General features: G+C 41.8%; 1 protein-coding gene across 2 annotated transcripts; it reads left to right on the plus strand.

Annotated features, from left to right (window-relative positions):
• Positions 1-1,862: 1,862 nt before the first annotated feature.
• LOC147641465 (phosphatidylglycerophosphate phosphatase 1, chloroplastic-like) lies at positions 1,863-31,047 on the plus strand. Of its 2 annotated transcripts, none has more exons than XM_086821757.1 (6): positions 1,863-2,606; positions 2,686-3,313; positions 3,549-3,626; positions 30,216-30,289; positions 30,387-30,494; positions 30,661-31,047. In XM_086821757.1, the coding sequence occupies exons 2-6, from the start codon at positions 2,749-2,751 to the stop codon at positions 30,775-30,777; spliced, it is 942 nt and encodes a 313-aa protein (XP_086677883.1). In that variant the 5' UTR covers positions 1,863-2,606; positions 2,686-2,748; the 3' UTR covers positions 30,778-31,047. The 2 variants fall into 2 exon arrangements, with proteins under 2 accessions (XP_086677883.1, XP_086677890.1); XM_086821764.1 differs by having other exon boundaries at positions 1,863-2,594.
• The last annotated feature ends 41,042 nt before the right edge of the window (positions 31,048-72,089 follow it).

Here is a 72,089-nt window from a genome sequence, read left to right on the forward strand (position 1 = left end):
AAGAAAGTGGATAGGCAACTCTAAAAGGAGGAAATGACTTGTTGATCATTATGTACCATACCATTGGTGTCATTAGCAAATTGTTGAAGGCAGAGTTGGTTTGAATTGTTCAGGAATTGAATACCCAAGAAAGAGCCTTACTTGATCACATCATCTACTAGCCATGAAAGAGCATCACTAGCAATGGCAAAAAGGAGAGGGGCAAGAGGGCATCCTTGCCTAATTGATCATTTGAGACAAACAGGCTCTGAGAGGTTATCACCCTTAATGGCAACTCTAGCACGAGCATTCTCGAATGAGAAATCTTATGAACTGATGGCCAAGAACCATTTCATGGAGAGACTGAAGAATGAAGTCCCATTCCAGTTGGTCATAGGCTTTATCAAAATCAATTTTGAAGAATATAAAGTCCTGATTAGTTTTTTGAGCATAATCAAAACCTTCCAACAATGCTATGATGGCATTCAAAATAAATCTACCCTTGATGAAGCTTTTGTTCCTTCTTGATCCATGAGTCCATGTGAGTAGTCTCATAACTAAGGATTTGGCATAAATCTTATTAACTGTGGATAACATGGTGAGGGGCCTCCAATTGTCTAATACATCATTCTCCTCTCTTTTGTGAATTAGCTTTATGACTCCCTCATTGATGGATAGTGGGAGGCCTCCAAACTGAACTGCTTCTCTCTAGACTTCTAATAAGGGATGGAGAATCCACTCCTTAAAGGTTTTGTAGAATTAAGCTTGTAGCCCATCTAAGTCCCGGCTCTTTCCATTCTTAAGAGTATCTATGGTGGTGTTAAGCTCTTCTATTTTGAGGTCCCCCTCTAACATGGCAGCTATGGATTTGGGGATGAATTTTTTCATGTATCTAGCTATGTAGGCCACCACTCTCTAATGTATAGCTAAAGGTTTTGTCCAACAGAGCTGATTTCCTCCTGTCACTTAAGTTTAGCTTTGGCTTGAAGTAGCTCTTCTTGGAGTGTGTCTTTGCCTTCATTGTTGATAAGTTGCTCCAATTTGTTGACATGATCATACATCCTGTTTCGTCTCTTAGCCCCCTAATTCTGGTGACCTCTTGCTTGGTCCTAGAGAGGAAATATTGAGATTCTTTAATAGATACAGCCCAAGCATTGGCTTGTGATTTCCCTAGATCGAAGTTGATCTGCCATATTTGTTTGATGCCAGATTTAAACAAGGGAAGTTGGGAGATTTAAGGGTCATAGTGAAACTAGCCTGCCCTAACCTCGTGGGAGGTCTTGTTTAGGGTTACAAGGATGGGTTTGTGGTCAAAGAGAAAAATGTTAGTTAACACTTTAACCCCACAGTTAAGATAGGCATTGAGGTCATGTAGCACCTATCTAGCTTGGCCTTCCTCACTTGATCACTAGACCTACCATTTGACTAGGTGAAGGACGAGGATTGATCTAAATAAATTAGATCATGAAACCCTTTACATTCAAGCCATCTTTTCTTCTTCGTACCATATATTGCACCACCTTTATGCTTAAATCTATCATAAATATTTTCCACCATGTTGAAGTCTCCCACTAAGATGATAGGGGAGTCTAAGGATATCAAGGAAGACCATAGATTTGGTCTAGAGCTCGAGGGGCGAGAAGCATATAGTGAGACAAATGTAATGACTTCTTAACCTGAATCTAGGGAAATGGCTATCCATCTATGCTTTGTATCTTTGGTTATGCTTTTGATGAGGGGGTAGAAATTTTGTTTTATGCCTAGGGTTATACCACCTCTGCCCTATGTGGGTGACCTGTAGAGAACAATTTATGGTCCCTATATATGATCTCAAGGTTCTTCACTCCATCACCAAATTAGGCAGGAGAGAGTTCAACAGCTTAGTTGTAGGGCTTCATCCATCTTTTTGTTTAGCAGCTTCACGACCTTCTTCCTTTGGAGACATATTCCCAGGTCACCCTTCTTGTAAATTCTTGGGTAGCTATGCCGAGCCTCCATGACCGCCGCTATCTCCATTTCCTCTAACAGGGGTGCTTGCTTCATTTTCAGTGGGCTTTGATCATGGCCTATTGTGTCTATGAGAAGATTGGGGACGAAGCCTCTGGTTCAGTTGTCGAAGGCCTCTTGCATGCCACTGAGGAAGTAGGGATCTGGTCGAGGGTTGAGCGACGAGTGGCTCGCTTGTGGTGATAAGTAGGGTCACAACACTTGGTGCATGAAGCAGAGGGAGCGGAGTAGAGAACTGGCCTTGGGTAGAGGTAGAAGCAAAGAAGAGGTCATCGAATTCCACATGGAGCTGCATGTTGAAGGGAGGCCGCATGTTCGCCACATGCCGACTTGGTTCGGTTGGCTTTTCATTGATGGGGGGAATAAGCGACTACAAGCGGTGTTGTACGACAGGCACACAGAGATGGCAATTGATGAGAGGGAGGTCGCTATCTAGCTCGATTGGCGAGCCATTCTCTATGCCTCGAGACTGCCTCTCAGCAGATCCGTCTAGCATGAGGGGAGGTCCCTAGGTCCCTTAGCAAAGTGATGTCTGTGAGCCAATGGAAGAAGACATGGAGTAAATGAGAAGAGAAGAATGTTTTGGAGAACCCTAACCTTAACCTATTGTACGAATTGTTGTACGACTCGCTCATCCCCCATGTGTGGTTTAATTTCAGAGTTCCCTAGTGTTAACCATAAGCATATTTAAATGTATAGATTCCGCGAATTCTGGAGCATTAAATAAATCGAAATACCGCCTTTCCCCACTCAGTCTCAAGCATGACTGTGTGGTCGAATCATCAACAAGAATTTCTCCTCACGACGCTGATTAGTCCCGGTCTCTCTCGCGCTGGCCTTTGTCACGGGCGCTGGGCTGCAGGCAAGGCTATAGGGATTCGAGGTTTCATGGGTCTTCGCTGCGACAAGCAAGCGGTGGAGAGCGGGGGTCCTCTTTCCACTGGAGGTCACCTGACGAGCAAATGCAGCAGGGGAGGGCGTGCCTCGACGGTGTCCAGGCTTCAACAGGCTAGCCGCAGCCAGCGCAGGGTGCCCAGAACCATGCTTGCTAAGCTTGGGCAGAGGTTCAACTCTGCCGGGATCGTTTTCACGCTCAACGTCGTGTCCAGGGAGCCCCAAGCGGCTCTGCCGCATGTGGCCGTACCGGACATCAGCTGGATCGACTGGCAAGCCCTAAAGAAGATCGGCTTCCAAGGGGTGGTGCTAGATAAAGACAACACCATCACTGCCCCTTACGTGCAAACCGTGTGGCCTTCTCTTGCTGGCTCTCTTGAAGACTGCAAGAAGGCTTTCAATGGACGCGTTGCCCTCCTCAGCAACTCTGCAGGTAAGCTCTTTTTGGCTGAGCCATTGTGGGGTTTGTAGGTAGCAGACAAAAGGTTGTCCCCCATTGTCCCTCTTTCAAGCAAAATTACATGAGAGTTTTATGTAGCACGTGTGTGTGTGTGTGTGGGGCGGGGGGGGGGGGGGTTGCTAGGGGTTAAGTTATGTCATCACCAGCTTTTTTCTTTGCAGATTTATTTAGTAACCTGACCATAAGACTGCCTGGTGGGACAGCGCAGGGCTGTATCAGTATGATCCAGATGGGTTGGAGGCTAAAGCTCTTGAAGACACACTTAGAATTCCTGTAATCCGCCATGGTAGGCGTTACTGTTTCTTCACTTATTTATTGTAATCTAATTTGTCGGTGATGAAATATATTAGTGTGATCTTAGAGCAATTTTATGCTATTGGATGATTTGCATCATTAAAGAGGAAGTGATGATTGAACTGTCTGCTTCAAAATAATGTGACTTTTGAGGTAAAAGCCTATATCACTTATAGAATGTTCTTGGGCGATTGGTAAGTTATGGAAGCCAAGATCAGACCTAAAACACCCATCGTGCTCGAGAGGGAGAGACAAATGAGCTATATGTAAAGGTGGGTGCTGACCTCCTAACCCACTGTGCTGTGGTGTTAAACACCATCACCTTGGTTTTACCAAGGTTAACAGACAATCCACTGTCCTGTGCAAACGTGTGCAATGCATCCAAATGACGCTGCATCCCCTCTGGAGAATCTGAGATCAACACAATATCATCCCAGTCCTCATCCTGTCAATAGCTTTCCTTACCATCTCAGCAGTAAAGAAAGCACGTCTCTGGGCATGGCTTCGATGGGTCTAGTAGGGGTGGCTGTCCCTGTGTACAGGGATGCTGCATACTCACCCCAAATCTCTATAGAGGTAATGGCTGGTGATGGTGAATGCTCATGGAATAGTCTCCATGCCTCGCCTCAGTCCTGACTCATAAATAATTGATACGAAATAATTGATACAAATCCCTCTCTAACTGAGCAAGATAAGCCCTCTTCTTCCGCCGCACTAGGCGCCGGAAGGTAATCCGTGACTGTCTACGAGTGGTAACACCCATGAGCACCTCTCTCTGTAATTTGATCCTCATCTCTCTGCACTCCTCATCATACCAGCTGTTATGGGGCATGTTCCTAGATCGTCTCCGTGTAGGCTAACTATGGGTGCCATAGCATGAAGCATCTCTATCAATATCTGAGTGAGCTCATCTAATGGCCGTCCCGGCTCCTCGGCACATAAGTGTCTGTATATCTCATCCGTGTACACGGTGTCAGTCTTCCTCGTAAAGGTATAACGAGTGTGTGTGGAGACGTGTCCCAATGGAGCTGTGCTGAACTGAAATGTGAGTGAAGGACAAGATAGCATGATCCACTGCTACTCCAACCGGCCTAGTGCCTACCATAAAATCCTGAAAAGAGGGAATGAGACTGGGCTGAGCCATAACATAGTCCACTCTACTAGCACCATGCCGATGTGGAAAGCAAGTGAAACCGCCCGCTGCCGGGAATCTCTGTAGGCCATTCAGGATGGCCAATCCATGTGTAGTCCCCATGTCTATCAAATACCGCCCATAGTCAGTGTGTTCCTCATCCTGTGAGAGTCTAGATAGGCCCATATCCCTAACATCAAGCTCCCTCAACATCTCCTGTGAGGTATCATAAAATACTGTCTGGTTATGGGCGGTCCTGGCATTGAAGTCTCCCAGGAGAATGATATCACCATCCCTGGAGAACTCCCAAACGTCATCATCCAAAGTAGAAAAGGGAGAATGTCCTCTAGGTGATGCATACACTGATGTACTAGGAGCAAAATAGCATATAGCAATGTAGAGATATCTGCCCGTCTCTGCCCTTAGTCTAACCCACATGTACCTAGCCTGCTCAGCTCTGCGGACTATATGTATTAGTGGCTGCAGCTCCTCTCTAAACAATACTGCCACTCCTCCTGAGCCCCATCCTCTATGCTCTGAACGAGTCTCTTGTCTACAAGCTGTCTCCCATCGGTATCCACTAACATGTGGCATGGACTGTCCAGGAGCCTGATGCGTCTCAGAGTAGAAGATGATGTCCCTCCTAGTGAAACTATCCTCAAAAGCCCCTACATCAAGGCGTAGAGATCCATTACAATTCCAAGTAGCAACTTTGAGTGTAGTCCCATAGGTCTCGTGCCGTCATGAAGAGCGCCTCTCCACTCTATAGAAGGCCACTTTCCCTTTCTCTTGGGCTGCCCTTATCTCGGGCATAACTTCTTTCATGTGGGCAAGTTGCGAGAGTGTGAGGTCATCTCCAAGAAATATTCCCGTCTTCTTGAGTGTAGGACGTCTCTTCAAGAAGTCCTTCTTCGCTTCCATGGAGGGGAAACGAATGATAAGTGCTCTCTCCTTAGAAGATTCGCCACTACCTTCTCTCTTCTTTCCCACTCTCCATGCCTTTGTGTGCGTGGCTTCAATGCCCATCATAGAGAAGAGCTCCTTGGTTTCCCCTTCCGCATCATCACGGTCTTTTAGACCGGACACTCGTACATGTAAGACCTGGGTCTTCCTCCTTTGCTCCTCTTCAAGGGTCATGTTGATGATGGTGGGAGTGGGGATGGGTGGCGATTCTTTACCTTTCCCTTTCTTGGCGACCTCGATCCATTTCTCCGCCTCGTCCATCTTCTTTTGTGTCTCTGTGATCACCTCCACCCATGAAGATGTCTTCTCTTTATGTTGCTCCTCCTCCTCTCGAATGATCTTCATTTGTTCCTTGATGGTATTCAGCTCTTCAATCAACGAGGGCTGAAATTTTCCATCCTCAAGCTTGCCTTGTGAAGTGGCTTCCAACTCCTTTTTGAGGGCTGAGATTTCAGCCGCTTGACTTTTAGCATGCAATTTGGCCTCCACTAGTTCCTCCTTTAGGGCTGAAATCTCAGCCTCTTGCCTGGATGTTCTCTCTTCTAGCTCTTGGATTTTGTCAAATCCCTTCTCGAGTTTGGAGAGGCGGTTTATGATTGCGGTAATGGAAGAGTCGACCATCTTCTTGTTTTCTTTGATAATTGTGCTGAGCTTGTCCTCCACCTTCACGAGCTCCTCTTTAACTCCGGTCTTGGCCATGACTTTTTGCAGTACTTCCCACAGCCAATGGAGAGAGAGAGGCGTGTAACTCTGCTATATACACAAGAGAAATGTCACATGCACTCTGCACTGAGTGCATGGTGACAAGATGGCTCATCATCAGAAGTGCAACAGTTGTACAGTTTTAGAACCCAATAGGATGATAATTGTCGTACGCGGTGACCCCATTGTACATCCTCAGTCCAGGATAAGTCAGGCACGAGCTACGTAGGTCATTGCTCAGCCTTAGCGGGTCAGTCAATCAGTCAAGTCCCTTAACCCACTTGGAGAGAATCATTCATGCATGTAGAGTTAGTAGACGCCTTACGGTTTGCATCAGAAAGCACTCTGCATCCTGCATAATATGCATTCATATGCCTGTGCATCATTTAGAACATCCCAGAAGCCTTAGGGAATTTACTAGGATTTATCTGGTATTTTTTCCATATTTAATAGTATTTATTTAGCATTATTTGCATTATTGGGCATTTATAAATATAAACTTTATTAAATGACCAACCTCCAGTTAGTATAAATAGGCTTGCATAGGGCTTAGTTTCTCATTCAGTCTTCATTGTGCTAAGAGCTCTCCTCCTCAGCCCTAGGAGTATCCTTGCCTTCAGCCCTAGACTAATCCAGCCCTTGGAGCTCATAAGCTTGCTTCTCCAGCCCCTTGAGAATCCCTTGCTTATGTCGGCCCTAGGCACCTGCTATCAGCCTCAAATCAGCCTTGATTCAGTCCACTACAGTCTCTAATTCAGCATACAAGTCTGCGTTTTCCTGCATAGTACCTGGCCGCCTGCAGATTCTGTCCAGCCGTACAGCAGTACTCCTGCGTTTCTGTCCAGCAGCATCAGTACCCCTGCAGATTCAGTCCAGCAGCAGCAGTACCTCTGCGTTTCTGTCCAGCAGCCTCAGAACCTCTGCGTTTCAGTTCAGCAGCTTCCCTACAGGTCTGCGTTTCTGTCCACAGCAGTTTCCAGCCCTGAATCAACAGTTTGCATCATTATCCAGCCTTCTGTGCATCATCCATGCATGCAGCAGTCATCTGGTGAAGGTAACACAGCATTCATAAGTGTTTTCAGCATTCTAACATAGTGTAGAACAGTCCACCTTCTTCTTCTCTCAGCCTCAGGTGTGCAGCCCTTCCTCATGCCCTTGGGAAGAGTGCATAGGCTCGAGATCAGGTCATCGAGGTGTTTCTACAGCAGTGTACAGATCAGCCACTCTCCGATCCTCCGAGATCTTGCGTTTGGCTTATCTACAGTCCACAGTCATTCTCTCTAAAGAAATAAAGCAAATACTATCTCGTTATCGGGATAGGGGGCCCTTCAGTGGGTAATTCGGGACCCAATCTGGTGTACAGTTCTCATCTCTCTCTCTCTTTAAAGTTTGAAGTATTGAAATGGATTGCTAAACTCACGAAACTCAGGATATAGAAGACGGTGTGAGCATTTGTGTGACAAGATCTCCCAATACAAAGACTTCCGCTGCATATCACATTGGTATCAGATTCAGATTGTCCACACACACTGTATCCTAGCGTGGGGGCATCCTTGGATGGTTAGATTGCGTTCCGGCACGACCACCGACTTCAGCATCATGTCTACAGGAGAGAGTACTCATCAGCCGGAAGACGTCTCCCCTGAAGGAGACCTCGTTCTTCCGCCTACAGCAAACACCATAGCTCTTCTTAGAGCTCAGAACCAGATGCTCATAGAGCGTCTCCAACTCTTGGAGGCAGCAACAGCACGTCCTTCTACACCTCCAGCAGCACCCGACTACATCTCCCTCTTCTTTCAGATGGAACAACAAAGGAGAGAGGACGAGGCCCGAAGGAAAAGAGAAAAAGAAGAAAGACGGGACTATGAGGAAGCCCAACGCAGGATCGACGAAGACCGGCGTCAGGCTGAACTCGCCGCTCGAGAACACCAACGTGAGCTTGATCGAGAATGTATGTTACTCGAACACCAACGGGAAAAGGAGGCCATACACTTGAGGTATCAGCAGCTCTCCTCAGTCTCCCCAGTCATAGGTGTCACCAGCCAGCAGCCCGCAGCAGCATCAACCACCATCATTCGCAGTCAACCAAACTTCAGTAAGTATGATGGTAAGTGTGATCATTCATCAGTTAATCAATTTGTTCATCAGTTTAATGCTCATTTTCCATTAGCTAGGATCACAGAACCACAAGACAAAGTCCACTTAGCGGCTCCCCATCTCACTGGTGAGGCAGTCACTTGGTGGCAGCATTGGTCTAGTATTCATACAGACCAGGCCACAGGTGTCACAGCCTTTGACTGGGACATCTTTGTCCATGACCTGAAGACCAGATTTCTCTCGCCCCAGTACATGACCGGTCTGAAAGACGAGTTCTATGGACTCAGACAGAATGGATCCCCAGTGCTTCAGTTTTCCGGTAAGGTTATTACTTTAGCACAGCAGTTAGGGTTATCTGAGCAGGCCAAGATGGAGCAATTCATTCGTGGATTGGACTCTAACATTCGGTTCACAGTTCGTAACTTTGAACCAAGTACATATGACCGGGCTCTGACTCTCGCTCAGAATGAAGAAATGAAGCTTAACGGGGGCAAGCCCAAGCAGGCATCTCAGTCCAGTACCAAACCCCAGCAGCAGCAATCAGCTGCAGAGACAGGGAAAGGTAACGCATCTTCTAAAGATGCTAAGAAGGACAGTAGTAATAGTTCCAGTTCAGGGGGTAAGAAGGATAAAGAACCTAAGAAAACCCCTGATGAAAAGGCTAAAGCAAGCATTACTGGAGGTTATCTTCCTCCAGAGGAGCAAAGGAAGTACCAGTCAGAAAATAGATGTTTTTTCTGTCATATTATAGGGGATGGTAAGAAGGATTGCCACAAATGGCAAGCGGCACAAGCCGCCAAAGCTCCTTCTGCCACAGTTGCCACAGCCTCCCCAGCTCCTCCAGCCCCGCCTACTACCTCAAATGCAGTTCAACTTTTACCTTCCATGCATCCTATGCCATCTGTGGTATTTGATGCTAAGCAGGAGGGTGAGAGCGATGCTCCTCAGAAGAGCCTCATCCGAGCTTATGGCTCTGTCCAGGGCCGACAGTTTGTAGTCCTTTTCGATATGGGTAGTTCTGAAGACGCCATCTCTCCCCAGTTGGCTAATAAATTGAACTGCACATTAGTCCCATATCATCTGGATGTGGACGGGTTTACACCTGGTCTTCGCACCCACATTTCCCAGAATGCACAGCAATTTGCCTTTGACGTTCAGAAGGCCTCATTTCAACGAGATTTCATCGTCTCACCTCTGTTAGGGTGTGACATGATCTTAGGAATTCAGTGGTTCCGTCAGTATGAGCCTATTCCCAATTGGGGGTAGGACACTTTTACTATTTGTAAAGGTTTTCCTGAGCCTGTCATGATTCGGGGGGATAGAAGCATTCTCGGCATCCCATTGATTTCACATCTCCAGGCCAGACGAGCTATCCGCAAGGGAGGAGAAGGGACACTCCTTTATGTTCGTGCTCAAACAGCCCCCCCCTCAGTAGTAGCATCCCTTACATCTTCAGTCCCTCAATTAGCAGACCTCCTATCCAGACACCAGGACATTATGCTTAGGGACGATCTCCCGCCCAGTCTCCCACCCTCTCGCCTTGAGGACCATCACATTGATTTGATCCTTGGATCAGATCCTCCTAGCAGGTTACCCTATCGTCTTTCCAAGACTTTAGAGGGCGAGTTAGAAAAACAGTTATCTGAGCTCCTCCGAGCCGGATTCATTCGGCCTTCTTCCTCCCCATTTGCTGCACCTATCCTATTTGTCCAAAAGAAGGACAAGTCTGCACGCCTTTGTGTAGACTACAGGGCATTAAACAAACTCACTATTAAGAATAAGTTTCCTATGCCCAGGATAGAGTACATTTTGGAGCGTTTAGACGGTGCTAAGTTTTTCACTAAGATCGACCTCAAGAGTGGTTACCATCAAGTCCGCATTTTTGAAGCTGACATTCCAAAAACAGCTTTTCGGACAGAGCGTGGTCACTACGAGTTGGTAGTCATGCCTTTTGGGCTTACAAATGCACCCGCAACGTACATTGGGAAGTGTGTTTTCATATTCCTTGATGACATACTAGTCTTCTCAGCCACTGCGGAGCAGCATGAGAATGATGTGGAGAAAGTCTTGCAACTTTTGCGAGATAATCAGCTCTACATTAAACGCCAAAAAGTCTATCTTTGGTGTTAAGGAAGTTCAGTATTTGGGCTACATCATTGGTTCCGATGGGATTCGACTGGACCCATCAAAGGTTCAGGAGATCTTAGATTGGGACATTCCTAAGACCGCCCAACAAATCCGCTCATTCGTAGGTCTTTGTCAGGCCTACAGTACCCATGTCCATCAGTTTTCCAACCTTGCAACACCTCCTATCGACTCGCTCAAGGGGGTGAAGACTCGCAAGCAGAAAGTCTCAAGTTACAGGCCACGCACTTGATGCATTCCGTGCACTCCAGAAAGCCGCCTCAGAAGCGCCTGTATTAAAGTTATTATCTTGGGATGAGCCTTTCGAGGTCATTACCGATGCAAGCAATGTAGCCATAGGTGCAATTCTCCAGCAGGACAATAGACCCGTGGCATACTACAGCAGAAAGTTGGATGTCGCCGAAAAGAATTATTCGGTATATGACAAAGAGCTTTTGGGTGTGATCACAGCGCTCAAACATTGGAAGCCTTTTCTTTATGGACAGGCTTTCACAGTGAAAACAAACCACCAAGCACTTAAGTGGCTTCAGACTATGCCAAGTGCCCAGTGGAGTGATCGACAGGCCAGGTGGAGTCAAATCTTCCAACAGTTTGGAGGTATGATTGAATACATCCCTGGTAAGCACAACCCAGTAGCAGATGCTCTCAGTCGAAAGTCCAGCATCCAGGTAGTCCAAGAAGCTACCATTCTCGAAATCACGGGGAAGGACTTGGATAGTATGAAAGACCAATATGTCGACTCTCCTGAGTTTGGTACTCAGTATAGTTTGGCTCTCACTTTTGAGCCTGGCCACTATTCAGTACAGAACGGTTGGTTGTTCTACAAGAACCGTTTCTGTGTTACTCGGGAAAAGCGTTCTGCTCTTCTCCACGATGCCCATGACTCCTTAGTTGGAGGACATAGGGGTATCAACAGTACCCTCGAGAAATTAGAACGGTCCTTTTATTGGCCAAAGATGAGGCGTGATGTCTATGCACATGTACAAGCATGTAAGATTTGTCAAAAAGTCAAGGTTCCCCATACAAAGAAGGTAGGTTTACTTCAACCTTTGCCTATCCCCGACGGACCTTTCATCGACATATCTATGGACTTTGTAGGGCCTCTACCAGCATCCACTGGATCCTGTAACACTCAGTGTTTTACCATTGTGGATCGCTTTAGTAAATTCTGCATGCTCATCCCATGCAAGCATACGGCCACAGCCGAGGACGTAGCCCGTCTGTTTCTCAAGCATTGGTATCCAATTTGTGGTTTGCCTAGCACCATAACATCAGACAGAGATTCCAAGTTTACCTCGCATTTTTGGAGGGCATTATTTGAAAACTTCGGAACTAAGTTGCAGTTGTCTAGTGCATTCCATCCCTAGACAGATGGCCAGACAAAAATTTATAACTAGTTGGCCTTTGATGTCCTCAAGTCATACTGTCATGACCAGCAGTCCAAATGGGAACACTATCTTCCATTGGTCCAAGCTATCTTGAACGACACTCATTCATCCAGTGTCGGACGGACTCCATATGAAGCAGCCTTTGGTCGCCGTTTTTCTTCTCTTTTGACGAGAATGGTGTCTCCATCTTTAGAGGCTAATAAAACCACGGAAGCATTTTCCGAGATCATCGAGTCAGTCAAGGACCGCTTGACCAAAGCTCAGGAAGCCTAGACGAGATGTCCACTTCAAGGAAGGGGATTGGGTCTATTTGCGTATCATGAAGCAGAGATTGAAACAAGTGGGCAAACGTTGTCCCAAGCTTTCATTCCGTAGTTTTGGCCCTTTTCCAATAGTTAAGAAGATAAGTGATGTCTCAATGAAGTTAAAGTTGCCTGCCAGTTGGAACTTGGACAATGCATGATGTTTTCCATGTTTCTTGGCTAAAACCATATGTTGGTCCAGATGTGTTTGATGTTTCAGATGAACAGCAGCCAGACGTGGTAGATGAGGCAGAAGTTATTGAGCCTGAGCAGATCCTTCTTCATCGATGGAAGCATGGTTCCCGTCAACGGATTCGTCTGTTCTATACGAAATTCCGAGATCGAGGCACCCACGAAGCCGTATGGCTCGACGAGGAGTTCTTCCAAGGTACCCCCAGTTATTGGCGGACTACTTGGAAGCCATGAACTGCCGCCAAGCTAATCAGGAGGGAATGTCACATGCACTCTGCACTCAGTGCATGGTGACAAGGTGGCTCATCATCAGAAGTGCAACAGTTGTACAGTTTTAGAACCCAATAGGATGATAATTGTCGTACGCCGTGACCCCATTGTACATCCTCAGTCCAGGCACGAGCTACGTAGGTCATTCCTCAGCCTTAGCGGGTCAGTCAATCAGTCAAGTCCCTTAACCCACTTGGAGAGAATCATTCATGCATGTAGAGTTAGTAGACACCTTACGGTTTGCATCAGAAAGCACTCTGCATCCTGCAGAATATGCATTCATATGCCTGTGCATCATTTAGAACATCCCAGAAGCCTTAGGGAATTTACTAGGATTTATCTGGTATTTTTTCCATATTTAATAGTGTTTATTTAGCATTATTTGCATTATTGGGCATTTATAAATATAAACTTTATTAAATGACCAACCTCCAGTTAGTATAAATAGGCTTGCATAGGGCTTAGTTTCTCATTCAGTCTTCATTGTGCTAAGAGCTCTCCTCCTCAGCCCTAGGAGTATCCTTGCCTTCAGCCCTAGACTAATCCAGCCCTTGGAGCTCATAAGCTTGCTTCTCCAGCCCCTTGAGAACTCCTTGCTTCAGTCAGCCTCAGGCGCCTGCTATCAGCCTCAAATCAGCCTTGATTCAGTCCACTACAGTCTCTAATTCAGCATACAAGTCTGCGTTTTCCTGCATAGTACCTGGCCGCCTGCAGATTCTGTCCAGCCGTACAGCAGTACTCCTGCGTTTCTGTCCAGCAGCATCAGTACCCCTGCAGATTCAGTCCAGCAGCAGCAGTACCTCTGCGTTTCTGTCCAGCAGCCTCAGAACCTCTGCGTTTCAGTTCAGCAGCTTCCCTACAGGTCTGCGTTTCTGTCCACAGCAGTTTCCAGCCCTGAATCAACAGTTTGCATCAGTATCCAGCCTTCTGTGCATCATCCATGCATGCAGCAGTCATCTGGTGAAGGTAACACAGCATTCATAAGTGTTTTCAGCATTCTAACATAGTGTAGAACAGTCCACCTTCTTCTTCTCTCAGCCTCAGGTGTGCAGCCCTTCCTCATGCCCTTGGGAAGAGTGCATAGGCTCGAGATCAGGTCATCGAGGTGTTTCTACAGCAGTGTACAGATCAGCCACTCTCCGATCCTCTGAGATCTTGCGTTTGGCTTATCTACAGTCCACAGTCATTCTCTCTAAAGAAATAAAGCAAATACTATCTCGTTATCGGGATAGGGGGCCCTTCAGTGGGTAATTCGGGACCCAATCTGGTGTACAGTTCTCATCTCTCTCTCTCTCTCATCTCTTTAAAGTTTGAAGTATTGAAATGGATTGCTAAACTCACGAAACTCGGGATATAGAAGACGGTGTGAGCATTTGTGTGATAGGATCTCCCAATACAAAGACTTCCGTTGCATATCACAAGAAAATCCCGAGATCAGAATACAAAGTGTGTGGGGGCTAGGGGCCATTTTATATGGCCCCTACAACCAGTCGGCTTGCACAAAAGACAGTGGATAGCAGTCATAAAGTCACGGTTCACCCGACCTACTGCAACTCCAGTCGGCCAGCTACTCACAGTCGGCCAGCACACAGGGAGAGTCCTGGAGCAGCAGGGATAGTCGGCCATCATCCGGATTAGCCAACAGTCACAGGACAGACTCCCACGTCTGGTAAAAATAGGAAAAAATGGGAAAAAATATGGAGAGTGGGAAAACATGAGAAAACACCTAAATCGGGCGGGCACACCCACAACAGAGGCCCTGGTGTAGCAGCAGGGGCAGTTGGCCATCATCTGGATCAGCCAACAGTCACAGGACAGACTCCCACACCTGGTAAAAATAGGGAAAAAATGGCAAAAAATATGGAGAGTGGGGAAAAATGAGAAAACACCTAAATCGGGCGGGCACACCCACAACAGAGGCCCTGGTGTAAATATACAGACAGCAGATGACTGCTAACACCTACTCTCTAAAGTTGATGCTACAGATTCTCACCACATAGAGGTATAAAGAAGGCCCTGTTGTGCGTTATTGTAACATGCAGTGGAAGCATTCGTATTGGAGGATCCTGCCACACAAATGCTCAGACTGTCTTCTGTATCCCGAGTTTCGCGAGTTTAGTAATCCACTTTAATGACTTCAAACTTTAAAGAGATATGAGAGAGAGAGATGAGAACTGTACACCGTATGGGGTCCCGAATTACCCACTGAAAGGCCCCCTATCCCGTTACCGAGATAGTATTTGCTTTATTATCTTTAAAGAGACTGACGGTGTGACTGACGATAAGTCAAACGCAAGACCTTTGAAGACCAAGTGTTGGGTTGAATTGTACTTTGCTGTAGAAGCACCAAAGATGTCCAATCTCGAGCCTATGCACTCTTCCCAATGGAATGAGGGAGGGATGCAAAGCTGAGGCTGAGAGAGGGGCTGTTTGGGACTGTTCTAGACTGAGTATGAATGCTGAAAATGAATATGAATGCTGCGTTTTACCTTCACCAAGTGGCTGGAGCAAAACGATGAGTAGATGAATGCTGAAAACTGTATGGGTGCAGAAAACGCAAGGTTGAATGCTGAAACTGTTGCGTTTTGCTGATGCAGGGGGCTGAATGCTCATGCGTTGAGGTGCCTAGCGCTGTAGGAGGAAAATGCTGAGGTATGATGGCTGAAAACTGCAATTGCTTATGCTCCTTGTGCTGAAGATGCCAAGCGCTTGAATGCTCTACTGCTGAATATGATGAATGAATGAATGAATATGACGCTGATCTAGTTATATGGACCAAAGGAGCCAGCCGGCTGGCTACAGAGCTGACAGATTGCTCATGTCCACAATAAATGCATAAAAGATGTATAAAATGTTGAAAATGATGGAAAAATTACCAGAAAATTCATAGTAAATATTCTAATAAATACTAGATGATATTTGGGGGTTCTGCAATGGTCTAGATGCAATGAATGAATGATATGCAATATGCAGAATGCTTTCTAATGCAAAAAGGTTTCTATTGACTTTACATGCATGAATGCGTCTCTTGAAGTGGGTTAAGGGACTTAGACTGACTGATTGACTTGCTATGGCTTAGACTGACTTACGTAGCTCGTGCCTGACTTATCCTGGATTGAGGATTACAATGGGGTCACGACGTACGGCAAATATCATCCTGAATGGTACTAATACTGTTACAATGTTGCACTGATGATGATGAGCTAGTTTGTCACCATGCACTACGGTGCAGAGTGCATGTGACATTCCCACTTGCTTATCTTGGCAGCAGGTTCATGGCTTCCAAGTAGTCCGCCAACAACTGGGGATACTCTTGAAAGAACTCCACGTCTAGCCATACAGCTCCGTGGGTACCTCTATTTGGGAATTTCGTATAGAACTGACGTATTTGTCAACCGGAACCATGCTTCCAACGATGAAGAAGGATTTGCTCGGGCTTGATGAGGGATCCGGTGGATGCTGGCAGAGGCCCTACAAAGTCCATAGATATGTCGATGAAAGGTCCGTCGCTCGGGGATAGGCAAAGATTGAAGTAAACCAGTCTTCTTCTTTGCATGTGGAACCTTTACTTTTTGACAAATCTTCCAGGCTTGAACATGTGAATAGACATCATGCCTCATCTTTGGCCAATAAAAGGACCGTTCCAATTTCTTGAGGGTACTGTTGATACCCCTATGTCCTCGAACTAAGGAGTCATGGGCATCATGGAGAAGAGCTGATCGCTTTTCCCCAATGACACAGAGGCGGTTCTTGAAGAACAACCAACCTTCTGTACCGAATAATGACCCGGCTCATAATTGAGGGCCAAATTGTACTGAGTACCAAACTCAGGGGAGTCGACATATTGGTCTTTCATGCTATCTAAGTCCTTCCTCGTGATTTCGAGAATGGTAGATTCTTAGATTGTCTGGATGTTGGCCTTTCGACTAAGAGCATCTGCTACTGGGTTATGCTTACTAGGGATGTATTCAATCATTACTTCAAACTGTTGGAAGAGTTGACTCCACTTGGCCTGTCGATCACTCCACTGGGCACTGGGCATAGTTTGAAGCCACTTCAGTGCTTGGTGGTTTGTTTTTATTGTGAAAACTTGTCCATAAAGAAAAGGCTTCCAATGTTTGAGCGTTGTGATCACACCCAAAAGCTCTTTGTCATATACCGAATAATTCTTTTTGGCGACATCCAACTTTCTGTTGTAGTATGCCACGGGTCTATTGTCCTGCTGGAGAATTGCACCTATGGCTACATTGCTTGCATCGGTAATGACCTCGAAAGGCTCATCCCAAGATGCTAACTTTAGTACAGGCGCTTCTGAGGCGGCTTTCTGGAGTGCACGGAATGCATCAAGTGCGTGGCCTGTAACTTGAGACTTTCTGCGTGCGAGTCTTCACCCCCTTGAGCGAGTCGATAGGAGGTGTTGCAAGGTTGGAAAATTGATGGACATGGGTACTGTAGGCCTGACAAAGACCTACGAATGAGCGGATTTGTTGGGCGGTCTTAGGAATGTCCCAATCTAAGATCTCCTGAACCTTTGATGGATCCAGTCTAATCCCATCGGAACCAATGATATAGCCCGAATATTGAACTTCTTTAATACCAAAGACAGACTTTTTGGCGTTTATGTAGAGCTCATTATCTTGCAAAAGTTGCAAGACTTTCTCCACATCTTTCTCATGCTGCTCCGCAGTGGCTGAGAAGACTAGTATGTCATCAAGGAATATGAAAACACACTTCCCAATGTGGATTGCGAAAATCCTGGACATCATTTTATTGAAGGTTGCGGGTGCATTTGTAAGCCCAAAAGGGATGACTACGAACTTGTAGTGACCACGCTTTGTCCGAAAAGCTGTTTTTGGAATGTCAGCTTAAAAAATGCGGACCTGACGGTAACCACTCTTGAGGTCGATCTTAGTGAAAAATTTAGCACCGTCTAAACGCTCCAAAATGTACTCAATCCTTGGCATAGGAAACTTATTCTTAATAGTGAGTTTATTTAATGCCCTGTAGTCTACACAAAGGCGTGCAGACTTGTCCTTCTTTTGGACAAATAGGATGGGTGCAGCAAATGGTGAGGAGGAAGGCTGAATAAACCCGGCTCGGAGGAGCTCAGATAACCGTTTTTCTAACTCGCCCTCTAAAGTCTTGGAAAGACGATAGGGAAACCTGCTAGGAGGATCCAATCTAGGGACCAAATGAATATGATGGTCCTCAAGGCGAGAGGGTGGGAGATTGGGCGGAAGATCATCCCTGAGCATAATGTCTTGATGACTGGACAGGAGGTCTTAAACAGAAAAGGGTGGGTGGGTGGGAAAAAAAAAACTTTAAAACCTGCAAGTGGCTGTCCAGCACCTTAGCCCGCCTTCCTCTTGCACCTTCTCTTCCCAAACAGTCCAAAACAGTCCACCAATCAGCAATCTAACTATCCCCCTCTTGCTCAGAAAACTCCCAAGATCTATCACGAGCCTAGGGCTCTGATACCATGTCAGAATATGCAGCGGAAATTGTCACCATTTGGCCACCCAAATGGTTCACTCTTGCTTTCACACTATGTACATATTGGATTGGTGTCCATGGCTTATGGAATATGCCTATGCAGGTGATTGACACGTGTCATGCTGCATAGTTGGATATGATATTCCGCTGGGACTTAATGTTATCATGCCCGGAATATCTGGAGGACTTGGCTTTCCGCTGGGACTTGTGCCTTTGTGTACATGCCCGGAAACGCCTGGCGGACTTGGCTTTCCGCTGGGACTTGTGCCTTTGTGTACATGCCCGGAAACGCCTGGAGGATTGGCTTTCCACTGGGTCTGGTATCACATATACTTGCCTGGAAACGCCTGGTCTTATATGGTTTCATGAACGGGAATTGCTCATGCCAATGCTGCATTGCATAGCATCTTTATGTGCTTGCCTGCAAATGAAATTGCATGCTGTTTTCATGCCTGCATGACCTATGTGTAGTTCCGGGCTAGGGGACGCCCGCCCGTGAACCGTGCGTGTGAAACTGTCTGTTGACATGTTTGTGTGGCATGTGAACAGGTGGTAAGTATTACCCAATCTAGGCTCAAATAGCCCTTAGGACTTAGCCAATATTTATAAGTGAGTGCGTTCCCATTTCATTAAAGTTTGGGCGCCCAAAAGTCACTGATAAATTATGACCGCTTCCAAGTTCACACTCACTGAAGTCCCGAGGCGGACAAGACTCAATGTCCAGGACCTGATCCTTCTTTTTTTTACTCATAAATGGGCATCTCCCCATGTCCCTTCACCTGATTGGACCCCAATTCACTTACTTATTAAGAGAAATTCGTGTTTTCTCTTCATGAGGATTTTTGGAGGCTGAAAACTCTGTTTTTCCACCATTTCTCTCCATTTCCAAGCTCTCCATAGCCATACCCAACTTGCTAGGGTGTTTTCCAAGCTTCCAAGAGTGTTTCCAAGTGCTAATCACTCTCCTACTCACTCCCAATGACTGAAATTCAGCAAAACAGCTCTCATTTTTGCTGTAATTTCTGGTCTTTTTGCTGAAAACCCTAATTTCAGCCTTCCTTTCTCAAGTTGAACCATAGGGGAAGCTTTCCCAAGGTTCCCTTCATCCTCTTGAAGACTTTTGTCGCGAAGGATTGCGGCAAATCGAAGATATCAACACTTCTAAAGCTTCCAACGCGAAGGCTTCCGCTTGCAACAACTTCTATGAAGACTGGTAAGCTAATTGGACAATGTGTTGTCATTACTTACTCAGTAGAAGGGCAGGACTCCTTGTTTAGCCGCCCTGTGTAGTATTTCTCTTGTCCTATGTGCTCTTGAAGATGTTGCTACCTTGCTTGGTAGAACATAGAGCCAATGGTGGAGAATATGGGCACTGAAGTCGGGCCGAGCATCAAGGCAGCTCCTTGGTGATCTACATCGACATACCATTGTTTTCTAAATGCTGAATTTCATATGCATTGGCATGGAGGATTTGGCAATGGATGCCCGTGAAGCTATGTATTGAATTTCTCCAATAGTAATACAATTTACTCAAGGGAGGGGTCGGCCGTTCCGGCTCATTGTGTGCCTCTTGTCAATTCAGCAATTTACTTCTTGTATTTGAGCAAGTGTCCTTCAAATCTTAGTGTATTTAAGTGTATTTATTAGCATTGTGTTCAACCAAGTTACATTGGTATCAGAGCATACGGTTCTCTTTCACTTCTATCGTGAGAGACGATCACCGTGAACACTAGCTATCTCTACACTTAAAACATTATGGACAGCCATACAATGAATGTTGGAGATGCTAATACAAGTGGCAGGGACAATGAAATGCATGCCTCTAATGCTTTACAGGATGAGCAAACTCATGTGGTGCACAATAGGGAACATGAATATGTGGGACAGCCGTCTCGTGGCAAAGAGAAGATGCAAGAAGAAGAGTCCATAGTCTTGAGAGCTGAACTTACTCGTATGCAGGCTCTTCTCCATGCACAACAAGAAGAATTGAATCTCTATCGCCGCGAGGATCCATTGGTACATGATCGTTTGAAGGCCAAGAAAGCTGAATCTTATATGGATCATGCAATGGCAATGATTACTCAAGAGTTGCACATGCAACCTAGGGATGCAGCACGTGCATACTTGGCTCGTACCGAGGATGCCTATGCAGAAAAGGCAACCATCCCACATGTCTTGGAATCCCCACAAGTGCCCGAACAAGAAGTTATGTCTAAGAGGATGAATCTCCATGCTATGGGAGAGGAACAATCAGTGACTTCACGCCATGCAGGAATATCTCATGTAGCCCGTGAAGGATACAATGTTTATGGCAGTGGTCAAAATGTATGTCAAATGCCATTGCCGGCTGAAAATGTACATGCACAACACATGCAACATGGGCTGCAATTTTTTGTTGGTGCAGGTATTCCGCGTATCTCTCATGCCACTCATGCCTTCGAGTGTGCTCGTGAGGGAGAAGCTATGGCTGAAAATGTATCAATGCATGTTGAGGGGCCAGCCATGCCTCATGCTTACAGGGCACATGTATCTATGCCTTATGCATCACCTTTTGGTCCAAAAATGATGCCAATTACAGGGACTGTCCCAATGGACAAACATGGGGGAAAACATGTTGAGATGCACACACATGCATCAAAGTCTCGTGACTTCAAAGCCGGAGACAAATCTGTGAAGTTTGACACATATCATGGAGAATATGATGCATCAAAGGCACTTGCTTTTATTGCCCAGTTTGATATTGCTTTCAGTGATGAGGATTTCACTCAGAAATCCATGATCCGGCATGTAAGCATGTTCATGAAAGGCACTGCTGCCCATTGGTGGCTCACGGAGAAGCTCTCACCGAATCCTGTTAGATCATGGGAAGAGTTCAAGGAGAGGTTCTATGCTCAATTCTTGCCTCCCAATGCATTGAATGAGATAACAATGAAGTGGGATTGGGTAAAGCAAAATGAGGGGGAATCGGTAAATGCATATGTATAAAAGTTTTGGAAAGTGCTCTTGGAAGTATCTCCATTTATGCATGTCACCGAGGCGGAAAGGAAGAGAAGGTTTCAATCGGGATTGCAACCCGTGTACAAAGCGGGATTACAAATGTATCCTGGTCATACCTTACACCAATTAATCGCAGCCGCCACCGCCACCGAGCAATTGGAACTCAAATTGAGTCGATCCAATAAGGCTAAACCCTCATTTCAAGGCAAAGAGAGGGCTGTCCAAAACCTGCAAAATGATGGACAGCCACCTAAAAGGGACCAAAACCAAGCCAAATCAGGTCCAAAAGCTGAAAATAAGTTTGCTAACAAGCGTCCTTATAAGCCGGCAAACTTTGGTCTTAGTGCTGAGAAGAAGGAGCAATATATGCGTGAAGGCAAATGCTTTACTTGTGGCAGCACTGAGCACATGGCAAGAGCATGCCCAAATAAGAAGAACAAAGCTAAAAATGCTAATGTACCGAAGCCTAATGTGCATATGGTTCCGGATGTGCAGGGCAAAACTTCACATGATAGCAAAGATAGGGTTGTATGTAAAGCTTGGGGACAGCTCAAAGATCAACCTGCTTTGTTCATGTTTGATGATTGTGCATCGGAGAATTTCATATCCACTCAGATGGCAGCTGCTTTGGGTATTGAAGTGGAGGACATGGGTCCTCAAATTGAAGCAGGGGCTGCCTTTGTTGGTAGAGAAGTGCAGGTCATGCCTATTTTTGGCAAGTTGCGCATACACATTCAAGGCTATGTGGATCATGAGGATTTTCTTGTGGCGCCTTTGAATGGCTGTGATGTATTGCTTGGAAAGCCTTGGCATACACGTATTGATCCGTGCAAGGCTTACAAGACTAACAGGATCACCTTCATGCATAAAGGCCGAGAACATGTAATTGATGCTGGTGAAGAGGGTGATACCATTCCCCTTGTATCTCATGTACAAATTAAGAAAGTAATGAAAAAGAGTGTTTTTGCGTACTTGATTTTTGTACGAGATCATGTTGAGAAAAATAATGTACATGTAAACACTCTTAGTAATGATAGGCTGAAATTTTTGCAAGAGCACAATGATTGTTTTGCTGATGAGTTACCACCTGGACGACCGGAAGATCATCGCATTGATCTTGTGCCGGGTAGCTCACCACCTAATAGGCCAGCCTATCGTGTAAGTGCATCCCAAAAAGAGGAGATCATGAAGCAAGTGAATGAGCTTCTTGAGAAGGGTTTGGTTCAGCCAAGCTCTTCTCCATATTGTTCACCCGTCCTCTCGGTTCAAAAGAAGGATGGATCCTTTCGTATGTGTGTGGATTATAGAGCTTTGAATAAGCTTACCATCAAGAATCGGTTTTCGATTCCACGCATAGACGACATCCTTGACAAGTTGGATGGATCGGCATGCTTTAGCCGAATTGATCTCAAGAGTGGATATCATCAAGTGCGTGTAGTGCCTCAGAATGTACACAAAACTGCTTTCAGGACAGCATTTGGGCTTTATGAGTATCTTGTTATGCCTTTTGGTCTTACAAATGCTCCGGCTACATTCAATAGAATGATGGATTGCATATTCCGTGGGTACAGGAAATTTACAGGTGTCTTCTTTGATGACATACTAGTTTTCTCGAAGACCGAAGAAGAGCATAAAGCTCATTTGGCTATTGTTTTTGAAGAGCTCCATAAGCATAAACTCTTCATAAATGCAAAGAAGAGTGAGTTCTTCTTGTCAGAGATACATTATCTTGGGCATATTGTGTCCAAAGATGGAGTGCGGATGGATCCTGCAAAGATTGATGCAATTCGGAATTGGCCCGAATTGAGTTCAGTGCATGAGATCCATAGTTTTCTTGGATTATGCTCTTACTACCGCAGGTTCATTCGGCACTTTGCATGGATTGCTTCTCCTTTGCATGATTTGACAAAGAAGAAGGCCGTGTTCAAATGGACTAATGTAGAGAGAGATGCATTCCTCGCATTGAAAGATGCAACTACTCATGGTCCAGTGTTGATCGTTCCGGATTTGCAAAAGCCTTTTTGTGTGGAATGTGATGCATCTGGAAATTGCATAGGGGCTGTCCTTAATCAAGAGGGACATGCCGTGGCTTATGAGAGTCGTAGATTGCATGATGCAGAACTATCTCTTGGCATTTATGAGAAAGAGCTCTTGGCTGTAATTCATGCACTTACTATATGGAAACATTACCTTCTTGGGGGCTGATTTCACTGTGAAGACAGATCACCAGAGTTTGAGATATTTTCTTACTCAAACTAAATTGTCGGAGAAGCATATGAGGATGGCCAATTTCCTCTCTATGTTTCATTTTCAGATCTTGCACACCCCGGGAAAGAAGAATGTAGTGGCCGATGCATTGTCACGAAAGCCGTATGTAGCAGCTATCTCGGTTGCCTCTCATGGGGACTTGTCTACCATGCGTGATTTGTATCATACGGATGCTGATTTTGCCACTATTTGGGCTGATTTGATGGCTGGTCATGCACATGCCTCATATGTGATCAAAGAGGGTTATCTCATGAAAGATAATTGCCTATGTGTGGTGTCTGACATGAGGCAAAAGGTTTTGGATGAGTGCCATGCTCCTCCATATGCTGGTCATAGAGGCATAATGCCTACTACGCACATGATTGAGCGGTATTTCTTTTGGCCAGGTATGCGGAAGGACATAGAGGCACATGTACGTGCATGTATCACCTGTCAAAAGGTCAAATTTGATAGGCAAAAGGCACCAGGTTTGCTTCAGCCATTGCCTATTCTCACGCAGCCATGGGAAAGTATTACAATGGATTTCATTATGGACTTGCCGCGTACCCAATAGGGTAATGATGCAATTTGGACAATTGTGGACAGGTTTAGCAAGCAAGCTCATTTCTTGCCGGTCAAAAAGACCATCAAAGCTGAGCATATGGTTAAAATATATCTTGCACAAGTGTTCAAACATCATGGAATGCCGAAGTCCATTGTGGGGGATAGAGATCCCAGGACTACAAGTCTCTTTTGGCGGGCCTTATTTGATAATATGGGTACCAAATTGGACTTCTCATCAGCTTATCATCCTCAAACGGATGGGCAAAGTGAGGCTGCAAATTCAGCCGTGTTGGATCTCTTGAAATGCTATGTGGCGGATCAGAAGTCTTCTTGGGAGAAGTACTTACCGCTTGTGGAATTTGCATACAACAACACGGTACATGCATCTACGGGAAAGGCCCCGTTTCAGATTGTTTATGGTAAGGTGGTTTTGCCACCTATCCTTTGCACAAAGGATGAGATATTTGCAGCTGATGAGTATGTAAGAGACTTAGATATTGCTTTTGCTCAGGTGCGGACAGCCATTGCAAGGTCACAAGACAAGCATAAAAAGGCTGTCGACAAGCATCGAAGGCAATTGGATGTTAAAGAGAATGATTGGGTATTGCTGAAATTTGAGAAAGCAAGACTTGCAAAGAGGCCTGGCAAAGAGGGTGCATATCCTAAGCTTGCAACTAGGTACTATGGACCTTTTCGAGTGATCGAGAAGATCAATGAAGTAGCTTTCAGATTGGCATTACCTAGTCATTGGCACATACACAATGCTTTTCATGTGAGTCTCCTTCGCAAGTATGTAGGGCCGGAGCCCAGTGAAATGGTCATTGAGGATCCACCAGAAGTGGATGAGCTTGAGGAGATCTTGCAGCCAGAGCAGATTATGTATCACAAGGAACGCAAGCTTGCTGCAGGCAAAGTTGTGAGGCGTTACCTTGTGAAGTTTAAGAACTATCTTCCCATTGTCACCATTTGGCCACCCAAATGGTTCACTCTTGCTTTCACACTATGTACATATTGGATTGGTGTCCATGGCTTATGGAATATGCCTATGCAGGTGATTGACACGTGTTATGCTGTATAGTTGGATATGATATTCCGCTGGGACTTAATGTTATCATGTCCGGAATATCTGGAGGACTTGGCTTTCCGCTGGGACTTGTGCCTTTGTGTACATGCCCGGAAACGCCTGGAGGACTTGGCTTTCCGCTGGGACTTGTGCCTTTGTGTACATGCCCGGAAACGCCTGGAGGATTGGCTTTCCACTGGGTCTGGTATCGCATATACTTGCCTGGAAACGCCTGGTCTTATATGGTTTCATGAACGAGAATTGCTCATGCCAATGCTGCATTGCATAGCATCTTTATGTGCTTGCCTGCAAATGAAATTGCATGCTGTTTTCATGCTTGCATGACCTATGTGTAGTTCCGGGCTAGGGGACGCCCGCCCGTGAACCGTGCGTGTGAAACTGTCTGCTGACATGGTTGTGTGGCATGTGAACAGGTGGTAAGTATTACCCAATCTAGGCTCAAATAGCCCTTAGGACTTAGCCAATATTTATAAGTGAGTGCGTTCCCATTTCATTAAAGTTTGGGCGCCCAAAAGTCACTGATAAATTATGACCGCTTCCAAGTTCACACTCACTGAAGTCCCGAGGCGGACAAGACTCAATGTCCAGGACCTGATCCTTCTTTTTTTTACTCATAAATGGGCATCTCCCCATGTCCCTTCACCTGATTGGACCCCAATTCACTTACTTATTAAGAGAAATTCGTGTTTTCTCTTCATGAGGATTTTTGGAGGCTGAAAACTCTGTTTTTCCACCATTTCTCTCCATTTCCAAGCTCTCCATAGCCATACCCAACTTGCTAGGGTGTTTTCCAAGCTTCCAAGAGTGTTTCCAAGTGCTAATCACTCTCCTACTCACTCCCAATGACTGAAATTCAGCAAAACAGCTCTCATTTTTGCTGTAATTTCTGGTCTTTTTGCTGAAAACCCTAATTTCAGCCTTCCTTTCTCAAGTTGAACCATAGGGGAAGCTTTCCCAAGGTTCCCTTCATCCTCTTGAAGACTTTTGTCGCGAAGGATTGCGGCAAATCGAAGATATCAACACTTCTAAAGCTTCCAACGCGAAGGCTTCCGCTTGCAACAACTTCTATGAAGACTGGTAAGCTAATTGGACAATGTGTTGTCATTACTTACTCAGTAGAAGGGCAGGACTCCTTGTTTAGCCGCCCTGTGTAGTATTTCTCTTGTCCTATGTGCTCTTGAAGATGTTGCTACCTTGCTTGGTAGAACATAGAGCCAATGGTAGAGAATATGGGCACTGAAGTTGGGCCGGGCATCAAGGCAGCTCCTTGGTGATCTACATCGACATACCATTGTTTTCTAAATGCTGAATTTCATATGCATTGGCATGGAGGATTTGGCAATGGATGCCCGTGAAGCTATGTATTGAATTTCTCCAATAGTAATACAATTTACTCAAGGGAGGGGTCGGCCGTTCCGGCTCATTGTGTGCCTCTTGTCAATTCAGCAATTTACTTCTTGTATTTGAGCAAGTGTCCTTCAAATCTTAGTGTATTTAAGTGTATTTATTAGCATTGTGTTCAACCAAGTTACAGAAATAGGCGTGTAAACTCTTCTCTATACACAAGGTCCCGCAGAAAACTGAATGAGAAAGTGGTGGGGAGCATGGGGCATATTTATATGCCCCATAGATGCAGTCGGCCAGCGCATGATGGCCCTCCACGACTGCATAAAGCAAGTCGGCGAGTGCATGATGGCCCTCCATGACTGCATAAAGCAAGTCGGCTAGTAGAAAATCTCCACGCTTGCTGAATAGGTAGTCGGCCAGCCACACGACTGCTGAATGGACAGTCGACCAGCCACCAGAGGCTCCTGCCAACATCTGGCATCCATCCAGGCCACGAAAAAATGGGGAAAAAATACGGGGAGTGAGGAAAAATGATAAAACACCTATACAGGGTGGGCACACCCACAACAGAGGCCCTGGTGTATAAAAATAGACAGGAGATGACTTCTAACAGTAACATGTTGCGGCACCCCATGCGGGATATCTTAGGATGATATGCAAGCGTTATGCCCTTTGTACATGGATCAGCCCTAGCATCTTAGCTTTAGCATTTTAGTTGTCATTTTCTTTTTAGCTTTGTCATTTTCTTTCATTTTAGTACCCATGATGATGTATTCCATGGACCATAGCCATGTGTGATCTAGATATAGGACTTTTGGCTCTTAGTGAGGGGGGCCAGTCTGGCAAGGGTTTGGATACCCATATTGCTATATGCCGATGACATTATACTTAGTGCAGACTCCCCTGAGGGTTTGCAATAGCATTTGGATGCTTTGTAGTCATTTTGTGCAGATAGGGACCTCACAGTAAACCTTGGGAAGACTAAGATTATGGTCTTCAATACCGCACAGGCCTAGGTGACTAGATCCGACCATCAATTCACTTTTAGAGGTGAAGCAATGGAGCACACCACATCATATGTGTACCTAGGAGTCACATTGTAATCCTTTTGGTTGTATAGGCCATTTTGGCCTTTTGTAGACGTTAATATAACTTTCTTTCTCCATTGTGCTCTCTCTCTCTCTCTCTCTCTCTCTCTCTTCCATTTTACCTCGCCATCGCTTATGCATCACATATTACACCCCCATTATGGTACTGGTTGGAGCTAGACAGATCTGCATTGCATTCTTGTATACACTACGCATATAGGTTGCATACTGAGCCTCTAGCAGTAGTGCTCCATCCATCACACCTCCCCACTAGCTCAGTACTTTCATAGTTTATTTCATGTTCATTTTGTCCTTTTTTTTTTGGACATCCAGAAGACATTGACAGTTGTACATTGATTTGTCTCATAGGTCGAGTTCGGCCTCTAGTAGACGTTAATATAGCTTTCTTTCTTTCTTTCTCTCTCTCTTCCATCTCTTTGACTCCTTGAAGCACCATGTAATCACAACAATCCCATGATGCCAGCTTGAGAAGTGGTATTTTTGGGGCCAGTTTTTGTAATGCATGGAATGCCTCAAGAGCCTTGCTCGTAACGGACACTTTTTGGCAATGCGATTTTGTGCCGTTGAGCAGATTTGTAAGAGGTGCTGCCAGGTCAAAAAATTTGTCCATGGTGGTCCTGTAGGCGTGGCAAAGACGCACAAATGATCTGATCTCTTTAGGAGTCTTGGGTACATCCCAATCCTGTATAGCCTGTGGCAAAGACGCACAAATGATCTGATCTCTTTAGGAGTCTTGGGTACATCCCAATCCTGTATAGCCTGTACCTTGTCGGCAAATAGCAGACTCACTGATCATGCATCCCAGATAATGCACCTCTAATGGGCCAAATGCGTTCTTTTTGTTGTTAATGTAGAGCTCATTGTCTCGCAAAAGTTGCAAGACCTTCTCCCTATCCCTCTCATGTTGCTCTGCAGTGGCATAAAAGATTAGTGTGTGTGTGTGTGTGTGTGTGTGTGTGTGTGTGTGTGTATATATATGTATGTATGTATGTATGTATGTATGAAGAAGATGAATAGACACTTTCCAATTAACTCTATGAAATATTGAGACATAATTTTATTGAACGTCGCTGGGGCATTGGTGAGACCAAACGGCATCACTATGAACTCATAATGGCCACACTTGGTCCGGAAAGCCGTCTTTGGAATGTCGGTTGTAAAAATCTGAACCTGGTAATAGCCGCTCTTGAGATCAAATACTTAGCACCATTAAGACACTCTAGAATGTACTCAATTTTGGGCATTGGGAACTTATTGAGTACCTTGTAGTCTATACATAAACGTGCGGTCTTGTCTTTCTTTTGCACGAAAAAAGATGGGTGTAGCGAACGACGCGGATGATGGGCGGATAAATCCAGCTTGGAGTAACTGAGATAATTGTTGTTCAGTTCGTAGCTTGTGACTCTTAGTAGGATGGACGATCATGGCCCCCATGCACATAGTTTCGTGGTAAGCTTTGTGTTTTCCCCACTTCTGCACTTATAAAGAATTCCCCTTGATGAGTGGACGCAGTTTTCAAGCGCCTTTCATGCCCATACACAACACTTTTCAACACGTAAACAGGAAAGGCGGGTGTGTGCAAAGTGAACGGATATGATTATTATTTACAAACACTAATGTTGAGCTTGAGCCCTAGGCTGTTGCAGCCTGGAACAGCAGGGGAATCAGCAGCACGATCAGCCCCAACAGCAGCAACCAGTATTCACGTGTTGACATGGATTCGCAAGAGACTTGAGTTGGCTTTAAGTATTTCTTTAAAGCATTCTTTTCGTATTCAGCCTGCAGTCCCACTTTGGATAGAGTTTTTTCGCAAAGAAGTAATAAAATTGCAAGAAATTAGGTATCTCTACATGCATGTAAATTCCTCAAATACATCTTCAATATCCAACCTTACAAGTGAGAAATTTGATTGCACATATTTAACAACAAACCAAATACAAACAAGGAAAACACTAGAAAAAATTTGTAAGAATACAGGGACATCAAGAAAAAATAAATTTGAGGTTCAACTGATGGAGTAACTACTACAACAAGGAAATTAGCAAGTTATGATTTAAATCCAAAAAACTATTCTATAAAAAACAGGAGAGAAATAAAGAAAGAAAGATTGTATTAATGTCTCTCTTAGGCCAAAGAGAACTGGCCTATGAGACAAAACCATGTACAATGTATGTGGTATCGCTGAGTATCAGATGGTGCTCAGTGCACAATACAACTGGAAGAAAACTGAAAGAAAACGGCTAGTGTGAGGTCAGAATGTATGTACATATATAAGGATGGAGCACTAATGGGAGGCAAAAATATGCATAGAGTTGGTCCCCGGGACACAGCCACACTCCGCAAGTTCCCTCGTCGCCTTTCTAAGAAATACATGTGTTTCCTGGATATTTGTTTGAAGCCCCCTACACCCTGTAAAGTATTTTCAAAGATCTAGCTGGGTCACAAGCTTTCAGCTATACTTTATTTTGCATGGTCTTCTGACATGCGTTTTTCAATGGTTCACTGTGGGTATTTCTGCTGCACTCTTCAATTGCATAAGTTGATTGCAGGGTCAAAGAAGCCATCTGGATCAGCTGAGGAACTTGAGAAGCATTTTGGTTGTGATGCATCATCATTGGTGATGGTAAAGCTCCAAAGTGCGGCATTACTTGCTAATCAACTAGATGTTTTAAAGCTCTCAACATTAAAACCTAAATTAAGTTGACATGGAACTTTCTTAGGTTGGAGACCGATATTTCACTGACATCGTTTATGGCAACAAAAATGGTCTGCTCACTTTCATTACCAAACCGTTGACCATTGAGGGAGAACCCTTTGTTATTAGACAAGTATGCACTTCCGCCCTTGCTTTGTTTTTCTAAGAAGTAGCATCATCAGTAATTTTCTCAAAAAAAGGGAAGGGGGGCTGTGTGCCTTTTTTGGGTAGTTTTGATATGTATAAGGGGCTAAGCAAAGATCTGCTAATTGTTATTGCCTGTTTTTTTTCTTGTGAAGGTACGGGCATTGGAAGAGTTTTTGGTCCAGCGATGGCGTGAGAAGGGAGTGATGCCAGTCAAGCATAAGCTACTACCCCATAGCCACGAATTTGTGAAGGACCTTGTAAGCAAATAGGCTGGCAAAAGCCTTTGCAACAAATTTTGATCATCAAATTACTTGTCAAAGGGTGGTGTTTGGCTTGTAGAGGTTATGAAGTCTAATCATCTCCCAAATTCCATCAAATGTTGAGGAATGCCATGTAAAAATCCTTGGTCTTAATGTTGACATTACAGCCTACCTCGGTTTTCCAGTTTCTGGTTTTAGGAATCCTTATAGAGGGGTTTATACCTTGTTATGGTATAATTTGTAGTTTTGTGTGAGTATATCGAACTCCCCGCAGGAATACATCTTCTTCTCCACCAATAGCCTTGTGTACACATTCTTATGAATTATTTGTGATATCTGTATGCGCTGGTGGGCTTGAAGTATTTAGGAACATCTTTGGGCATTAGAATTATTGAACCTCTTGCTAGAAGACTAGCAATGTACACATTACCCTTTCTCTCCTACTAGCCTTGCCTTCATGTTTCTATGGGTTATTTGTTCTCTCTTAGTGGACATGGCTTGTCTAGTGTGAGAACATCTTTCATCTATAGTAAAAGATTATCTTGGAAGCCTATGGCCTATAATACTTTTGCTACATGACCATAAATGCTCAGGACTATGTTCTCTTCTAACCCTTCCACTCTAGGTTTTGTAACTAGGCTGTAGCATTAGAGCACATCACAAGATAGCATGATTGCTTTCTCTCAAACGCGGCCGTTGAGCTTTTCCCTTGTTGCAATCCCCTCCTCTCCACATAAATGCACAATTCAGTTCATGTCCCAAATGGATCTACAGAAAAGTCATACATGTGAACATGTTTGCTAGCTGTCCCAACATTGAAGTCATTCAAGAGATGGTCTCCTTGTTGAGCAAACTCTGCAATATCTGCAAATAGTGCACAATATGATGATTTGCCCGCTTGCAATGCATTTTGTGTTGGAAAAACATTTTCTCAATGCTCCATCCTCGTGTTGTTACTGGTGGTGATATTGCATTTGTGATATCCGTATTTTCTCAATGCTCCATCCTCGTGTTGTTACTGGTGGTGATATTGCATTTGTGATATCCGTATGCATTGGCGGGCTTGTAAAATTTGGGAACATCTTTGGACATTAGACTTATTAAACCTCTTGCTACAAGACTAGCAATGTACACATTACCCTTTCTCTCCTGCTAGCCTTGTCTTTATGTTTTTGTTATTTGTTCTCTCTTAGTGGACATGGCTTGTATTGAGTGCTTTTGGCCTATTATACCTTTTGCTACATGATTATAAATGCTAAGGACTAAGGTCTCTTCTAACATGCCTTGCTACTCTAGGTTTTGTAACTAGGCTGCAGCATTAGAGTACATCACAAGATAGCATGATTGCTTTCTCTCAAACTAGGCCGTTGAGCTTTTCCCTCATTGCAAACCATTCTCAATCGATTCTTGGTTGTGACCACGTTAGTGAGTGTTAGATAACACTCCACAAGAGTGGATTCATCATATCATAAAGAAGAGAAGCTTGTTACAAAAGCGGCCATATTCTAAATGGGTGAAGGAGCTAGGGAAAGTGAAATTGGCCTTTAGTAGAAACCAAAGTGTGGTGGATAAATTGTCGCCCTAACATGTCTCATGAATGTATTTTCCCTTATTCGCAGCCAAAAACACATCCATACATCAGTCCATAGACTCGCCCAAAAACATCCCTCGGTTTGCTCTGTTTGTACCCTTAGAACTGCTGAACCCTTCCTCTCACAAAGGGAAAGAGAGAAAGAGAGAGAGAAATCTCCTCGGCTGTATGCTTCCTGTGGGCCCACCTACTCGCGAAGGGGGAGAGAGAGAGAGAAGCCTCTAAGCCTATCGGTTATGCGCCGCCTTCACATGAGAAGAAGAAGAAGAAGAAGAAGAAGAAGAAGAAGAAGAAGAAGAAGAAGAAGGCCCTGTTCGGCTGTGTGTCGATTGCAGTCCCCTGCCTGTTTGCAAGGTAGAGAGAGTAACAGTCCTGCCCGCCTGTGTGGCTGCTCGACCAGCCCGCCTGCCCTCCCACGAGATAGAGCAAGGGAGAGAATTCCACGCGGCTGTGTGCTCCCTGCAGCCACCTACAGCCCTGCACTGTTTTCCGAGAGAGAGAGAGAGAGAGAGAGAGAGAGAGAGAGAGCAGTCCAGTCTGGTGCTTCCCTGCAACCCGCCAGTCGCCCAAACGAGAAAAAGCACGTACATGTGCAATTGCAGCAGACTCCTCCAAAAGAGACTCACCTCCAAAAATAACGTAGGCCTTCCCCACCAAAAGGGCGACGATCTCCCCAAAAAAAAAAGTTATTGGTTTTAAAGCCTTTGGCCCCTCCAAACCTTTGTCCCCATGGGTTATGAAAGGAAGCCTTAATAGGTGACCCCAAATATGAACATTACATAAATGTCTTGCACAATTGTGTCTTGCACATTGACCTTCATGCCCACCTTGTCTAGATACGCTGCACAAATTCACAGGGTCGTGACATACCCCCCTCTTGAAAAATGGCAAGCGTCTTCGATTGCACTTGGTGATGTAGCAAGACATCCAAGCAGAATCACACTGATAATGAAGGCTGTCCATATAGCAAGATTTCAGCCATGTGATCCAAAATAAAGTGAAAAGTACAATATGGCAAGATCAATGTCCCAATCTCTCTCTGCCATACATATGTAGTAACATTCACTGCAAACCAATGGTGTAGTAATAGTCCAAGTTGTATACCACTCTGTGAACCATACATAACCACAACATCCAATGTGACTAGTACACATATATCATAGAAGTCCCATAAGCAGATGTACTGTCAGACTGTTAGTACCTTTGAGTGAGACAAAAGCTACACCAAGCAACCTCTCTAAATGACATCCGAGCCTGTCTCTGTAGCAAGGGAGCGGAGGTGCTACCCCCCTCTTGAGCATCAAGCAATGCTCTAGACCTATGCTTTGCTGAACCTGAATGAGCCGTAACAAGAGTCGGCTCCAACTCAAAGGCATAAAGATAAAGCTGCAATACTTGAGGTGAATCTACTAAGTCACCCTCCTCCATCCACTTCGCATCCATCGGTGAATAGTTCTTGAACTTCACAAGGTAGCGATAAGAAACTTTACCTCACACCTTTCTTTCCTGGTACCTTCTTCCCTCCTTCCAGAATCTCAAATGGCGCCTTGCCCGTAACGCATTTCCTCTCATAGCATTCTCTATCATCTGCGACATATTGTTACTTGGGTCTTAATGCAATAATCACTCACTTCCTTGGGCAACGCACAACAATACTTCTCAACCAGCTTAGACAGTGGCACTGTACAATAAGAAGTAACTGGGAGTAAAGCTTTCCAAAACTTCTTGTTATAATCCTCTAGATTCTCACACTTTGATGTATCCAACTTATGCCATGCTGTCATTACATCCACCTCAAATGTACACGTGAGCCACACAGAAGAGAATACCTATTTAAAGTGTACCCAAGTAGATGGTGCTATGCCATGCAAGAGAAGAGTGGACCACCACTGCAACGTATTGCCCTTGAGAAAAGTCGCAACTTTTCTCACTTTTGAGGACTTAGTGTAATTACCACCAAAAAAAGCAGCATCACACTATTGTAAAAAGGTAAGAGCCTTGAGCCTATCTTTTGCCTCAATGAATGTGTCAAGTTTCACTGCAGCTCCCCCTTCCTTATAATCCTTCGCCTTACCCAAAGGTATTAGATTATCGTAAAGGAAGTGGATTTACAAGATTGCTACCCTCCTGCATGCATACCCATACTAGGGTAAACATTGCCACTTCCCACACCTTGCGTACCATGCAATCCTGTTGATCCACCCATGTTTCCAAACATGCCACTATGCATTCCGGGCTGCATGCCCCTATACATGTTTCCTTGAATTATGGGCTGCATGCCCCCATACAAGTTTCCTTGTATTCCGGGTTGCATACCACCATACATGCTGCCTTGCATTCCAGGCTGAAAACTAGCAGCAAAACTCCCTTGCATTCCCATGCCTCCTTGAGGATAACCCTTGGTCATAGATTGGAACACGGAACCTCCACCAAAATAGCTTGGATGCAAAGATTGCTACAAAATAGGCGGCAGCGCCAAAAAAGAAATTTTTGGGTTTTTCTTGCTCTCTCTCGAGGTACTACCTCTCTTTGGATGGTATTGTCTCCCCTCATCCTTTCTTCCCTAATGGGAAGGAATCCAAAATTTGGCATGTTTGTGGCTCATCCTTTCTTCCTTGATCATTTTTCCTCATCCTTTCTTCCTTGATTGGGTCCAATGAGGAAGGAATCCAAAAGTTAGTATTGTGTATGTGGCTATAGAATGAGAAATCTTCCTCCTTCATTGTACTACATCTTCTTGAAGTGATTCTTATTTCTCTTCCTCCTACTATCCTTTTACTCTATCTTAAAGGTAAAATTGCCATTAAAGTACTGAGAGATGTTGTAATGAATGCACACATATTGAAAAGATAGAGAGATATTGCCATTAAATCTTTGCTTGATTCATTGTGTTCTATGTATCTCTTTTTCTTGATTACAAAGATGAAGATGGTTATAACTTCCATGCATGTGAGGATATAAAAAGTCACATATCATAAGGTGTGTGGAAGTTATTGTAAGAATATGGCATAGCGAAAAAAGATACAACAAGAGAAAGTACACTAGATAATGCAATAGAGAGGATGTAAAGAATTTTAAAAATTCTGATTATACCAAACAAGAGAGGTACAATATGATGGTGCTGTCCACTCGTGCGCTCTAGTGTAGAGAGATTAGATGGCAATCTAGATAGACTCTCAATGAGGGCATACTGAGAGTATAGGGAATATATGCTCACAAGCATTGGTATCCTTTGCTTGTGCCAACCATGTCCATTTATAGTGCTATAGGTAGTGCGGTGGGACGCGTCCAAGACATGGGCGGCTATGCTACATTGATGTGTAGAGTATCCCATTTGCATCAATGAAGATAGGAACTTGGTTAGTTGTATGGAAATCATAGAATTTTAAAACTTATGCTTCACTGGTTCTTGTGTTACTTGCTTGGCCTCTAACACGTTCACTCATGGTGGGTGGCCATTCTCTCACCAATTATGGTCTTCTAGCTTGGGGCCTTTCGGTTCCTTATGGCAACTCTTCTATAAATTCTCTATGGTCTCATTTGGTCATTTATGTGTTTGGGTGCTAAATTGGGCTAATGATTCACAATCTCGATTTCGTTGGTGAAAGAATTTCTAGTCTGCTTCCAAACTAGAATTTAGAGCTACGGTGGTTAGATCGACTCTTGGTCCTATCCCACTCCCTAGTGTTAGCCCGTATGATAATGTTTTGTGCTTAAATGTTGGGTTTGAGAATGAAGCTGCAATGATTTGGCTTGAACACATAAATGCATAAGCATTAGTCCACCACTAGAATCACTTGTGGGATTCTTTTTATGATTTTCTTGGTTTTTGATGTTTTTAGGTTTTCTATGTTTTTCTACTTTTATGGTTTTCTTGGATATTTTTTGGTATTTGTTGGTGGAAATTTCTCTTGATTTTCCAATGTTTTTAGTATCTTTAGAAGGTTTTATATTTTAAAATAGTTTTTCTCTAGGATTAAGTATGTTAAAGTGTGAGGTTATGGTCAAAATCCCCTTGCACTAGCTAGTTTTTTGATTTTTTAATGCCTCTGAAATTTTATCTAGTTTTTTGATTTTTTAATGCCTCTGAAATTTTATCCAGTAGGATCGATTATCCTAATTGAGCAATTCTCCTTAAAAATGATTCCAATTCTAGCCAAAATGATTCCAAATGGAACAATCCTTGTTGGAATGATTCCACTCTTCAAAAAATGATTCTACTTTTAGATTCATTACCGATTAGACTAAAACAATTCAATTATAGAACAATTCAAGAATTGGGTGATCCCACATGTAGGATTGTAAATGATTAGATCCTCATGCAATTATAGGTTTCGGATGATTCAACCCCTGGATCGTCAACAATTCTAATCTTGGACCGATGATTGAACTTTTTAGGAGCGGTCGATTTGACTGTTTACCAACTATCAGTATTGACAAATGCGGTGTAATTATTGCGCACATCTAACAAATATTCCCTCTAGCTTTAGCTAGTATTATCTAAAACCCATTTCCCATTCCAATTAATGGATCATTATAGTGCATTCTAGATGTCAGGTCGGTGATCGTGTCGGCTTCATAAAACAATCTAATTCCTAGGGTTGGATCGGGTGATTCTACCCCAAGCAACCTTACTTATAAGATCAAAATGATTTGACTAGGAAATAATTTCGTTTTATACCTAGTTGTTTCCTTGCTTTTTCTTAGTTTTTTTTTCTTGGTACCTAGCTTAGAAATGGTTCTAAAATGTTTATTCTACCAAAAAAACATCCAAATGAATGATTATTGTGAATCAATTGAAAGAATGGGCCAATTGTTTGGACATAGTGAAAATTTCTAATTTAGTTTAATTACTATATTTAACTTAATATAATGCTCATGATGTCAATGGAAAATCCTAACAAGCGAGATTGCTAACCTCAATATTGCAAGGGGGAGCTCAACTCAACCATCAATCTTTACTATAATGAAGAAAAAATAATAAAAAACACTAAAGAAGGGTTATGGGTTAGGAAATGCTCAATCTAATCATGTAAAACACACCATTACACTTCAAATCACACACTAAATTCAACACACAACCACTCTACTATAGGTTTTACAACTCATGGACAAGAAAAATTAAACAAAGGATCTCTATTCCACTCTGGCACACTAGTTCTACGTCCTAATAACAGTAGTGCTTCTTATGTAGAGAAGTTGTAGTCTCACAACAAGCATGCTAACACAAAGGAGTACAGACCCATCTAGAGTCATGTGATAGTGCATTGCTCGTGAGAATGGAAACCCATCTAGAGTTATGTGACAGTGAATTGCTCATGAGAATGGAAACCTCAAGGGGTCAAGCCATCAAGCACTATCAATGTACCTCCATAATCCAATCACACAAGAGGGAGAAGCTAGCAAGCTTCCTCTCTACTCACTCCATCCAATCACACAAGAGGGAGAAGCTAGCAAGATTCCTCTCTACTTATAAGAGGGAGAATCTAGCAAGCTTCCTCTCTTCTCACTCCATCTCTCTCTCTCTCTCTCTCTCTCTCTCTCTCTCTCTCTCTTGCAATCTCTCACTCACACTCCACACCTAGCTAATCTCAAGCAAGAAGCAAGCAGGCATGCTCACCTCATGCACATACACATAATCAAGTACTCACACATGAAAGGAAGCAAACTCTATAAGACTTCAAAGCCAAAAATATGGAAGCATGCAAGAATCAAAAAAGACAAGCAAGAATCAAGAAGAGAACAAGACAAGAAAGATTTAAGGAGCTCCCCCAAAGCTTAATGGAAGCATGCAATAATCAAGAAGAGAAAAAGACAAGCAAGAATAAAGAAGAGAACAAGAAACGAAAGAATTGAGGAGCTCCCAAAGCTTAAGCTTAGTAGTAGATTGTATTATCAAAAGTGACCTTCCACACCCTCATAAGTAACTTATATACATGTGGGATTCACCTACCCACACTTATGGGTTTCCCACAATGTGTTCTTTTTATATGTACAAGCCTTATATGGCTAGCTTCCATTACAAAGGTGGGCCCCTAGCCATATGCAATGTGAATCATCTAAGCTAGGGTGGGAATTATAAAAAGTGTAGAGAAAAGGAGTAAAACCCCCCTACCTAGTGTTGATTTTGACCTCAAAGCAACACCGGAATGGCATGACAAGCATGGTGTGAGTGAAAAGTTCTCGATGGTGTGATGTTGAAATAGAATATTTACAAAAAAAGGCTTGGAAAAGCTTTGACATACTGCACTAGAAAAATTTTGTCATAAAACACTCTTCAAATTTCAAATTGATGATGGGATAGTATCGGACATGCTCATAGTAGCCATATTATATCTAACTCAAAGTTGGGCCAATGATGGAAAAATTGAAGGCTAATTGCTACACTTCACTTTCATGATAAATGTGCCACCCCCGAGAGGTATTCACCTTGTTGAATCCTTTGAGGCAGGTAGCTAATGTGTAGAAGATTTTACACATGGCTTAGAGATGCAAGTCTTCAAAATCTTTATACTTGACCATGAACATGCTCATCACCTCAAGCATTTATTGTTCGGTTATGGCTTAATCTAGTAGAGAGGGAATCTTTTTTTATGCATGAAAATCAATATTGATGAAAGTAACACTTTTATGATAAAAAAAATTCTTTTATGCATCATTTTATGCATAAAAATCAATATTGATGAAAGTAACACTTTTATAATAAAAAATTCTTTTATGCATGAAAATCAAATTGATGAAAGTAACACTTTTATAAAAAAAAAATCTTTTATGCATCATTTTATGCATAAGAATCAATATTGATGAAAGTAACACTTTTATAATAAAAAAGGAAAGTGGATTAAAAAGGAATTTTCACCCTACGTCTCATAGTACTTCCACCATAAATAGATCCTCTTGATTGGCAAGTATTGCAGATTGATTATTTTTTGTTGGGTTGGTGCCTTGCGATAAGTATTCCTATAGTGGGGGCCTTTGGCAAACCAACCAAGCCTCTAAGTTGATTGGTTGGTGCCTTGTGGTAAAGTATTCCTACATTGAGGGCCTTTGGCAAACTAAACAAGCCTCCAAGATGACTAGTTCTCCATGGTGCTTTTGGTGTGAAGAAGTTTTCTTTGATTGGTCTATGGTAGCCAACCCTTTTGTGCTCTAAGTGATCCATGTTCACTACTCCATCTTGACTCATGGACTATAGTTTATGATGGTGGATACATTGCCATAAATGAAGTTGTTGTACCTGAGGATATCCCTCATTCACAGAAGATTGACATTTAAATTGCTAATATGTTCCGACTTCTCATCGAAACTCACTTTCCCTATGCTTTTCTCATGTTCTAAGTGTGCCATGGGATTGTGGGCTCTAGTGTTAACCACATTTTGGTTAACACATTACTACGACAACTATGTCTACACACTTATGTAATGGGTGCCATCACTATATTGTAAGTCTCGTCATTTGCTGAGAGAAATGCCCTAAAGATGCTCCCAAGTATTGAGCTTCAAAGGATAGACAAGAGGATCTTGGTCAGTGGGCTTAACCATAGAGAAAAGCCTTGTAACTATGTTTTGGGCGCCCTGGATTACTTACTCTCGGGCGGCCTAGTGGGAAAAGGCTTGAAACTATAAAAGCCAATTTCTCTTGTTTATAACTCATTCTCCCAGTTGTGCAATACTAGCGGAGTGTTCTCTCTACCTCTCTCTTGCGACTCTAATCTGGCATGTGTGGTGTGCTTAGGGTTAAGGTTTGGGAGTGATTATTGCTAATCACTTGTTCTCTCATGCTTCCCTGCTTATTCTTCTCTCCCTTTTTCTTGAGTGATTAAGCTACCAATGCAATCATCTCCCCCCGCGGAGATCCCACACAATTTTTGCGAGAGAGGTTGCACCACTCGTTGGTCTCGTTGGTTTAGAGAAACCGCCTCGGTGTGACAATGAGTGCAGGAGGATGGTAGTGACAACGAGTGGCTACCGTGGAGCTCTCGAGCCTTGCTCCAGCGTGGTGGATATGCAACTTCCCATGACATGTTAGGGTAGGGTTTTCTTAACTTCTTTGGTGCCGCTGCTAGGGAGTGCAAATCCGAACTTGTCAAAGCTATCTTTGATTTGAATCCAATGGAGTCTCCATAGCTCGGTTCAAGGTAAGCTCTTTGGCATGTGTTTTTTTTTTGGTTTTTTGATATATTTTGATGTTTTGTATGTTTTTTTTTGATGTTTTTATTGTGATTCATGCAATTTGTGTTTAGAGTAGGATTACTACTAGTTTGAGTGAAAAAACTTGAGATTTGGGTGATTAGAGAGCCTAATCAAGAGGGTTTTTGCTTAAACCTAGACTATTTTTCTTAATTTTTAGCTTAATCTTAGCATAGGAAGGTTATCAATGTTAAATAGAACCTAATCCATCAAAAATCCAAAACAACCATAAACTATCTCTTAATTTTCACTAATCTATTGGTTAGTGTGATTAGTGAACTTAAAGAGAGAAAAAAACCAAAACAAGGAGCCTAATTGCTTGTAATTAGACTAATTGGAGTGGCATTAGTGTTCTAAACAATTTCCTTGACCTAAATAAATGTTTAGTCCACTCCCATCAGGCCTTAATTAGCAAGAATTAGCACTAATTAGGTCTCATTTACCTAATTTTTTTCTCTTTTGAGTGGGTTAATTAGAGACCTAATTAGAGGGATTAGTTAGAGGTGATCACATCATTGTATTAACCTAAACATTGCTAATCCATCTATCAAATTCTCATCCCTAAACTCCTCACTATTTAGGAGTAATTAGAGGGCAACGAAGAGGGTTAAAAGGTGATTAATAGTGGGATTTAGAAGATTAATCATTAGTTAAGTTGGAGTGCCTCTAAATTAGTTAAAATCCACTAATTTAAAGGTAACCACTAACTTTACCCTTTTCCCACCTACCTTGCATTAATGAGGGGATCTTAGTTGTCTCCCACTCACTTCCCTCCAAATTTGAAATTCAAATTCAAATTTCAAACTTGCCATGACCGTTCACATAGGCCATGAGCATACGCTTCTAAGTTAGGCGTACGGCCGTACGAAATCGAGGATTTTTTTTTTGCCATACCAACCTTAGCCATGGCTGTACCAACCTAAGCGTATGGCTGTATCAACCTAAGCATACGGACGTACCATCCTGAAATTTTTTTTTTAAATTTTCACGGTCGTACCTTCCTTAGAGCCACATGCATACTAACCTAAGCGCATGTCCATACCAACCTAAGTGTATGGACATACCATGCCGAAAAAAAAGGTAAAAAAAAAATTATCGACCGTATCAACCTTAGCCACCACACAGCCGAGTAACCTAAGCGTATGAATGTACCATCTCGAAAAAAAGATTTTTTAAATAAAATTACCGTGATCGTACCTTCCTTAGCCACACGGTTGTACCAATCTTAGCCATGACTGTACCAACGTAAGCGTACGACCGTACCATCCCAAAGAAAATTTATTATTTTTTACCACGGCCTTACCTTTCTTAGCCATGGTCGTACCAACCTTAGCCACAGGCGTACCAACCTAAGCGTACAGACGTACCATTCTAGAAAACAAAGTAAAAAAATTACCACGACTATACATTCCTTAGCCATAGCCGTACCAACCTTATCCATGACTGTACCAACCTAAGCATATGTACGTACCTTCCTCAAAATTTTTTTAAATAATTAAAAGTTTCAAAATTACCAAATCTTTAGATGTGTTTATGGTCTACCTCCCCGACTCACTAGGGTCATTTTTACACGCATAAAATTCCTCAAAAGACCATTTTTTTACCTTAAGGGTGCATTCATGTGCGAGGCAAAAGAGAGCCAAAACTCCTATTTCGGGACTGGGCACACACTGTTTAAGCATTTCTGAGCTTCCCAGCACACTATGGGTACTTTTTGGTCATGGTTGCATGCCCCCAGTGCCTCCATTCCATTCGGCGGCACCCCGGCCCCAATTGTAGATTCACATGTGGTTGCCATGGTTGCATGCCCCCAGTGCCTCCATTCCATTCGGCGGCACCCCAGCCTCAATTGTAGATTCACATGTGGTTGCCACGCCACACATGTTTCACCATGAGGGAGAAATGATTTTTGAAGTGCCCTCATCTAGTGGGGCCCCTCCATACAAGCACCCCAATGTCGATAGATGCCCCGAGCACACTTACATACCTTCTTCTCTATCCACGAATCAATTCCCATGCCCCGCCCTTGCACCACCTCCTAGCACAAGCTCTAGGAAGGGGAGTGTTCCAACACTTGTGCCCACAAAAATCACATACAAAACCTATATGGGTGAAAAATTTTAAACTTCTGCCAAAATTCCATGGAGTTGGAGACCACGTATTCCACATTGGCGTCTTTAACAGCGACAAGCCATTCTAGTTCTGCTTGGCATATGGCCATATCCATTGGCACTCTAGTTGTGTATTCCTCATCTCTATAAGTTTGATGTAATCTTCATCTAAATCTAGAGGTATCTTTCCAAATAAGAATACCCATGCAATGAAATTTTTTATCATCAGATTTGTATCAGCTTGATATAAATCTATAAAGTTTTACAAGGCCAAGGTCCCTTAAAAGAACATAATGGTGGCATAGGCTTCTAGTTCCTGGGTACTTGCCTACATAGCCTAGCAAACTATAAATTGGAGAGGGGCTCATTGAGCAACATCCCTTGGCAAATAAATGCGAGGCCCAAGCTATATCTGATCGGCTTCATGAGATTGTGTGAGTTCTTGTGCTATCATTCGGCAAGGAGCATTAAAGCTACATCTTGTAAAACTTTGTCCCTCTCTCCTCATGACTGTCAGCAGGAGTGCAAGGTGTGGAAGGCCCTTTGACCTAATTTTATGCATCTTTTAATGACAAACTCCTCCTCCAAGGCCTTTACTTGATCATCCTTGATGCTACAACATATCTTTTGTATTTTTCTCTAGGTCTCTCTCTCTATCTGTTTGCTTTAACTTGCATTTCACTAGCCCTAAAGCGTGCTTTTTCTAGATCTGTGTTGCATTTGTTGATGATTTAATTTTTATGTTGTACCATCCTGTTGGACCTCTTTTCCATTAGGGATGTTATTTACATGAGCTTAGGACACCTTCTCTTTTATCTCTACCTTTCCCCTTAGCTATTGCATTTGGTCTTCAAATACAATCCATTCCATGTAGAGGGCCTTACACTCTTCTTTTGTATGCCTTTGCTTTGCACTTTGTGTACCTCTGAATGTAGTTTCATACACCCACACTTTCACCACAAATGTGACTGTAAAGGCTATAGTGTATTATATACTATTCCAGCCCTCCTCTAGCCTGAGCTTGGCACTGTTGGATAGTTAACATCTCCTACATCTAGCAACTGTGTGGTCTATTTGGAATTTTTAAAAAACTTAGAGAACTGGTCGTCTACTAATTACATTTGCATAAGCATTTCCAATGGTGTGGCGCTCGAAATCATGGTGGTGGTTGTGTTACAAGCTGTGGTGGGGCTGTGTGGCTATGATTTTGATGTGCTTTATTTTTCCTTCTCACCCTCGGTCTTGGTTTTCTTTCCCTTTTCTACCCTTTTGCTTCCTTTCCCTTTATCCTTCTTGGAGTCTTTGTCTGCTTGGGTGTCCATCTTAAGCTCTAACCCTGCTCTAACCCTGACTCAACAATGATGTTACCTTGCTCAATCGATAGTAAATGTTTACTTCTTGGGAGGTGGTTGCTCACTGCTACTCTCTTATTCTTCTTGTCCTTGGTTGTGGTGTTTGTAATTGGGCACCAACTATTGATGCTACTATTAGTAGTGGTGGGAGCTTATCTAGGGAGTATGTGGCTTGATAGATTACTCAATAAAGGAGCTATTTTGAGATATGGTTCTTCAATGCACACACTCAGGTAATCTCTACATAGGTAAGCTCAGCCCAATTTTCTTTTTCTTGATGATTAGGATTTGGTCATAAATGAGCTCTATTAAAGCATGTGAGTAATCCTACATCCACCTAAATCATGTGCAATGTGGTTTGTAAAAAGTTAGGTACACGTGTAGTATGACGTGTAAGGTATGATGAGATGCAACAAAATTACATCTTCCCAATGTGGTTTGTGCTTATCTATCTTGAAGCAATTTGCCTTTTTTGTAGGTTAACTGATTCTCTTGAAATCTCATTCCTTATTGTTGACAATGGGGTTAAATTGAAAGTCTATCAAACCAATTCGAATGTGAGTTTGACAATCCTCCTTTTGTTACTTGGTGGTCCTAATGGCTATATGACAAATGACCCTAGGCGACTGTTAGACAAATGTATGGCCTAACAACACCTTGGCCATGTCCACTCCCCATGGAGGTAATTCAAATAAGGGTAGTAGCCCAATATTTTGCAATATAGATATCTTGTTAACTCATCCTTGAATGCAAACTTTTGGCATTCCTAGGTGGGGACTTCTATTAACTTGTACTTACCCTTAGATATAGTTATCCGCCAAATAGTTATGCATTTATCCTTAATTATTTTTCAATCGGCATACTAGAAGTGTGTGTTGCTTTATATCACAACTGTTAACATCTTATGGTGCAGAGTGCAAATATATGTACGATTCAGAGCAAAAGAAGCAATATACACAGATATGCTGACTACCTGTCTTTTGTTTACTTCTGTTTGTGTTGTTATTCCTTTATGTTATTTGTCTATAACATGTTAACATGAATAACAATACATGCTAGCTTTTCACCAACACTTTGGTGATCCGGCTGGGGAATGAGCCCAGAATCTTTGGTTTAGGGCTAAAGCTTCAAAACTGGCAAATTAGCTATAAGAGGGTAACATTCAGCTGCTGGAAGATAAGAAAGTACATGATTCGGCAAGAATAAATAATCTGTGGGAAAAAGCTTGTACCTTTACAGAGCTCAAAGATATGAAGAAGCTGGAAGTATATGAAGAAGAACTTCAACACCTATAGAATGATCATATAGAATATGTCAATGAAAGTGAAGACCTTGATAGGCCAACTCCAAAATTTATTACAAGTTCTGGAGAGGGATAGGGAGAGGGAGAGGCACCGATGTGCAGTTTGTATAATGGAAGCAGTGGGGAGACATTGCAGTGGAGACATTGTGCTTCCACAATTTGCACCTCCCCGCCAACTAGCGCAGAGTGCAAAATATTGTGGCACACTTTAGCAGGGATATGCCACCACTGAACCAGCAACCTCAAGAGGATCGTCAACGAGCTACTCTAGATCGACAACAAAGTACAAAGCGCCCAAGTAGATATAAAGAACTTGGACACAAAGGTCAACCTTCTAGGTTTTCGACTTGAGCACAGAGAGACGAGGTACCGTTACCTGACTATATGGTCAGAGTAACCAATTGAAGGCCGTGGATCAGACTAAAGATCATCCAAAAGTCAAAAATCCAAAAATTCATTCTTATTCCTTTTTAGATTACTTATAGTCTCAGTTTTAGTCTTATAGGCAGCTCATCCATCCGCCTATATTATAGATGTAGATTTTAGAAACCCATTAGATAGAATTGGATTAGGATTTTAGGAGAATTTCTTTCAAGAAGTTACAAAATTTTGTTCTATTTATACTTATCCTCAGTGGGTTCATCTTTCGTCTGTGGGGGCGGACTACCCACCAGGTGTGCCAGTTGTTAACCCGTACTTACCCCTTAGATATAGTTATCCATCGAATAGTTATGCATTTATCCATAATTATTATTCAATTGATATAATAGACGTGTGTGTTGTTTTGTATCACAGTTGTTAGCATCTTATGGCATAAAGCGAAAACATATGTATGATTTAGAGCAGAAGAAGCAATATACATAGATATTGATGGTTTTCTGACTAGTTGTCATTTGTTTACTTCTATTTATGCTATTATCCCTTTATGTTCTTTGTCTATAACATGTTAACATGAATAATAGTACATGTTGGATTTCCTCCAAATAGCCACCCATAGAGTAATAGCGGATCCCAAATTTGGAATTTAAGGATTGAGACACCCATGTCTTTAAGGCTTGCTACTTCCAAATAATTCTTCCTAGCTTCACCAAGCTCTAGGGGTATGTACAACTCCAATGGGGGCCCTTAGCCCTTGTTCATCAACTTCTTGCCCTTCCCTTAGTAGAGGTATTGGCTGTCATTTTTGTTAAACCCTTTTAAGACATAGACTCATTGCACTGCACAACTTAGCTCTATTGAGCTTCACTTGCCAATTGCTTATGTGGGTATACACAGCTTGCATTGACAAGTTACTATAGGGTATGCATAGATTGACCACTTGTACACACACTGATGTCACTACCTTAGTGTTACGGCATGCAACAATACATATAATCCCTCTATGCATGTATAGTTGTAAAATGATTGCAAATCTCGGCTTCAAAGAGATTTTATTTTCTAGGATCATGACACCCTATGAACTTGGATCATGATGACCCTACTTAGTTCAACAATCCCTCAACGATCCCACTTTATTGATCTAACTTGGTAGATTCCTCTTACTTGACCAGTTCAATCTGGTTGGCAATCTGTTTGTAACAAATAATCCTAGAAGCAGATCACTCTAGTTGTACAGTTGTTTGTATGTTTGTATGGCCATGAAGGAAAATAAGGACTATTATGTTTTGCCTTGCTTATTACTACAGAGACTATAAGGTGTAAGGAGGGTTATTTCCTTGCCACCAAAATAGCTCAAAACACCCCATGGGTTGTAAACAAAATCTACAATTCTTATGCTCTTTCCCAAGAATCACACTATATGAATGAAAGGAAACTTTGACAAATATGCAAGCAATGACATAGGGCATCGTTGTTCCTACCTTGTAGTTGTTGGGTATGTGTGGGTGCCTACCTTATAGTTGGGATACATGGGACAAGCATCAAGAGGGATTTGTTACTTGTTTACACTATGTCTTCATGATGACAGTAGGATCATGCACACCTCCACCAGAGGTCAAAGTGAAGTATTGCAGGGTTGGATTGGTGTCAAGTTACCTTTTATACGCACTTGAAAATGTGGCATAAGGTAGGATTGACGATTCTTATAGTAAGTTCGGGTGATCACAGGTTGAGTTGATATATTCGAGAAGGAAGAAATCTAAGAAATTTAGTAATTCAAGAATTCAACGATTCAAGAAGCTAGATCATGGTGATGGGGTAGGATTGTCGATCCATGATTGAGACAATCTATGATGATGTTTCCAAACTTTAGGCAATCCTAGAAGCTAGCAATCTAATTCATGAACTAGGAATGTTCTAGAGTTGGATCATTTGAATACAAGAAATTCTTTATGGAATTATTTAAGTGCTAGTACCTACGTCACAACAACTTTTTGTGCCTAATTCTGCACCATGTAACGTTGGTGCCCCAGTCATTCTTAATGCAAATTTTTCATGTTGTGCATGACTCTAAGTGAGAAGGTCCATGGGATTTCGATGTTGAGATTCGTAACCTAAGTGTTCAGTGTGTGAATGATGTGATATAACTGCTTGGGAGATCAAAGGATATCAGAGTGCCTAATGCTTATGTCAATTAGGTGTGACACCCAAATGTTGTGAAAATAATATTTTGAATAAGCATATGCATGGTGCATTCAAAGTTGCACATGAGCAGAGGGTCTTTGAAAGATCCCTGCCCCCTCCGCGCAACGAATTCTGGGGTGCTAGCAGCGGAAGTAGCACTTCTTGCGCAGGGCAGAGACTAATCCCTTGGTTCTTCCAAAACCAGACCCAGAAAAACTTCCCTCACCTAGCAAACATAGGCGATTCCTCCATAATATTTTATTCTAACGTAGTCAAGGTCTCAACTAACCAAACTGCTCCGATCGAGCCTGTAAGTCACATGGTCAGATCAAGGAAGAGACTTGCACCAATGCTTTTTTCCTCATCAAGAGGCACAGCCGTTGATTCTTTTCCATAGAACAAGGACTATCCTTGATTTACTTCATCTATCGTAACATAACAATGTTGAGTCTCAATTTAGGGATCCATCAGCCTAGCCTCAATCCCATGGGTTAGAACCACTGTAGTGATAGGATCCATTTAGGAATTTGGTTATGTTTTGCCCCGGTTACTAGGGAAAAGTGTTCCCAGGCCCCCTCTGGCGCCTCAAGCAAACTTCAAGATAGTCACACCACTTACACACCCAATATGAAATTGCCTAATTCACAGATTCAGTTGTCTTTAAAACAATCTTTTAATGAAACCATAGTATCACTGATCATAATCATCCAAAATACCTAGCTTGAATTCTAATTTACAATCATTCCTTTATCGGTGTACCTATGGCATCATTGTTGGCAACAACCAGAATGCTCACCACCTGTTCACTCAGGGGCCTTTTCAATAGTTCCTAGCTCATAGTACCCGAAAATATAATCACATAAGAAAATCTAGATGGACTCTCCATTGAAGATCAGCAAGATCAACCAACAGATCCATATAAAAGAGCCATGGACTCATCCGTTGAGGACCAGCAAGGCCAATCAACCAGATCCATGCCCGAGTTCAGAAAACAACTCTAACACCTTGTTCCATTTTCTTCCTCGATGTATGCGTGGGTATCTTCGGCGACCCAGAGCCCGAGCACCGTATGGTCAGCACCCTCTAGGCTCCTTCACAGGTCACCTAGCGCTTCACTCATAGGCAGCTTCCTTGGTCCCTCATCCACTGTACCGGAAGCTCACCATTTAAATCGAACCGAGGCTGGTCAAGACCTCGGCCAACCTTGCTACGTGAGACGTCCTTTGTTGACTCTCCGTCAGCTGTTGCAACTTTATCAGTTAGGTCTCCACGACCTTATTCACAAGATGGTCAAAAGGCTTCCCTAGCATTCTTGACATAAAACAGTAATTTAAAAACAGGTTTCATAAATACAGTTTCTAACGAACTCTCATCTTTCCACATTGTTCCACATCATTTCTCGTTATTCCACATTCTTCTACATCAACTCACATTGCTTATTCCACATCCAGTTATATGTATTCCCATCGTCCTTCATCCATTCTCATCCAATCACATCATATTACATCTCATCACATTTATCCACATCTATCCTCATCACATCACATCATAACATATCCACATCACATCTCATCCATTCATATCACATCACATCCATCTACATTCATTCATATCCATATCACATCCACATACCATCACATCACGTTCACATCTATTTACATCCATTCACATCTACCCAAGTCTACATCACATCACATCTCATCTATCCACATCATATCTCATTCATTCATATCTAACCAGATCCACATCACATCACATCCATTCACATCTTATTATATCACATTCACATCTCACCAACATCTCACCACGTCCACTCACATCTCATCACATCCATCACATCCATTCACATCACATTATATCACATTCACATCTCACCACGTCCACTCACATCTCATCACATCCATCACATCCATTCACATCCCATATTCATTCACATGCATATCTATCACATCACATCTCATTCTCATCCATTACATCAAATCACATCCTTTCACATATCATCACATCTTATTTACATCTCATTCATTCACATCCACATCCATTTACATCACATCGCATCTCATGCACATCTCATCACATCCACATCCACATCCATTTACATCACATCACATCTCATCCACATCTCATCACATCCACATCCACATCCACATCCACATCCACATCCACATCCACATCCATTTACATCACATCACATCTCATCACATCCACATCCACACCCATTTACATCACATCACATCTCATCCACATCTCATCACATCCACATCCATTTACATCACATCACATCTCATGACATCCACATCCACATCCACATCCATTTACATCACATCACATCTCATCACATACACATCCACATCCATTTACATCACATCACATCTCATCACATCCACTCACATCTTATCACATCACATTCACATTTAGTACCGTTTTCTACTTTCGATACCGATAGGACTTTTCTAAGTTTCTGCCAATTTCTTGGCCTAGTTAAAGGTACTTTTTCTTGATGGATATTTTCGTATTCTTTCTCAAATTTCTCAAGTGAAATATATTTAATATTCTTCTTTCGAGTAAAAGATTCATGGGATTTACAAAAATCAATTTTACCCATATTTTCTAATAAAATTAATAATGCTTAAAATTTCACTTTTGATAAATACTCATGATTTGAATTATGCCAAAAATTCCTATTTTACCATTTAATTACTTGGATCTCAAATATCATGGGAATTCCTCTTTTTGCATAAAAATAAATTTATAAAAAATTTCTCTTTTACCATTTAAATACTTGGATCTCAAATATCATGGGAATTCATCTTTTTGCATAAAAATGAATTTACAAAAAATTACTCTTTTCTCATAATCAATTAATTAAGCATAATTATAAAAAAATTATTTCTCATGAATATGATGAAAATCATTCTCTTTGCATAGGATGTCCAATCCTAGAATATGGTAGGAAGTCCTCTTTTAGCATTATGCATAAAAATAAGATATATATTATTTTTTGAAAATTTTACCATAGCTTCGCTGATATTACTGATAATTCTAAAAAAAAAATCTAAAGAATAAAAGCTTGTAATGAAAATATGATAGTAGTTTCTCTTTTATGCTTAAAATCAAACTATGAATTTAAATCATAATTTTAACCATAATCATAAACTTAATTATGATTATCCCACTAGATTAAGCTAATTCCATTATTTCTCTTTTCCCAAATTGATAGGATAATCTATTTCTCATTTAGAATCAATCAAAGTAGTTTTTAACTACTTATAAATAATCTTAAAGAAATAACCATTATTTTGTTAACATAAAATCATAAAAATATCATTTTCTTAATCTCTAGCTTATTAAGCTTAGAGTTTAGCTTTGAATTAAGAGACTATCATTGAGAAGCATCCTTTTTCAAGGGATTTAGCCATAAAGATGGCTATTCTTTTAGAGAGAGAGAGAGAGAGAGAGAGAGAGAGAGAGAGAGAGAGAGAGAGAGAGAGAGAGAGAGATTTATTTAAAGAAAGCATTACAAATAAGCATAAAGATTAACTTTGTCTTAATTAAGCATTAAGACTTTAAGAAAAATCTTGATTTGAATTAAAAAATTCATTTAGAAAGCTTCTCAAGCTTGAGAGGGGTTGAGAAGAAGAAAGTCATTGAGATAAGTTGGAAAAAACCATAAAAATTGATTTTACCTCCAAGTTTGGCTTGATTCTCTATTAGCAGTGAAGCCCCCAACCAATCAATTGGTCCACCAAGAGGAGAAGAGCAACTCCAGTTGTTGTAGAGAGAGAGAGCTCCAAGCTCCCAAGAGAGAGGAAAATTTAAGGGATAATAAAAAAATATGATTATTTTAATATAATACTGGGATGGTATAGCTCCAATATATTATTACAAATGATTGAGGGTCTATTTATAGGTGAGGGAGGCCACTAACCAAGTCCAACTGGGTTCTAGAATTTTCTAGGTTTAGTTTGACTCAGTTTGGACAAGTTTGGCTCCCTTTTTGATTTGTTTTGATCTAGGAGAGAGGAGAGATAAAAATCTCACAATTTTTTTGAATTAAAAACCCTTCCACACATGTGAAATAGGCGCCTACCTCAAGAGTTCCCCTTTCCTTACCAGGGTGTCAAAAATGCATCATTATTCCAAAATATCTCATTTTTTTAGTAATATCTCATAAATTTTAACTAATAAACCTTTTACTTAGTCAACTCTTCATCTTATGTGAGAATTTACTCATTTTTGGATATTTTCTTTTATTCTTTTGGATTCTCATCCCAACACTTGGATTAATCCAATTGGCCCATTGGCCCATTGGAACCTTAATTGGATCATAATCCAAAAATTTCTGAAAATATAGACCTTTTGGCTAAGGTCCCTTATACACATTTTCAATTAATTCCTAATGCACATTGGAAAGTTCATTTTGAACTTCTGTTTTAGGGGAATCCATTTTAGACACTAGGAGGATTTTTATATCCAAAAATATCTCAATTTTGGATTCTCTCTCTCTAGGCCAAAATAGGGTAAAACAAGATCTTTCTTCTATTTCAGAGAGAGGAATAATTACAAGAACAGAAGGGGAGGTTCTTACACCTTTACACCTTAAAAGCTGGAGGGAGGAATCTTACAGTCTTGGGCTTTTGATGGTATTAAAAGTGTTCCTACTATGCTTTTTGTGTATTTTAAGGACTTATATTTATCATTCCCCTAGACTCAATTGGACTTGACACTTATGCCTATCGCATCCCACATAGATGACTTGTCTAAACTCTTATTTTTGTCTCTCCAACATAAGAGACTTGATACTTATGCTATCACATCCCACATAGGCAACTAATATGTGTATAAGTGATGTGAACCTTTTTTGGAATTATGCTTTGGCGAGTCCTAGCCTTTTGTAACCTAACTCTTGATTCTATCCCCCTTAGGTAAGTTTTAGCCCTTGGCGACTTAACTTTTGAACTCTTATTCTGTGAGACCCCCGCCCCCTCTGCGATGCCCCCTCCGAGGGCGCTGGCAGTGGAAGCAGCGTCAGCCTCTTGCGTGGGGCAGGGATCCACACTCGGGGCCTCGCCCATGGATATCCGGACAAGAGACTAGTCCGGCCGATGGTTCCTTCGAAACCGAACCCGAAAAAACTTCCCGTGCCGCCTGGAAGGCACGGGCGATTCTGCCAAGAAAATTATCTAACGAGTCAAAGTCTTAATTAACCAAACTGATCCGACCAAACCCGAAAGTCACATGGTCAGATCAAAGAAGAGACTTACACTTAGTCCATAGAATCACCGCTTTTTTCCTCCTTTAAAACGAGGCACAGCTGATGCCCTTCCACATAACAAGGGTCTTCCTAGGACTTATTCTAACTAACATAACTTAATCGTAACTATTTGTATCGTAGGAATCCCATGGTAACCCCATTAGCCAACCGCCGTGACCACTGTATTGGTGGGATTCCTTTATAAAAATTTGGTTTTGTTTTACCCGGGTACCGAGGAAATGAGTTCCCAGGCTCCCTAGCCAATGCTTCAAGCAAAATTCAAGGTAGTCATACCACTTACACACCCAAAATTCAAGGTAGTCATACCACTTACACACCCACCAATATAAAATTGCTATTTTAACAGATTCGGTTGTCTTTAAAATAATCTTTCAATGAAATCATAGTATTACTGATCATAATCCTCCAAAATATTTTCATTGTTTTACAAAATATATCATCCGAACTCTTTGTTGAAGACCAGCTGGTCAACCAACGAGATCCAATATCAAAATTCCATTCACAAAAGTCATTCTTTCGGTTCATCCATATCTTCCTTCACATACGCATGGGTGTCCTAGCAACCGCGAGCCCATACATCACCTGGTTAGAACCCTCTAGGATCCTACTTAGGTGTCCTAGCACTTTACTCAGGGGACCGCTTCGTCGGTCCTCGTCCATCGTATCGGAAGCGCACCATTTTAACCATACCGAGGCTGGTCAAGACCTCGCCAGGCTTTGCTGTGAGCGACGTCCCTCAATGACTCTCCGTCAGCTATTGCAACCAACGAGTCTCTCCTTAGCTGATCACATACCAAATGCTTCCTCTAGCATTCTGGCGTAAAACAGTCCTTTAAAAAAAACATAGGTTCTATGCAAGTAAAATTCCCGGTTCGAGATTAGTTCCACAAAACCCTTTTCCTTTAATCCAGATTTTCTTAATGAGAATCGTTGATCTCTCATCAGGGTAATCTACCCATCATTTGACTGAATTTCAAACTAGATTCTTGATGATTTCGGTTAAGGAAAAACTATGCTAATTCAATGGTAGTCTATTCTTTGTGTCAAGAATTGGAATTGGTCTCACGAGGTTTTTGCTTGATTCAGATTTGAGAGATGGGCAAGTAGGTTACTGGCCGCCCCTCTCGCAGTCGTACTCTAACCAAAATTATTCGGTTTACTTCTAACTTTGATTCTTAAGGATTTTCTTCACATAAAAATCTACTAAACTTCTAACCGTAAGGAAAATTGCAACTTTATGAATTGCATTCCTTCCTAACCATTATAGATTAAGAAATGGTTCTATATGAGAATATTGGATTTTTATAAAAATACTCTTCTTCCAATAATCTAATTTTGGTTAAATATCAATTTGGTGATTTATCCACATAAATTATCTAAGAACATTCTTTCTACCAATTTAATTATCAAACCTAAATTTTTAGGTGGAATTATGGTGAAAATTCCTCTTTTGTCACCTAAATTTAATTTAAACCTTTCTCTACTTAAAATACCATAAAATTCTTCTTTTAATTAAATATAAATATTCATTTTTTTTGAATATGCTTAAAATTCCTCTTTTTGCGTTTAAATGATTGAATTCAAAATGTCATGGAAATTTCTCTTTTATCATTTAAAAATTTCTTATGCATAAAATAAATTTATCTAAAATTTTTCTTTTCTTTTAATTAAATATTTATGCATAAATACTAAAATTTATTTCACATGAATATGATGAAAGTCATTCTTTTTGCATAGGATTTCCAATCCTAGAATATGGTAGGAAGTCCTCTTTTAGTATTATGCATAAAAATAAGATATGTATTATTTTTTAAAATTTTACCATAGCTTCGATAATATTTAATTTTTTTCTTAAAAGAATAAAATATTGTAATGCAAATATGATAGAAGATCTATTCTTAATGCAAATATGATAGAAGATCTATTCTTAAACTTAAATCTAAACTATGAATTTAAATCATAATTTTAACCATAATCATAAACTTAATTATGATTATTCTACTAGATTAAGCTATTTCCATTATTCCTCTTTTTCCAAATTGATAGGATTATCTCTTTCTCATTTAGAATCAATTAAAGTAGTTTTTAACTACTTATAAATATTCTAAAAGAATTTACCATTATTTTGTTAACATAAAAGCATAAAAATACCATTTTCTTATTCTCTACCTTAACAAGCTTAGAGTTTGGTTTTGAAATAAGAATTTATCAATGAGAAGCATTCCATGTGTTCTTGTTGGTCAGGCTAGAACAGTTTTTCCTTGAGGTAGTAGGGAATTGGGTAATTCACTTATTTTAACTCAGTTTGATTTTTGACATCTTCTATGAAATCAAGTTAGGAAGGTTCTTGTGGCTTTTTCTTAGGTCCTTATAGCTTCCCAGTTGCATGTTAGTGATTAATTCCATCTCCATCCCATTGAGGCTTGGTCTCGCGGATTGATTTAGTGAGATCAAGCCTAAATTGGGTCTTTGCTTGGGCACCCATACTTCTTGGTGACTTGATGTGTGATAGAGTGGTGTGCTTGGTTGGGACCCTTTTTGTGGCTGGATCGATCGTGGTGATTAGGGTGAGTGGTGGTTTGTTGACAAGGTTTGTGCACAGAAGGCTTTGCCATAGGATTTTGTGACTTGGGTAGCCATAATTTCTCACTCCCTTCATAGTACCCTTGTGCTTCCAACAATGTTTTGGGAACCCATATAGGACATCAGGCTTCAGGTTCTTAGACTTTTGCTATAGAGTGGGATTTCGGCCTCTACCTATCTCGTCGTGGTTGCCTCAATCTGGAATACTTGTGGTGCCTTAGGTGCCGAAAGACATATGGGATTTGGGCCTCTACCTATCTCGTCGTGGTTGCCTCAATCTCTGGAATACTTGTGGTGCCTTAGGTGCCGAAAGACATAGTAGCATTATGGATGCTTGTGGTTGTTAATCCCATCTTGTATTAACAAAGATGCTCCTCCAATTAAGGAAATTAATAAGTGTTATGTAAATGTGCTATAAAAGTTGTACATTTTGAGATACTAACCACCTAAGGCCTTAGTTAGTAAGTTTTGGGCGCCCAAGTGTGACTAAGGGCCAAATGTATAAAAGGTAATTTCTCATAAAATGAAAGAATGCAATCCCCCTTTGTGCTCTCAGAGATCTTACTTTGTCTTGTGTGTGAGAGTGCACTCTAGTGCATGTTCCTCTTCTATTCACGTGTGTGGAAGAGTGAGAGCTAGATATCCTTGCATTGTGGTGAGAGCGACTCCGCGGTGACAACTTGGAGGTGGATATTAGAGGAGTGGAGCTTCCAAAAGCAAACTTGGGGACCCTCAAGGGATGTGAGCTTGAAGCATTGGTAAGTACCCAACGATAGTTGTTGTCTATTACTTCTCCCGAGATTGCAGTTGTGTGGAGTTCCCTCTTGGGAGGTGTGGTAGCCTATAACATTTTTGGCATCACTCCGGGGGGAAACACCATTGTTTCTTCCATCCTCTTAGAGCTCCAACTCCCATTATGTAAGATTCACTATTGCCTTTGCATTTGGAAGGTGCATTGTGAAGAAACTATGTAGATAAGGTTTGAGTGGTAGAGAAGGAATTATCATGTGTTGGAAGTGTGGGTGAGTACTCGGCAGCACCTAGAGGAAAGCTACACTTAGTCTTACTTTCAATTTTGTTATTTTTTGTCACTAATTCCTACAACATGAGCTAGCAGTGGGTGACACGCATTGTATTATGTTTTATAAAACTCACGAAAACTACAAAAACAAGGAGCCATTGGTTGTGGGCATCTTATCCTGACACATTTGACACAGCGAAATATAAAAATCTTGTCTCATGAAATAGCATTGAAATGCTTCATGACATGAACAATACTTTGTTTCACGACGTGAAACATAATCTATTTCACGACGTAAACAATAACCTGCTACTTCATGACGTGAAGTGTCATTTGCTAGTTCACAGATTTGTAGTTCACACAAAATAACATTTTATAGACTGATAGTTCACGGATTAAGGGTGGTCAAACCAGTGGTAACAGAGTCCCCTAATTGCACCATTGGAGTCTATTTGACTCAGATTAAAGTAATTCTGAGTTGAAAATTTGAAATGTGAAACAACTTGCTGCAGCGTGAAACACAATTCACAACGAGGACTATAGTTTTCTACTTCACCAAGTGAACCATTATTTGTTGTTTCATGGAGATCTTCTATTTCACGACCAGAACAGACAAATCGGCAGAAAACTAGGTGAAATAGTTGGAGTATTGATTGAGCCTGTTGAGGCACATTCTCAAGCACTTGAGGTCTAGGAAACTCATTGGAGACGACCTTACCCCCGATGACAGTGCATCAAATCACCCAGGTTCTTCCTACCAAAAAAGTGTTGGTCGGGTCACTCGGCGGTACTCAATTAAGTGTTTCATCTTGGAGGAATCTGACCACCATAGAAATAAGTTGCGAAGAATCCATGGAAGAAGAGCTAATATTCTCTGGCTTTGGAGAGGAAGAAAAACTCTCTTCTCATGCGAGATCTAGCGGATTTCATCTTGGAGGAATCTGACCACCATAGAAATAAGTAGCGAAGAATCCATGGAAAAAGAGCTAATATTCTCTGGCTTTGGAGAGGAAGAAAAACTCTCTTCTCCTATGAGATCTAGCGGAATCTTTGATATGGCCAATGGATTTTTTAGTCTCCAACGCAATCTGCGGCATGCCCATCAATAGGCACGGGACACAGTCTAAGACCGGATTTACCAACCCAACCTTCTGGTCCTAGGAATTCTAACATAGTGAGGATTAGTGGGATGACCCCCAGGGTGAGAAGCGATAAGGAAAGCGCCGCCAGGATAGGTCAAATCTTCTTCCCCACGTCGGAGGAAATGGAAACAGACTTGAAGAGGGCTAAGGTAGAGCGACAATTGCAGCTATCGAGCTTAAGAAAACAAGAGCTTAATACGCAAAGAATGAGGGTGGAATAGAGGGAAAAGGATAATTTGAATCCGTTTTGACCACATGGAAAAGAACCGGTATGGATTCCAAGGCAGTATCTAGTTCCCTAACCATACATGGCCATACTCAGCAAATCCGTCCTTGTGATTTTTTGCATTTAGATTCGCATTGGGATCCACAATTGGTCTCCGAGGAGCTACCCCCTACCTAGACCATGTCCTCTTCCTGGATAGGTTCTTCTATTCAATTTGGGTCTATGGATGGGTCCGGGTAATTCCTCATTGCTTGGCTCATTTTAATAGCGTTCTTCCTAGACCATGTCCTCTTCCTAGATAGGTTCTTCTTGATAGAATTGTAATTATGAAATAACATTTTATGTTTATGAGAGTATTGGAGCAATCCAATGTTTTAAAGAAATAGGTGTTTGCTAAAGTTAATATGGATAACTTTTTCAAAATAAGTGTTTACTAAAGTCAACATAGAGAACTTTTTGATAGTGTTGATATTTTTTAAAAGTAAGTGTGAATAACTTATAGTAAGTTCCATTTATAAATAAAGGCACTTCTTTCATTTCTCTCCATTCCTTCTTTCATTTCTCTCCATTTATAAATGGAACTTATAATAAGTTCCATTTAGAAATAAAGGCACTTCTTTCATTTCTCTCCGTTCCTTCTTTCATTTCTCTCCATTCCTCCATTTCTCTCAATTCCTTTTAGCTTGTGAGTATGGCATGTACTAAGCAAAGAGCAAACAAGATGCCTTCCAAGACACCGGTTCATTCATCTAGATCTAGTGAACATACTAACACCGACAATGATGAATCTCAAGCTCCTCCTGTTGCTCCAGCTAGGAAAGATGCTCTCGCTACTCTAGCCGGAAATGCTCATCTAGTCGTGAGTTGATTATACCCAAGGCTCCTTTCTCGAGGTTGGTGCGAGAAGAAATACTACAAGATCTACAAAGGGAAAATGACTACAAGTACTTTTCAAGAGATCAAGCATATAATGTGGAGCGATGGTCACCCCAAGCATTGCTTGCTCTTCAAGAGGCGGCTGAAAGTTACTTGGTGGATCTCATGCATGATGGTCAGCTATTAGCCATCCATGCCCGGTGCATCACACTCAAGCCCTCGGGTCTCATTCTTGTTTGTAGGATTCATAACAATAGTGATGCATTCAACCTTAACCATGACATGGTTTGAAGAGCTGTGTAAATGCTCGTGTATCATTTTGTGTTCACGTTTTCCTTCAGTTCTACTCAACTAGTTGTACTTTATGCAATGTATTGGATTTGGGTATTTTAAGTTTCCTTGTTTCCAATGCTGTGTACTGGACTTGCCCATTGATGTGAATATTTTGAGTTTTCTTCATTTCTAATGTTAGTGTATATTCTTATATTTTCATGGAAAAACATTTGCAAGTGCATGTGCATGTGTAGGTGCTTTTTTATTTGTGCATGTGTAGGAAAAATTGACGCATGGTGTGCATAGATCATAATGGGCTGAATTTTTTTTTTTGTGCATAGATCATGTGGCTTACATCATGAACATTCATGTGCATGTGCATGTGCTATGTAATACGATAACATTTTTTTTTCCTAGAAAAAATTGATGCATGGTGTGCAGTGATCAGAATGGGTTGAAATTTATTATGTGCATAGATCATATAGTTTACATGTCTTAGATAAAATATCAGCCCTATCAAAGGCCTGTAGGGACCTTGTCCGAAGGCTCGCATGTAAAGGGCTTATTTTTTTACTACCAGATCTATACACATGAGCCTTCGGACAAGGGCCCTACAGACCTCTGATGGGGTTGATATTTTATCTAGGTGTTCCATGATAGTTATATGTATACATAAAATTAGAGCTTATTCTAATAAGGAAAACTATTTTTAAAAATTAAAAAGTATCAAATTTATGTATTGAGATAATTTAGAAAATATATAAATTTTCATCTATAAGTATGGAAGTAACCCTCATTTCACCTCATTTCTCATCTTTCATTTCTCTCTCTCACCTTCAAGAGCATGGCTCGCACCAAGAAAACTCCTAGGAGAGTCTGGCCCCCCAAGGTGGGACATGGAGTACCCCCTGTCCAACCACCATAGTAGCAACATCGCAAGCTTAGGTGGAGGCCTGGCACTGTGACTCTCTATGAGATTAGGAAATACCAAAAGACAATGAACCTACTTAAACCGAAGCTCTCCTTCCAATGTGTGGTGCGAGAGATCATGTAGGATCTGCAATACTATCTCGTGATAGGAGGCACTCCAGGAGGTTGCAGAGGCATACGTAGTGGACATTTTTGGTGACATGGTGTTTGCAGCTGTCCATGCAAAGAGGGTCACCATCAGCGAAAAGGACATGCAGTTGGTGCAATGCATGTGACGTTGGAGAGATCCTTTGGGCCAGGATCTTTAGTTTTATTTTTGTATATCTCGCATGATTGTAATTCTCAAAAGCTATGTAAAGCTCGGTGTATATCTTTAAATTTTTTTTCTCTTATCTTGTGTTGAAAATAAGTCTCTTTTAATTTGAATTTATATAATTTATTGATTTATATACGTCTTCAAATGGATACAATTTTATTTGAGTTACGTGTGTAATTTGAATTTATTTTCTTGAGTCAACTAATAAAATACATTACAAAAGACACGTATCAAACAAAAAACTCTGCAACCCAAATTTCCATTCATAGCATAAAAAGTTACATGGTCATCAAAGTTACATAATCATCATAGCTATATCCTAGGTTTCTTACTACTAGGCTCTCTATACTTTGAAGCCGCCTTGATGGCTGGAATCAAAATATGGAACCCTTCAAGCTCTGCCCCTGATGACGGTGAGATACTGTACCCCCGCAACAATGCCACGGGCCACCATAGAATGTAAAGGCCCAGACCTTTGAGTCGAGAACAAGTAAAGTAACTTTGAGCATCGAAGTAGAACTTTTTCCAAACTTGATTTAGTCGAAATAATTTTGAATGCAAGTTTTCCAATGTACTCCTTGAGTGCAAAGTCCTGAACCCTTCCTTGGCTCCCAGAGCTTCCACTCTGCCTCAATGCAAATTCATCAAGATACACAATTTCCTACAAAATAAAATTGATGTCAGCATCACCTTTCTACCTTTGACAACCGGTAAGGAGGTTTGTTCACACCTTTGCATTCGGCTCAAGTACAATGGCATGGTTGATTTCCCTCTTTGGTGGCAAACTCTTTGGCACTTGGAAAATGTCCTCATAATCCTTGAGAAGAGTTGCCATATCCTTGTCTACGTGCTGTCCATTGCTATCCATCTATCCATCCCTTCTTGAGTGACATACAACACATAGACCGTACCAAGAGTTTTGAGTTCCTTCTTGAGTCTCTTTGGAGTGATCAAAGAAAGCTCTTTTGGTGTATTTCCAGCCAATACCACAAGCTGTCCATCATGTGAAAAGCTCATAACACCTTGTTGGAGATTCATGTGAAAATCACCAAGAGAAGCCAACCAATCACATCCCATAATCACATCAATGGGCCCCATGTCCAATACTACCAAGTCACCTTCCCAAGCATATGAAGAGGATAAACTCACTCTTGTTGAAGGGCAAAACAAGTTGGCTTTTTCAATCACTCCATTTGCTACTTGTACTTGGAAGGTTATGGGTAGCTCCATCGGAGATAGTTTGAGAGAGTTGAGGGATTTGGAGTTAACAAAACTATGAATACTCCCTGAATCCACCAAGATGTGTGCAACTCTCCCATTAATGGTGCCCACCAACCTCAAGGTGTTCGGACTCTTGCAACCCGCCAAAAGCTCTTGTGAAATGGAACATACATGGGCTGCATTTTCTGCATTTCCTGCATCTTTTAGCATATTGTCCCTCAAAATGCATGCATGATCCCTTCCACCGGGGTCGAAAGGAAACTCATCCTCTTCTTTGACAAAAGAATGACCCTCCAAGTCTTCTTCATGTGTCTCCTCGCTGCAATCTTCAAACTCTTCCACATCATGAGATGACTTGGAATCGTCATCCTCATCCATAATGATCATAGTAGCCCCACCACTTTCTTTGATTTGCAAATATGCCTGGGTGACCACTTCTCTTTGCATTTAAAACATAGGCCTTTTCTCCTCAATTCCTCAATCTTAGGATCATCCATCCGCGTTGAGTCTTCTTGAATGGTTGAGGAGGCTTCTTGACAAACCCATTGCTCTTCTTAGCATCATTATGAACTCCACTTGTGGACTGTCCACTTCCAAACGATGTATGGAATTTGGAAGTGTAAGTGGATGTAGAAGAAGGTAGAAGTTTCTCCACATTTGAAGAAGTGTGAAATGGCTTATGAAAAGGTACATTGGGCTGAACCCTCTTATACTTTGGCTCATATAGCTCTGCCAACCTCATAGCCTCTTTGATAGTGCTTGGTCTTTGTGCCGAGACATCCGCTTTGATGTATGAATCTAGACCATGCACAAACTTCTTCAATCGCATGCCTTCATTGAGTCCATCCACAAACATAGAGAGCTTCATGAACCTCTTGATGTACTCCCTAACTGACATGCCCTTTTGTGTGAGTTCATACCATTCTTCATGGTATCGGTCAAGAACCAAAGGTGACACAAATGTCATATTCATTTCATGCTTGAGTTCTTCCCAAGTATGTGGCATAACTCCTTCCTTGAGCATATGTCTCCACCATTGATGTGCATAGTCTTCCAAATGCAAGGATGCAAAATGCAATTTGTCCCTTTCACTCTTCGGATAGAGCTGAAAGTGTATGTATCCAACTTATTCATCCATTCTTCCAACTCATGTGGGGCTGAACCATCACCCTTGAACTTAGAGAGTGAAATCTTGTCCTTTACATCCTTCGACACGGTTGACGATGCATTCTCATGATGGTGCGAGGGCTTGTGCTTTTGCATTTGCACAAAAGATCCAAGGAATTGTGCAAAATCCTTGTACTCCCTCTTGAGGAAATTTGGCATTTCCATCCACCTATCATGAGCTTCTCTTTGTCTCTCAATGAATGACATATGTTCCCAATCAAGCTCAACCACATCATCCATATCATACACCTCCTCTTCAAGCATGGAGAACTGATTTGCTTTGGGTTTCAAAGGTACTCTCCTCGGATCCCCAAAATTTGACTCCTCATGTCTGAATGTAGGTGCATGTTGCTTTCCATCCAATTGAGAAGAACCCGCTTGGAATGTAGTAGGCTTCATCTCCTGCATAGAAGGCCTCCTAACATCCGCCATGAATCCAAAAGTGACATTCTTGGTGGAATGCTCATGTGTTACCTTGGGAGAAACCTCTTGTATCATGGGTAGCTTGCCTTCCCTATGGCCTTCAAAAGCTGTCCCCAAATTGCTTGCCTTCATGTAAAGCACCATGACCACTATCATAGGAAGGTTGGCTCATTGGCCGAGCGACCCTCTCTTCCAAAACTTCCATCCTTGTAGCCATAATGTCAAGACTATCATTGACCTCCACCCTTGTAGCCATCCTATCTATCTTAGCATTCATTTCCATCATCGAATCGATGGGGATAGCATGCGAAGATTGTGGGGTGTGCTTATGGGCACTTCTGACATTCAACTCCTCATTCCCTTCTCTTGAAGTATGCCCAAAAGTATCCCCTTCTCTTGAAGTGTGCCCACGAGTATCCTCTGGAGCATCCAAAATTCCTTGTTCCATCATTGCCTCTTCACCCTCTACCTCGTCGGAAGCCAAAGTGTTGCGCCTCGGTCGCCCTTTTGGCTCGGCCCCATGGAAACCTTCGGTTTCAAAAATTTGGCTCTAAATTGAGGTAGGGAAGTCCGATTGAAGTGATCTAAAGCTTGTTGGAGAGCTAATGAAGTGTATTAGACCACTATGCAAAGACTCATAAGAGATGAGGTGTGCTACTATTCTCTATTTTAGGGTTTACAGGGTTATAGGCTGAAACGGTATTTTGGGTACAACTTGAGCTAGAGATATCCAAATGCAAAAATTTTTAGCTCAAATGAAAGCCCTGGATGAGTACTACAAGCCTATGTAATTAGATCTAGGAGACCTTCAAACCTCTGTGTGACTGAATTAGGGTTTACTATTTCTATAAAAACCCTAAATTCTACCCTAAAGAGATATCAAAATGCGGAGGTTAAGAGCTCGTTGGGTAGCTCTAAGGAAGCACTAAGAGCTCATATGGTCCCTTTTAATTCAGTCCAAAAGGGTTGGGAGTGAATTAGGGTTTTTGTGAATCTGCAAATTCTTGCCAAAGTGACCTTTTTTGTGCCCAATTGATCCTTGTTTGCTCCCAAACCAATGTCAACACCTTCCGCACCTCATTGGCATCCCAAGGTTTGCAAATTATGCTCCACAAGCTTCAATTATCCATGTATGACCAGAAATTTGAGAAAATTTTGACATAGTCTCCTTTGTTTTAGGAGCTAAATCTCAATTTTTCTCAAGTAGCAATGCAAAAATCCATAGTCCTCTTATCAATTCCCATCCATTACATAGCATGTGCCTCAACTTGCATCACCAAAAGGCATACAAGTTCCTTGCAATTCCAAGCATTCACCATACATTTCCCATGGCATAATGCAAGATTAATTCCCATGAGATGTCCATATTAAGGCGCCATTGCCATGTACATAAACCAAGAGGATCGTCGGTGTAGCACGTTGAGCTTGCCGATCTCCCAGCCAAGCTCTTCTCACCCCCGTACCTAGTTCGAACCAAGGCACGGGTTGAGGCCAAGTCTTCACCTCCACACCTAATCCTCCACCGTACCGCTTTACCACCACAGCACTCAGGGCACGGTGGATTCAAGCCATGCTCCTCCCCCGGGCCTCTTCGCCAACACCCGGTCACCAACATATCTAGTTTCTAGAAATTGAAGTGAGTGCAAACAATTGTCAGGTGCATATAACTTGAATATGAAAATGAGGCGGATCACTTACAAGGATGTGGCATGACTCATGCCCATTACAATATACTCATAAACCATTATGCATGAACTCATGCTTATCCACATAGCTCCAAATGTCCGCCATTCATCCAAAGATCCAACATCAATCAATAAGCACAAGTGAGGTAATACCATATACCAATGACATCAATATCCAATTGGTATCACTCCCAAAAGCATTGCTTATGAGTAATTGGCATCAAATGGCATTCAAGGGCATCAACTTGCATTTGAATGTAGCATTACCAATTGATTCAAATCACATATCAAGCTCTTCCAATGCTCAATAGGATCATACCAATGCATAAAAGCATCATGTCCATAGCAAAAGCCTTCTCATTATTACCCAACATCCACTCCATGCATGTGGCTCAATCAATGCATCTAAGCATATGCATTCCTTCATCCATTTATGCATGGATTCATCAAAGAATCTTGCATTTGTCTCACAAATGGCCACATGACATCCAAATGGGTGTGATTAAAGAAAGATGTGAGCAATAAGAGCATGTAATCATTTGTCCATAGCATGAGGATTAATCACCATTGCTTGAGAAAGTGGCCATAGCAACTCACCAATGGTATTTCGAAAGCTTCAATGGTTGGATTGTTGCTTGATAGAGCCTCCAATGGATCCAAATCTTGAAGATTTTTGCAATTTCTGAGGGCTGCTCAAACCTCCTCTTCTCTCTCTCCAATAGCAATGAAAAACTCCCCAAAATTCACCAAAAAGATGCCAAACATCATGGCTAACAACCACATGAGAATGGAATAGAATGTAATGGAGCTATTTCTTGATATTTTGGCTGTGAGGCTACGTGGGAAAAACGGTGCTCCACGCCTAGCTCCATGGTCAAAAGAAAGCAAAATCAACTCCAAGTCTAGCCCTCATTAGCCATAGAAAACACTTGCAGCCATTTAGAGTGAGTGGAGATGGACAATGGTGAGCTATGTGAGAGAGATTAGGGTTTGGAGCAAAGGGAAAGAAATTTTTAAAAATTTTCAGAAAAATGCATATAAATTGGTACTCTATGTGTTCCTCTCCTCAAGATCAACAAAAGCCCTAGTAAATAGGAGCAAAACGGGGGAAAGATGAGAAGTAATGGCTATGGAAAGCTTGGAAAATAAGCACAAAAGATAAACGTGATTAACAGAGAGATTAACAGGTGATGTGATGAATTGCAACATGTCAAAGTACCAATTTCTTTGCATGGGTATTGAGGCTGAATAGTAAAGGCTTGCATCCCAAAGCTGATCAGCCACCCTTGTAGGTTGCTCTCCTTTGTCTATTCTACTGAGGAGATCTGTTACTGCATTTTGGTTGTCGAGGGTGTGCATGATGGTGAACTGAATTTCTTGAAGTATCCACCTTGCTAGCTTCATGGTCAAGTCCCACTACAACATGTCGGGGGAACATCAGCGTTTTAGTAGCGCTTTTTTTGTTGGGATGTCGGGGATTACGTTCGCCTGTTGGTGCAGTGAAATGTCGTCTACGAACGGGTAGCAAAATTTTGCTGCTCAGCGCAGCGCTCCTACTAGCAGGTAAAATTTCGCTGCTCCACACCGGAATTTCATTATTCCATAGCGAAATTCCGCTGTTGAGTAGCGTCGTTTAGCAGCAAAATTTCGTTGCTATATTGTGATTTCATTACTAAACAGAGAGGATGGCAGTGAGATTATGCTACAAGAAATTCCAGAGAGTTGTTGGATGCTGAATTCTGAAAATATATGTCATATGCACACAGAAAATAATATATAGATTTAAAAAATCATCCATTAAAACCCTTGGAGCCATGTTTCGAGCAAAAAAAAAAAGATAGTTGAAAACTTTTGAGAAGTGAAACAATGTTAAGATCTTGAATCTATCCCATCTTGTAATAAATCCATATGTGTTGCTTCATCAATGTCTTTATCTAATGGAAGCTCAATGAAAAGACGGGGTTCTATATCAATATTAATATCACTATCATGATCCAATGAAGCATTGTCATGATTGATAGGTGACTCATCATCTTCTTCCGATTGATGTTTCTCATTCTCTTCATCAGCCCTGTCCAAAATGTTTTCTTCATCGTCTTCTTCCAATGAGCCGATTTGAGGTAGTACTTGCACCTCATCTAGAGATTGGCCTCCACATCTTGATCTTGAAAGATATGTTTTGAACAAGGGAAAACTTGTATAACATACCACCACTTTGGACCAATTCAATCGGCATGAAACACAACCTAATATCTCAAAGCAAAGGGGTTACACTTTTATTATACTACATCAAGATTTAATTTGGGATTGGTTGGGTTACTAACCTATTTGACAGTGTTGAGGTAGTACGAAGGTATCTTTCTCATCATTCCAAAACTTTGTGGAATCAATTTGAAAGAACTCATTTGGATGTTTCTTCACGGTTGCTTGAGTATCTCTATACTATCACCTTGAACCATTTGTCAACATCAAAGATGAATAGACTAAATGCTCTAAATCCAACCTCAAGAATCTCCTGAATAGTTCCACAATACTCAAGATTGTACTCTATGACATTGGTATCATGTCTACCGGCTCGCCTTTCTTGCTCAAAAGTTGCCATCACACTACAATCAAATGTTTTTCTTTTAGAATCCACTCGCTCTATGCGAAAGTGCCTTCCCTTTGACCATATTGCATTATATAGTTTGTACTAACATTAAACAAAAACATGACATTTAGCCTATATAGTGCATTAAACAAGGTATATATGTGAGATAGAGATGAAGAATGTACTTACATGAGGGTCACATCCTCTTGCATACTCGTGCTCTTCTCTTGTGATCATCTCTCCATTTTGCGATGCCATCGATATTATTGCCATACAAAGCCATTCTATATTAATCACATTTGGTAGAGCTTCCAAGCTAGGCGATAATGGCAAGCGTCTATTTGCTCTTCTGAAAGCTTTTCTCTTATCCTTTCGTCTATTGATTGCATCCTTGTATCTCCCAATAAACTTCTCCATGATGATGGTACTATTTAGAATGCATAATGTATTCACCTTGTGGCCTAATGCTTCATCCGGTCTTCGTTGCCTTCCTTTTCCCTGAGGCACATTAGTGATTAGTCGGTCATCCTCCTCATTGCTACATAATCGTGGCATGGAAGGATTTATGTAGCAAGATAAATGTTTTGAGATATACACAAGAGACTCTTGCATCAACCATCCCTCTGCCATGCTTGCTTTTGGCCTTGCTCTTTGTCTCACAAAGTCCAAGTTTTTCATGAACCTTTCAAGGAAAAACATCCATCGAACATGAACAACGCCACACAAAGCCACTTCATCAACCAAATGCACCATAAGATGCAATTGGCTAGTGAGAGTTTTTCTAGGGAAGTTATCCTCGATCATACACACTACCTCATAGCATTGAGACAAGCCATCTCAATGGATATAGGATCTATCTCCTTTAAGGATATGTACCTACATACATAGCAATTACGTGTACTATTTACCAATACATAACTTGTGAGTGCATAAGAATTCTAAATAAGCAATATAGCTTAGTGAATTGAAAAAAAGATTCATACCTCACCAAGCTTTCCATTTTGTAAATAGCCTCTCTCACCTTCTTGTCTCCATAACCAACTATAGTAATTGGAAGAATAAACTATGCATAGAAAAAAATGGAAGTTAGTATATGAGCTTACAAATTATGTACCACAAAGAGAAAATAAAAAAGTGAATATTTATATACAGGTAATATCATGTGTTAATCATGTGTCTTGAGGCCATATAGTTGTTTCTCTCATTTCTTTTTGGTCTTTGTGAAGGCATCCTTCAATGAATGCATTACTCCCATTGGTGTACGAAAAGAGGCGATCACACTTTTCACCTTATTGTGCTCCCTCTTGGTTACTACCCATGGTGCCTTTGGGAGGACTATTTTACCACTCTCACTTTCAATTGGCCATGCACTTTGAAGGCTTTCAATGTTTTGTAAGTCATCCCTTGCATCCTTTGTATCTCTTTTACCAATTAAATGGTCCCACCAATATGGAAGTCGAAAGAAGATTGAGTGTCTGGACATCCCATTTGGTGGTGGATTGGGAGTGCTTCTCCATGCCTCAAACCAATCTCTACCGCTCATCACAAGTGGTGAGACATCGTGTGGCACATACTTGGGATGTGAAGGAGGGAGAAATCGATGATGTTTTTCATACACCACCTTCTTAAGTGTAGAGGGTCTTTCCGAAACAAGTGATGGTCCACAAATCGGACATGCATGATGTCTGGAGGTTGCCAAATCTATTTTAATTTGAGATGATTGAGATAGAGATATAAACTTAAAGTTTTAAGGGTAAAAATTATGCATATAAGGTTCAAGTAGGTACTGAGCACTCTAAGAACACAGGATAATCATGCATCGTCCAAAGCAAAACTCCTTTCACCTCCGCCTCATGCCTATTTATTGGCCTTGAAACGTCATGTACTTTAATACCTCGCCATAGTGTCTCAAGCTCCTCAATTAAAGGCTTGAGGTACACATCCATGTTTTCCACCTTATATTTTCCTGGGACAAGGAGAGCAAGCATGATATGACCTTTCTTGATTGTCACCCATGGAGGGAGGTTGTAATTCACCAATACAATAGGCCAAGTAGACCATGATGTGGACTTGAAGCCAAATGGGTTAACACCATCCATGCCCAAGCCAAGACGTAAGTGACAAGGCTCATCTTTAAACTCTAGCCATTAATGCTCAACATGTTGCCATGCCGGTGAATCAGCTACTACGATCCTCATGATGCCATCGGTTGAGCGATGAGTAGCATGCCACATCATGAGTTCTGCAATCCTCTTACATTTAAACATGTGTTGGATGCGAGGAATGATAGCAAAGTGTCTGAAAACCTTCGGGGAACTTTATCACCTTGAAAATCATCCCTATAGCGGCTCTCCCCACATTGTAGACATTGTGTTGCATCTTTATTAACCCCTCTAAATAGCATGCAATCATTGGGAGATGCATGTATTTTTGTGTAATCAATACCTAGCATAGAGAGCATTTTACGACATGCATCTTGTGAGTTCGGTAATAGATTTTGAGGGGGAAGAATCTTCTTGAGAAGCCTACAACATAGGGTAAGAAATCATATGTCAAAATATTAGCAAGGAGAGTATATAGAACATGAAATATTTTTAGTAGAATGAGGCGGTCTTACCGAAGAAGACTTGTGACACTTGCATCACTCCATCCATAAGTTGTTTGCAAGTTCAATAGCTCCAAGTTTGCTCGTAGTGTGGAGTACGAACATTCCTCATACAAAGGTGTGCTTGCCTCTCTATGCAAGGTTTCCTCCTCTTGTGACATTGAAGCTTGCTCACTATCATCTATTACCTCCCGTCTAAAGAAGTCATTCACCATATCGTCCATGATGAAATTCCCTTCCTCCTCATGTGGAAATGGTGGAGGCACCTCATTCATTGGTTGGGGAAGATGAGTCTTAGCCATGCTTTCCATATGAAGCCTTGCCACCTTCCGCACTCTACTCAATGTCACCGAATGGTGTGGCATGTTACCTAGAACTCTCCTATGGTTCTCCTCTATGTCATCATCCGCACTTGGTCGTGCCACTGCCTCATGAAGACCATATGTTCGGACATGCTCAATTGTTATACGACGTTGTTGTATTTACTGGCTCTTGCATCGATCGCACACACATCGAATTTTCTCTCTCAACCATGTCTCCTCGGATCCAACTTCTAGCCCTTGATCTCACTGTTAGACATCTTTAACCTGGCCAAAATTGATTTAGGGTTCATACAAAACACACAACAACATCCAGTACTGCAAACAGAAATTTACCCAGGTTTTCATTGCTAGACAGTGACTACAACAGTGTTTTTTTGCTCTGTAGAGCAGCGAAAATATGCTACCCAACAGCGAAATTTTACTGCTCAGCAGCGAAGCGAAGCTAGTAGTGAAATTTCACTGCTCACAGCAGACCTTGGGAAACTCTCACTCCCATCTGAATCACCGCGCCAAACAACAGGTGTCAATACCTACCTACTTCCCTATTGCTGCACATACACAGCCTGCAAAAGTAGCGCGAGTTTTCCTCCCACCTCTACTCATCCCTCAAGCCTCTTCAATCAATAAAGTCTCCCTCTCCAAGGTAAGCTCTCTTCTTGCTTTCTTCCCTCTTTCATGCTTTTATGTGTTCTTCCAAGCTTTCCATGAAAGCTTGGAAATAGGATTTAGGTGAGCTTCTCTCCCTTCCCCTCTCTCATTTTCTCCCTTCCCTCTCTTTCCTCTCCCTTTCCCTAACCCTAGCCTAATGCATAGAGCTCTAATAGAGAGCTTTGATGATGAAGAGCTCTCCATCAAAGCTTTTTATTAAGCAACCTATGCATTATGCATAGGTTTAGGCTTAACATAAACTAGTTTTTCCATTCACTTATGCATTAAGAGTAGGGTTTAGGGCACTCACCTCTTTTTTCTCTTGTTCTTCTTGCTTACTAATGTGTTATGAGAACTAACTTTTATTTATTTATTATGGTTCTTTTTTGTAGGCATATTCAAGTGAGCAAGGTTTTGGGCATAGCCTCTCATATGGTAAGCCCTCTTTCTTTGTGCTTTGTGCTTTGTGCTTCTTGTCTTTGTGTTTTTGCACCCTTGGGTGCAAGGGATTAGGGTTAGGTCAATAGGCTAGGGCTATGCATAGCCCTCTTTATGTATAGGGCTATGCATAGGGCTTATGAATAGCTATGCATAGCTATGCATAGCCCTCTTAGCCCTCTTTATGTATAGCCTATGCATAGCCCTCTTTATGCATAGCCTTATTATGCATAAGCCCTATTATGCATAATGAACTAATGTTTTGATTTTATATGATAATCTTTTGTAGGTCTATTTAAGTGAACGACCTCCAAGGGGCATAGGCCACGCATCCCTTTCATACAGATTCAGCTACTAGTAGAGGTAAGCCCTCTTTGTTTATGCTTCTATTTGTGTTTTTGCACCCTTGGGTGCTGGGGATTAGGTTTAGGGTTTAGGTATGTATAGGCCATATATGCATAGGCCTTATG

This window comes from Cibotium barometz, chromosome 2 (assembly GCF_041138505.1).
Source record: "Cibotium barometz isolate CiBa-2024 chromosome 2, ASM4113850v1, whole genome shotgun sequence".
NCBI lineage: Eukaryota > Viridiplantae > Streptophyta > Polypodiopsida > Cyatheales > Cibotiaceae > Cibotium > Cibotium barometz.

What these genes read in the sequence shown, in the direction of transcription:
- LOC147641465 (XM_086821757.1), top strand. Translation starts at nt 2,749, where the DNA reads ATGACTGTGTGGTCGAATCATCAACAAGAATTTCTCCTCACGACGCTG. An exon ending in AATTCCTGTAATCCGCCATG is followed by an intron (nt 3,627 to 30,215) that starts GTAGGCGTTACT and finishes AGTTGATTGCAG; the next exon opens with GGTCAAAGAAGCCATCTGGA. An exon ending in AACCCTTTGTTATTAGACAA is followed by an intron (nt 30,495 to 30,660) that starts GTATGCACTTCC and finishes TTTCTTGTGAAG; the next exon opens with GTACGGGCATTGGAAGAGTT.